The 52,200-nt window shown below is 49.1% G+C and overlaps 1 protein-coding gene across 4 annotated transcripts; it reads right to left on the bottom strand.

The window, feature by feature from the left end:
- Positions 1 to 32,118: 32,118 nt before the first annotated feature.
- Positions 32,119 to 50,038, bottom strand: LOC140420449 (uncharacterized). Of its 4 annotated transcripts, none has more exons than XM_072504458.1 (2): positions 47,525 to 50,038; positions 32,119 to 42,085 (listed from the first exon to the last, which is right to left on the bottom strand). In XM_072504458.1, the coding sequence occupies exon 2, from the start codon at positions 41,768 to 41,770 to the stop codon at positions 40,865 to 40,867; it is 906 nt and encodes a 301-aa protein (XP_072360559.1). In that variant the 5' UTR covers positions 41,771 to 42,085; positions 47,525 to 50,038; the 3' UTR covers positions 32,119 to 40,864. The 4 variants fall into 4 exon arrangements, with proteins under 4 accessions (XP_072360559.1, XP_072360556.1, XP_072360557.1 ...); XM_072504455.1 differs by lacking the exon at positions 47,525 to 50,038 and adding an exon at positions 47,092 to 47,469; XM_072504456.1 differs by lacking the exon at positions 47,525 to 50,038 and adding an exon at positions 47,299 to 47,469.
- Positions 50,039 to 52,200: the final 2,162 nt, after the last annotated feature.

Below are 52,200 nucleotides of genomic sequence, written 5' to 3'. Positions count from 1 at the left end.
ATTCTGGGGGGTGTTTTAGCGATAAAGGGGCCTGTGTTGTGGTGTGGAGAGATAATCTCACATTCATGGGGGTTTCTGGGGTACTGTAAGTTGTCGGCTAAGTAGGTGTGCGTCTTTGTCCTTTTAACTGTGATGTCCCGTCCCTGCAAGGGAAGGGTCCATCTCGCTGCTCTAATCTGGCTTACCGTGCCGTCCTTGAGTCGTCCATCCAGTAAAAGTTGGGTGGGGGTGTGTTCGGTGAGAATTGTGATGGGGTTCAGTCCGGTAATATAGGAAAAATACTGAACTGCCCAAAATACTGCGAGCAGGTGCCTCTCACAGGCTGAAAATCCCTGCTCCACAGCATCTAAAATTCTGGATGCGTCAGCTACGGGCCTTAACTGGTCGTGCCGTTCCTGGAGGAGCACGGCTGAAAGGGTGCGGTCTGTGGTCGCTAGCTCTATTGTGTAAGGGGAAAACGGGTCTGGAACTTGTAGTGCGGGGGCGGCTATGAGTGCCTGTTCTAAAGAATCCACAGCATCCGTATGCTGCGGAAGCCATTCCCAGGGGGCTCCTTTCTTTAGGAGGTCTGAGAGGGGTGCTGCCTTGCTGGCGAATCCGTCAATGTGGTTTTGGCAGTAGCCAACCAGTCCTAAAAATGACCGGAGGGCTGAAACGTTCTGGGGAAGGGGCAATTTAGCAATTGAGTCAATCCTTTTATGCTCAATCTCACGTTTACCGTGTGTGGTAATTGTTCCCAAATAATTGTTGGAAGATTTTTTCTTCCAAAATCTGGGCCTTTTTGGGGTTGACTTTACAACCGATTGAGTGTAAGAGTTCCAGGAGTTCAGACAGAAGTTCAATGTGCTCTTCCTTGGTGTCTGTCTACAATAGTAGGTCATCTACATACTGTACCAGACATTCGGGGCGAGAGAATTTGGCTAAACCATTTGCCAGCTGTCGGTGGAAAATGGAGGGGGAGTTGTGGAATACTTGTGGCAGGAATGTCCACGTGTACTGCTGTGCTTTAAAGGTGAAGATAAATTTGTACTGGCACGCCTTTGCCAATGGAATGGTCCAGAATCCATTACTGACATCCAAAACCGTAAACTATCGGGAATTGAGTCCCTGCTTGAGCATGCTCACGGAGCCAGTCATCCGTCCACAGTCGTGCTTGTGGGTCGCGAATACTGCCCTGTTCTTTTGCAGAACTGCTCTAACCTGCTTGTCCGTACTAAGCGTGGTCGGGTTGAACCAAAATTCGCCTACGGCGCTAATTTTGTTCATGTACTCTCCTATGTTGAGCATTGTGGGGGCTCTTGCGGATTTCACCATCTTCCAGACACACTGGTTGACTGGATCGAATGAAAGATTATGGGAATTCATGAAATCATTTCCCAGGATGTGTTCTGCTGTGTGGGGCAGGTCAACTAAAACCACGGGGCGCTTGGTGGTGATGTTACCGATTTGAATGGGTACAGGGGCTGTGATGTGTCCCTGCTGTGAGTGGCCTGTAAAGCCGCTGAGTGTGATAGTGACTGTAGTGGGCCACGTGTCTTTTTGGAACATGGTGGAGGAATTTATTGTGGTGCGAGACCCTCCTGTGTCCCATAGAAATTCGATGGGCTGTCCCCGAATTTTTGCTGCAACTACCGGTCATCCGGACCTATCCCAAAGGGTGTCGCAGACCCAACTGGGGGAGCCCGTACACCATCAGTCCGTTCCGGTCAAGTCCATCTGATCCGAACGGGCGCTAACGCTATGAATGGGCTCTGTCTTTTTCTTAATCAGAGTGCCTGTCTGCTGGGCTCTCTGTGGCTTTTTAGGGGCATTGCACTCTTTTGCGAAGTGTCCCAACTGTCCACAGTTGTAACACTCCTGTGACTTGGGTGGGGGGGCTGTTCTTTCTCTCATTCACCCATGCGGGGTTCTGGTGTGTTTTTACTGCCTGCATATCTGCGCCGGCCTGCTTTTCCTCGCTATTCTTAACTGCGGGTTTACTTTGAACAGATTTCTCCCAAGCACGGGACAATCTTTTCACTACCCACTTCTTGTTATGGGCCTCCTCTGAGGGATCATAACTCATACAAGCTTTCTGTCCTGTTTCTGTGGCATGAGAGATAAGGGTGCGGGTCCATTTGGCCATGTTGTCTGGGGACAAATGGGCACGGTCTAAGTCTCCAAAGACTGCTGCAAAGTGAATCCACAGGCGTCCAGCGAACGCTGTGGGGTGCTCGGATTTCTTTTGCCTACATTTGTTGAGGCCATCTACGGGGTCACCCCGGTTATACCCGATCGCATCCAGGATTGCGGTATGCATTTTTGCAAGGGTGCCTCCTCCTACATTCTGTGGGTCGGGAAAGGCTGCTGCTACTGACGGGTCTAAACTTAAAACGGTGAGCTTTACATGCTCTCGCTCATCCAGGCCGTACATGGTCGCCTGATGCTTAACTGTGGCAAAGAAATGGTGGGGGTCTGAGGTGGGGAGGAACGGTAATTGGGTCACTGTTAAGGGGGTGGAATATAGAAATCCCGCATCGTCCGATGTGGCTGTGTGGTGTGTGGTGACTGGGTTCATCGGAGCGTGAAGTATCTGCTGTGTGGGGGGTTGGGGCGCTTTTCTCTTTTGTGGCTTTCCCTGTGCACATGTTCCCTGAACATATCTCTGTGCTGTTTCATTCAACTCTTCCCAATCAGGGCCGTCTTCCTGATCTAATTTTTCCCCAAAGGTTTCCTGAACACCTTTTTGAACAGAAAGCAGCGATTGCAGCTCTGCAATCTGCTTCCGGCACTTCGCATGGTCTAATGTGCTTTGTCTTTGTTCTGTGGTGGCAGCATGGAGTGCTCTTAATGCTGCCTTGAGGTCACTACACTGTTTCTGTAATGTCTCTACCTGTTTTTTCGTTTCTTCTCGTACCAGGACTGCACGTTGCATGTCCTGATATAGGCCTTTTCGTATTGAGACTGGAAGCTGCTTAAGTGCGCCAGACAAGACTGGTGAGCCCTTTTGGCGTCATCCACCTCTACATCTTTTGCTGCCAATTTCCTTCTCAAGTCTAAATTCTCCTTTTCTACCTCGCTTACATCGACCTTACTCATTCGATGTATGCCCTCAACATCTTTCCGGAGCGTCCTAACGACCTCCTCTGTGCCTCGCAATTGTGCCTCGCAGGACACGATTGCCATTGGCTTGCGAGCTTTCCCTAAGCTCTTTTTGTGGATCTCGCTCAGGTTCTCCCACCAAGTATGTCCTATACTCCCGGGACCTGATTCCTCGTTGTCACAGAATTCATTCCAAAGGGGTCATCCTTTCCCTTTGCGATAATCCTGATCTCTTCCTCCCAAATGGGAAATTGTCCCACTCTACTGCTGCTGGTCGCTGCGACCGCAAATTCCTCGGGGTTCATTAGGCGCTGCATTGCCTGCAGTGCCATCTTTCCTATCCGAATGCTTCTTCTAAATTTGGAACAGGGGAGCTAAGGCGGTGCTGTAAATATGGGTACGGCTTTCGCTACTTTCCGATGTACAAACTTCCGACAGTTTTGACGCAACAAAAATCTATCAGTTTTACCTTATAGCCCTGTTAGTTACGCATGCAGACACACACTTCCGAATTATGAGTATTGATCAGAACTACTTGAACACTTGTGGTTTTCTGTTTCCAATTGGATCTCTAATTCAAAATCTTGGGTTCTCCCGGAGTGGTTTTCCACTTCTAGATCGGGTCCCGTCAGGATGTCGCCAAATAATGTTGCTAACTTTTGCCTTAGTTTAATTGCTCTGTTCTATCACCTTTGCTCTTGAGTCGCCAGGTATCTTTCTGACAGCGCCACGTGGTTCAAGTACGAGTAATGATCAATAATCCAATACACCGCTTAGTAAGATTTAAATCAAAGCACATTTATTATACACAGTAATCACTACTCATGCATAAATTTTATGTCTAAGCTACTTCCTACAACTAACAGGCCAATACTTAACTTGGAACTGGCCCACCAGGTCAGGGAAACGAATGGCCTTTCGTTCGGGTTCTGAGCCTGCGGGATACGAAGCTGGTACAGATTGAAAGCTAGGAGCGCCTATCTCGTTGCGAGCTTTGAAGTAAGACTTACTGGATGTATCAGCGGTGGCTGGACCGGTCACTGTCAAGGGTTGGTTCGCGTTGCTGAGTGACCCAGTCCAGAAGAAGAAGAAGAAGCAGAAGGGCCGATTTGAACTTGGGCTTGATTCTGATAGTCCCCAGGAGCTTCCCGCCTTTCGGGGCGGACCCTGTACCTGGTTCCAAGTGATTGGACTTTGTCCCAATCACTTGGTTCGATTTTCTCCAATGCTGGAGCGATTCCTTGATCGATGGGCTGTCTTGAGGTGGTCATTCACCTCCCTTTGTGTAGGCTTTTGCTGGCGCCGACGAGTCTGGGTTGGCTTTGTGTGTCTAAATGTTGCATATTGTTCCCGGGGATTGCTCATTAATATGCAGGTGGCTGGTGTTTTGTTGTGCTGATGGTTACTGGTATCGATCTTGTCTGGCCTTCCCAGAGGTGAATACACAGTTAACCTGCAGCTGCTCGTTTTTGTCCTGTTGGCTGATTTTCCCATCAGCCTTTGCCGTTCGCCATTTTAATCGGGAGTTAGCCATTCTAAATCGGGAGTTAGCCATTTTAACTGGCTGCACCTTCCCACAGGCCCCGCATTTCCTTGGTTTGGCTATGGTGTGGATGGCCTTGTGTCTCTCCAGGTTGGACGATTTCACACCTGTAGATCTCAAATTTCCCATAAAAAGAGTTTCTAAACATCATCATTGTCAATACCGAATAAAAATGAAGGACAGACAATTCTCATTTGTATGGAACAGGTTTTCTACACTCGTTTTTGCGAAACAGTAAATCCTCATCACATACATTCTCTCTCCGCCCTATGCTGGAATCCAAACCCCAGGGTGACAAACCAGCCTAAATTTTATGGGCCATATGTGAATCCACTGAGATTTGCTGCTTGGGTGTCTGACTCGTCAACTGGACCTATGTAGAACTCTGTTCCAACCGTTCTGGCAGCCAACCACCCCTTCCCTGGCCTCACATTTCTGTCAGCAGCCCACCCAACACCGCCCACCTCTTCACGCAGACCCATGCAATTACGTTTAATTTTCACCATGAGAGTTTGTCAGTCTGCCAAACCTTTCAAACCACCTTCAAAATTCCTTTCCTTACAGTTTACCCGCTCCCTCCACTCTGGCTGGGTTCAGTTCTCAAGTCCCTCTGTGTAAAGTGAGAATAAATCGGTAATTTTCTCTCCTGGTCACTGGAATCCCGATGCTCCGCCCACTCTGTTGTTTCAACAAGACGGCCTCAGCTGAAGTAAACAAGCCCCGGGAGCTGCAAAATCAGGATCTGTGGGTTCTTCTTGGTGGTTTGGGGCCTCCAGCAGGTATTTGTGAATCCTCCCCGCCCACCTCCCATGGCTTCCTTCCTTTCCAGAGATCAGAGTCCTCATTGATTTGATTGCAAAGTGTCAGCTCTTATTTATTGTCTCCCCCCTCCCCAATCCTCTGATGTGAACCATCCTCCAGTCGCTGAAGCAGGATGGTGACATTTAACCTGGGCCTGTTCCTAGGAGGGAGAAGCCCCGCAGCTGCAAACCAGGGAGCTGACAATGATTGTGAAGGGTTTGCGGATCTTCCCTCCCACCACCTGACACTAACTTTGCTTCCACGGGACAAAGGACTCTCCTCCAGACGAACAATAGCATTGCGTCTGCGCGCTACTGTCTCACCTCATCAACCGCACTGCGCATGCTCCAGATCACAATGCCTAGGGGAATGATTGAAGGCGGCTCCGGACCACTAGTAATAGGGGGCGGGACTGGAGGACTGTATGGGAGCAGCTGGTCCTCCAACCAATCGGAGCGAATGAGGGGCAGTGAATGAAGCATGCGTAATGCAGGAAATGGCGAGGGGTAGATGCTTTTTTTCTCGGATCTGTAATTTGTAAGCGGAAAATCGTAGATCGGAGCATATGATGGAGCTGGCGTGTGGACGGTACAATTTCTATACAGATTGTGTGATCTACAAACTCCCTCAAAAACTCATCAATCCCATTTGTACTGAGCGGGGCCAAAGATCCCTTAGGTCGTCCCGGTTAATGATCACCATCTTTATTGGGGGCAATGTGCAGCACTGAGCATGTGCGGCCATCATCACGTTGGGGGCAATATTTTCAGAGCTGGGTGGAGCTTGTCCCCCATTGTTTCGAATAGAGACAACCTGTCCATCAAACTGGGTCACCGTTTGAGGAAGCAGGGAAGGAAAGAAAAGGATGTAAATCCTGCTCTCTGGATCCTACTACCTCAAGGGACATCCTGCCTTATGTGTCCAAAAATCTGTGGCAAAAGTACCCTAAAACATATGGAATTATGCTCACTACTCCCAAAATGTTCCCCGACTGAAACCACAACCACCTGTCCAGGCTCATTCCCCAATACCAGCTCCAGTACTGCCCCTTCCCTCGTTGGACTATCTACATATTGCACCAAGAAGGGACTGCTGACATGACAAGGGGTAAAGTTAAGTTCAGAAGGGCACACGAGTGGTCATCCTAAGTTAGAATTATATTCACAACCAAAGATGTGCTGGTTGGGTGGATTGGCCACACTAAATTGCCCCTTAATTGGAAAAGAAATATAATTGGCTACTCTAAAATATTCTTTAAAAGTTAGAATTATAGAATCCCTGTTTCTGGAAGGGCAGTTTACGAGCTTTGAGGGGCTGACTGAGATGTTTGGGTTGGCATGGGGAGAATGTTTTAGGTATATGCGGGTGCTGGACTTTGCAAGGAAGGTCTTCCCTACCTTCCGAATAGTGCCTGTCTCCTCGCTGTTGGAGGCGGTGCTGTCAACAGACAGGGGGAGGGGAGGGGAGGGGGGGGGGGGGTCGTCTCGGTGATTTACAGGAGGGTTTTGGAGGAGGATGGGGTGTCCATGGAGGGGTTAAGGCGAAGTGGGAGGAAAAGCTGGGTGTGGCACTGGAGGAGGGTGTGTGCTGCGGAGGCTAAACGCCTCAACTTTGTGTGCGAGGCTGGGGCTGATACCGCTGAAGGTGGTGGACAAGGTGCACCTTACAAAGTCTTGTGGTCTTGGCACCTTCAGGTGATGCCACCTAAGACAGAGTAAATAAAATTAGGAATATTCAGGAAGTATCAATTCGAGGAGCATAGATCTCTCAGGGGTAACAAAGGAATAGATCAGAGTTTTAGCAACAGATGCTCTGAGCCTTGGCTGGAGTCAGGCAATGTAACCTAGGTGGAATCCAGTCTTCAAGATGATGAAAATATGTGGTTGGGAGCAAGTCACAGGGTCAAATATCACACCAACCATTTGGACAATGTCTTTCAACCTCAATCTCAAAACAATGACCAGGGTGAGGGATGGAGTCAGTGGCTAATAAATGGAGTTTGTTACAGGGGCTGAACGCAATGTCTTCCCAATGTTGAAGTGGAGAAGGTTTCTGCTCACCCATTACTTACTGTCAGAACTGTGTGTGCCTTGGAAGGGAACCTGGATGTGATGGTGTTCACAGACCCGATATCCTGGTCCTTCAAGGAGGCGAAGGTTGAGGGTTTGGGAGATTCTGTCAATGTTCTGGTTAGATTTTGGAAAGAGAAATTCCCTCTCCTTCTCCACCTCTGCTCTCAATCTTTTCTCACTCTCCTCCTCCCACAGAGGCTTCAAACTTTTCTGGCCCAGAGCTGTGGAAGATTCCCTTCCCTGAACGACATCAGTGAATCAGTTGTTCTTTTGTGAAAATCTGGCAGTTTTCAAGGTTACCTTTTCCGAGTGCCGGCCTCACAAATGACCAGATTTCAGCTCAATTTCACAATCCACCTTTGTGTTTTTCTGGATTTTCTCTCACTCCTTTTTTTCTGTCTAAACGTATTTCACAGGATATTGGAAGGGGAAGGTTTGCATTTGGGAAACATCACATCAGGATCTGACGGAGTGGCTTAAGTTATTGTTACTGAATATCAACAGGTTTTGAACATAATATAAGGATATAAGAACTGGAAGCAGGAGTCGGCCATCTGGACCTTTGAGCCTGCTCCGCCATTCAATGAGATCATGGCTGATGTATTGTCGACTCAGCTCCACTTTCCCGCCAGAACACCATAACCCTTTATCCCTTTATTCTTCCAAAAACTATCTATCTTTATCTTGAAAACATTTAATGAAGGAACCTCAACAGCTTCACTGGGCAGGGAATTCCATCGATTCACATGGAAGGAAAAAACACCGTTCACAGTGGAGAGAAACCATACATGTGTTGTGTGTGTGGACGAGGTTTCAGCCAATCTTCTGGCCTGTCAAGACACAAGCGCATTCACACTGGCGCGAAACCGTGGAAATGTGGGGATTGTGAGGCGGCATTTGGTTTCCCGTCTGAGCTGGAAACTCATCGATGCACTCACACTGGGGAGAGACCATTCATCTGCTCCGTGTGTGGGAAGGGATTTACTTGGTCATCAAATTTGCTGACACAATCGCAGGTTCACACTGGGAGAAGCTGTTCACCTGCTGTGTGTGTGGAAAAGGATTCATGATCCATCCAAACGACTGAAACAGCAGCGAGTTCACACCGGGGAGAGACCATCTGCCTGCACTGAGTGTTGGAAGGGATTCACTCATATATCCACCCTGCTGAGACACCAGCGAGTTCACACTGACAAAATATCTTTTAAATGTCTGCACTGTGGGAAGTGCTTTAAAAGCTCTGGAAAACGGATGTACCATCAACATGTTCACAATGATGGGAGACATTTTAAATGCCCAGACTATGTGAAATGTTATGAAGGCTCCTGGGAGCTGATGTCCCATCAACATATTCACACTGATGAGAGACCGTTCAGGTGCTCTCGCTGTGGTACTGGGTTCAGGCGATCATCTCAACTCACTGTCCACCAGCGAATTCACACTGGGGAGAGGACATTCATCTCATTGTGGGAAGGGATTCATGCAGGCATCCGCCTTGCTGAAATACTAGTGGGATCATATTGGGGTGGTACAGTAGCACAGTGGTTAGCACTGGGTCCCAGGTTCGATTCCCGGCTTGGGTCACTGCCTGTGCGGAGTCTGCACGTTCTCCCCGTGTCTGCGTGGGTTTCCTCCGAGTGCTCCGGTTTCCTCCCACAAGTCCCGAAAGAGGTGAACATAGAACAATATGCAAGAGCAGCACGATGGCGCAGTGGTAGCACTGCAGTCTCACGGCACGAGGTCCCAGGTTCAATCCCAGCTCTGGGTCACTGTCCGTGTGGTGTTTGAACATTCTCCCCGTGTTTGCGTGGGTGTCACCCCCACAACCCAAAAGATGTGCAGGGTAGGTGGATTGAACATGCTAAATTGCCCCTCAATTGGAAAAGATGAATTGGGTACTCTAAATTTAAAAAAACCCAGAACAATACAGCACAGGAACAGACCCTTCGGCCCTCCAAGCCTACGCCGTCCATGGTACCTGCCTAAACTAAAACCGTCTGCACTTCTGAAGTCCATATCCTTCCATTCCCACCCTATTCATATATTTATCTAGATGTCCCTTAAATGCCGCTACCGTACCTGCTCCCACCACCTCCCCAGGCAGCACGTTCCATATATTTCCCACCCTGTGTAAAAAACCTGTTTTGCACATCTGTTCTGAACTTTTCCCCGTGCACTTTAAACCTATGTCCCCTAGTACTTGACTCTCCTACCCTAGGAAAGAGCATCTGACTATCCACTCTGTCCATACCACTCATCATCTTGTAAACGTCTATCAGCTCGCCTCTCAACCTCTGTTGTTCCAGTGAGAACTGACCGAGTTTATCTAACGTGCTGTTGGGTACATTGGACATTCTGAATTCTCCCTCCATGTACCCGAACAGACGGCAGAATGTGGTGACTCGGGGCTTTTCACTTCATTGCAATGTTAATGTGAGCTTACTTATGACAATAGAGATGATTATTATTAAAGACAGACCTTTCAAATGTCTAAATTGTGGGAAATTCTATAAAACGTTTGGGGAACTGATGTCCCATCAGCTTGTTCATACTGATGAGAGACCGTTCAGGTGCTCTCACTGTGGGACTAGATTCAGCAACTCACTGTACACCAGCGAATTCACACTGGGGTGATCCAAATTTTCCTCATAGTTAAAATTCTCCATCCCTGGTAACATCATCATAAATCTTCTCTGCAACGGGCAGCATGAGGTCCCAGGTTCGATCCCGACTCTGGGTTACTGCCCGTGTGGAGTTTGTACATTCTCCCTGTGTTTGCGTGGGTTTCGCCCCCACAACACAAAAGTTGTGCTGGCTAGGTCGATTGGCCACAATAAATTGTCCCTTAATTGGAAAAAATTAATTGGGCACTCTAAATTTAAATAAATCTCCTCTGCAGTCTCTCTTGGATGATCACATCCTTCCTGTAATATGGCTGTGGTCTAACTGGTGTTTGATGCAGTTTCAGCACAATCTCTCTGTTCTCATAATCTCAGCCCTCGGCTACCAAAGGAAACTATCCCACCTACCTTCCTAAGCACTGAAGAGAGAGAGTGAGAGGCAGCTGAGAGAGACAGAGGGAGAGAGAGGAAGCAGAGGGAGTGAGAGGCACCAGATAGAGAGGAACACCAGAGACTGAGAGAGGCAGGAGAGAGAGACAGTCTAGTCAGTAACAAAAATAAGTAATGGAATTCAGTTCAGACACAGATCTGCATGAACTGACACCACTTTATTGACAGATTGACAAGGTAGTTACTGTACTTGAATCAATGTTATTCACTTTTGGAATTGAATGAATAAAGGGTCAGAGTAACTATATCACAATCACCCAGTATCAACTAGGTCTGTTTAATACAGAACAGGATTAAACCCAGTGTCCAATATTAGAGGTCTCTGTGGCTGTTGGACGCCTAGTTTTGCTGTACAGCTGACAAGTCCACAGCTTCACTGAACTCATCTACCCGAGGTCTGTTTCATAAACCCTCATCACAACATCTTACCTGGTTAGCTATTGGATATATCATCATGGTCGGACAGCAAACACAAAGTTCAACCAGAAACTATGGTTCTTCTTTCTACTGATTCCAGCTCCAAGTGGTCACAGCATCTCCAGCCCTCAGCTCTGTTACTGGGCTGTCATTGTCATGAGCAACAGAGAGATAGCAAGTTGCCTGAGGCTTAAATGGGAAGTTGAAACTTGTGACTCAAAACCAACTGTGTAAGATCTCTGAAAAGATCAGGAATTTTAAAAGATAAATTCTAAACCCAGTGAACAAATTAATGAGTCATAAGACAAAAACTTCAGGTTTTATGACTTTTACTGCAACAAACAAACGAGAAGCAACAATGCCTTAACACTATTTTTATAGGGAACGTATCCCTTAAACTATGAATAGAATGTAGCCCTTTTACTTTTCACACAATCAAACATGGTTACATTGCTGAAGTTGTCACTCAATTCCCCTGGAACCAGCCCAATGTGATTCTTTGTTCCTGTGTTTACTTCCATTCTATTCCTTTGCCTGACTGGCAAACCTTCATCCCAGAAGTGTCTTTTGCAGTGATGGTTCTCCTGATGATATTCAGGTCCTGATAAACCAAGTGACTCTTCCAAATAGGGGCTAGGAGCTGGTTTAGCACACTGGGCTAAATAGCTGGCTTTTAAAGCAGACCCAGGCTTGCCAGCAGCATGGTTCATTGCCGTACCAGCCTTCCCGAACAGGCGCCGGAATGTGGCGACTTGGGGCTTTTCACAGTAACTTCATTTGAAGCCTACTTCTGACAATAAGTGATTTTCATTTCATTTAATTTCAAATCCTGAAGTGGCGTTAGGTTCTTTTCTGCAAATCTTCGTCTAATATCCTGTAAAAGGAATTTACAAACGAAAATTGAGAACAGGCAATTCTAGTTTCCATCCAACACTCTCCCTCCATTCTCAGTCTGCTGTATGTAATATTCATCCTCCTAATTATCTAAAGGTGCTGATTCAGGCTGACTGACGGATCCCTGCTCACTGCTTCCCATCTTGGAGAGGATTGAAAATCTCCATGCAGACTGCCAGACATAAATATGTCCATATTACTGAACTCTAAATGTGTGGAACATACAGACTAGATTCACTTCCTTTCTCTTCAGTTGCTGCAAGTTACCAATGACCCCTCAGAATGAGAAAAGAAATGGAAAGATAAATTAGACTTGGAGCGGCTGCTGCCTCTTGTGGGGCATTCCAGAACGAGATAAGCGGTAGCAAATTCAAAACAGTTTTAATTTCAATTTTTTTTTAGAGTACCCAATTATTTTTTTTCCAATTAAGGGGCAATTTAGTGTGACCAATCCACCTACTCTGCACATCTTTGGGTTGTGGGGGTGAAACCTACGCAGACACGGGGAGAACTATATCACAATCCCAGGTCCTCAGCACCGTAGACAGCAGTGCTAACCACTGGGCCACAGTGCTGCCCTATTCAAAACAGAGTTGAGGAAAAACTGCTTCTCCCAAGGGCTGTGAATCTGTGGAGTTCACTACCTGTTATAACCTGCCTACCTACGATTGGCTGGGGACTAATGACTATCCCACAATCTTGTGGGAGTATGAACTTCCCCAATGAGGGGGGGCGGAGAAACTCCTAGTATAAATAAGCTGGCCAGTTCAGGAACCAGCAGGAAGGAGAAGGTAGCAAGGGAAATTACTGCTATGTATATATTGTTATAGTAAATAAATGTTATTAGTTTGTATCCTTAAAACTCGTGCTGGATTCTTCGTGGCCCTTACAAAACATTGATTTGCTCCCAGATGTTGTCCAGAGGAGGAAGTTTTAGTCTGAAACCCTTTGTTCAACCTCCACATCATGACATCCCAAAAGAGCTCATTCTCTAAATCAGCCAATAGGAATCAATCCGCTCCGCGGTGACGTCACTGCATTAGAGCGCACACGCCTGCGCTCAGACACGCGTGTCCCGCCCCCACCCTCTGTTTCCTCCCCCTCCTCCCCCTCCCTCCTACTCCCCCTCCCCCCCCACTCCCCTCCCCTCCCCCCTCCCCTCCCCCCCCTCCCCCCCCTCCCCCTCCCCCTCCCCCTTCCCCCTCCCCCTCCCCCTTCCCTCCCCCCTCCCCTCCCTCCCCCCCTCCCCCTCCCCTCCCCCTCCCCCCCTCCCTCCCCCCCTCCCTCCCCCCCCTCCCCCCTCCCCCTCCCTCCCTCCCTCCCCCTCCCTCCCCCCCCTCCCTCCCCCCCCTCCCCCCTCCCCCTCCCTCCCTCCCTCCCCCTCCCCCTCCCTCCTCCCTCCCCCCCTCCTCCTCCCTCCCTCCCCCCCCTCCTCCTCCCTCCCTCCCCCCCCTCCTCCCCTCTCCCCCCCCTCCCCCCCCTCCCCCTCCCCCCTCTCCCCCACCTCCCCCCTCCCCCTCCCTCTCCCCCCCTCCCTCTCCCCCCCCTCCCCCTCCCCCTCCCTCTCCCCCCTCCCCCCCTCCCTCCCCCCTCCTCCCCCTCCCTCCTCCTCCCTCCCCCTCCCTCCTCCTCCCTCCCCCCTCCTCCTCCCTCCACCTCCCCCCTCCTCCCTCCACCTCCCCCCCCTCCTCCCCTCCTCCCCCTCCCTCTCCCCCCCTCCCCCTCCCCCTCCCCCTCCCCCCTCCCTCTCCCCCCCCTCCCCCCCTCCCCCTCCCCCCCTCCCTCCCCCCCTCCCCCCCTCCCCCCCTCCCCCCCTCCTCCTCCCTCCACCTCCCCCCCTCCTCCCCCACCCCCCCCTCCCCCTCCCCCTCCCCTCCCCCCCCTCCCTCCCCCCCTCCCCCCTCCCCTCCCCCCCCTCCCCCCTCCCCCTCCCCCCCCTCCCCTCCCCCCTCCCCTCCCCCCTCCCCCTCCCCCTCTCCCCCTCCCCCCCTCCCCCTCTCCCCCTCCCCCTCCCCCTCTCCCCTCCCCTCCCTCTCTCCCCTCCCCCTCCCCCTCCCCCCCTCCCTCCCCCTCCCCCCCTCCCCCTCCCCCTCCCCCCCCTCCCCCTCCCTCCCCCTCCCCCCCTCTCCCCCTCCCTCTCCCCCTCCCTCTCCCCCTCCCCCCCTCCCCCTCCCCCCCCTCCCCCCTCCCCCCCCTCCCTCCCCCCCTCCCCCCCCCTCCACCCCCCTCCACCCCCCTCCCCCTCCCCCTCCCCCCCTCCCCCCCCCTCCCCCCCCCCCCTCCCCTCCCCCCTCCCCCCCTCCCTCCTCCCCCCTCCCCCCCCCTCCCCCCTCCCCCCCCCTCCCCCCCTCCCCCCTCCCCCCCCCTCCCTCCCTCCCCCCCCTCCTCCCACCTCCCCCCCTCCCCCCTCCCTCCTCCCCTCCCTCCCTCCCCCCCCTCCCTCCCTCCCCCCTCCCCCTCCCTCCCTCCCCCCTCCCCCCCTCCCTCCCTCCCCCCTCCCCCCCTCCCTCCCTCCCCCCTCCCCCCCTCCCTCCCTCCCCCCCTCCCCCTCCCTCCCCCCCTCCCTCCCCTCTCCCCTCCCCCTCCCCTCCCCCCTCTCCCCCCCTCCCCTCCCCCTCCCCCCCTCCCCCCCTCCCCTCCCCCCCTCTCCCCCCCCCTCCCCTCTCCCCTCTCCCCCTCCCCCCTCTCCCCTCCCTCTCCCCTCCTCCCCCCTCTCCCCCCTCCCCTCCCCCCCTCTCCCCTCTCCCCCTCCTCCCCCCTCCCCCCTCCTCCCCCCCTCTCCCCCTCCCCCTCCCCCTCCCCCTCCCCCTCCCCCCCTCCCCCCTCCCCCTCCCCCCTCCCTCCCCCTCCCCCCCTCCCCCCTCCCCTCCCCCCTCCCCCCTCCCCTCCCCCCCTCCCCCCTCCCCCCTCCCTCCCCCTCCCTCCCCCCTCCCCCCTCCCGTCCCCCCCTCCCCCCCCTCCCCCCCCTCCCCTCCCCTCCCCCCCTCCCCCCCTCCCCTCCCCCCCCTCCCCCCTCCCCCTCCCCCCCTGCCCTCTCCCCCCTCCCCCCTCCCCCCCTCCCCTCTCCCCCCTCCCCCTCCCCCTCCTCCCCCTCCCCCTCCCCCTCCTCCCCCTCCCCCTCCCCCCCATCCCCCTCCCCCCCCTCCCCTCCCCCCCCTTCCCCTCCCCCCTCCCCTCCCCACCCTCCCCCCCTCCCCCTCCCTCCCCTCCCCACCCTCCCCCCCCTCCCCCTCCCTCCCCTCCCCACCCTCCCCCCCTCCCCCTCCCCCTCCCTCCCCCCCTCCCCACCCTCCCCCCCTCCCCCTCCCCCTCCCTCCCCCCTCCCTCCCCCCCCCACATTGACATCCTTTGCTTCCTCAGCTTGATACATTTATTTGTCTGACTAAAAGGATGGTCTGTTCCTAATGTTCACAATTAAAGGGCTGGTTTCTCCAGGAGATGGCTGACATTTAAGGGGTCAGTAAACAGGCCAAATCCAACCCAGCCAATTACTTCCCTGTCGGAATACTCTCCATCATCAGCACAGTGATGGAAGGATTCATCAAAGATCCTATTAAGTGGCACTTATTCTGCAATAACCTGCTCCTGGACGCTCAGTTTGCGTTCCGCCAGGGCCACACAGCTCCTGACCTCATTACAGCCTTGGTTCAAACTTGGACAAAAGAGCTGAATGCCAGAAGTGAGGTGAGAGTGACTCCCCTTGACATCAAGGCAGAATTTGACTGAGTATGGCATCAAGGTGCCCCAGCTAAACTGGAGTCAGTGGGAATCAGGGGATTATTCGTCACTGGTTGGAGTCATACCTGGCACAAAGGAAGATGGTTGTGGTAATAGAGGTCAACCATCTCAGCTCCTGGACTTCACTGCAGGAGTTCCTCAGGGCAGTATCATAGGCCCAACCATCTTCAGCTGCTTCATCAATCATCTCCCTTCCATCATAAGGTGAGAAGTGGTGATGTGCAGTCATCCGCAAACAATGTTCAGCACCATTCTCAACTCCTCAGATAATGAAGCAGTCCATGTCCAAATTCAGTAAGACTTGGGACAATATCCAGACTTGGGCTGATCAGTGACAAGTTACATTCGCGCGACACAAGTGCCAGGCAATGACCATCTCTGGCAAGAGAGGATCTAACCACCACCCCTTGACATTCAGTGGCATTCGCATCACTGAAACCCGCACAACCAACATCCTGGGGGTTACCATTGATCAGAAACTGAACTGGACTAGCCATATTAATACTGTGGCTACCAGGGCAGATCAAGGACTGGGAATCTTATGGCGAGTAACACGCCTCCTGATGCCCCAAAGCCTGCCCACCAGATATCTACAAGCACAAGTCTGGAGTGTAATGGAATACACTCCACTTTGCTGGATGAGTGCAGCTCCAACAACACGCAAGAAGCTCAAATCTATCCAGGACAAAGCAGCCTGATTGATTGCACCCCCTTCCACAAACATTCAAACCTTCCACCACCGACAAACAGCAGCAGCCGTGTATACCATCTACAAGATACACTGCAGTAACTGGAAAAAAATGAAATGGGTACTTTAAGTTTATAAAAAACAAATTATAAAAAAACAAAACAACAGCACGGGATGTATCTACACCTCAAGGAAAGCAGCGGTTCAAGAAGGCAGCTCACCACTACTTCGCAAGGGCAACTGGGGATGGGCAATAAATGCTGGCCTAACCAGCATTGTCCACATCCTGTAAATTAATTTTAAAAAATTTAATATCGGACAGAGATATGTCTAGTGTTGTTATATGGTATGTATTATAGATATTGATGGTTCTGTAATAACATACATGTAATATTATTGTAGTTTTGTAATATAGTACTGTACCTACATTATATATTTCCAGTCATACAGTCATTGCAGCACTGACAGAATCCATTTGGGAACTCGAGTCAATGCTGACTTTCTGTACAGCAATCCAGTCAGTCCCATTCCCCCTCGATATCCCTGTTCCCCTGAAAGTTTATTTTCTTCAAGTGACCATCCTATTTTATTTTAAATTATTGATCATCTCAATAACTTCCACAACCCTTGTGGGCAGTGAGTTCCTTGTCATGACCACTCCATGACTAAATAAAATCCTTCATAGCTTGACAGTTTCCTTCTGAGACAGAACCATGTAACCACCATAGCCTATCTTCATCTAAACCTGCATTCTTTAGGGGTTTCAAACAGAAACAGGAACTATATGTCATCTACCTTCCAAACACCCTTTCACTCTGTGATCCTTATGAAATTTGCCACAAGGTTCAAGAGCATCAGTCATGAGAAGGCCAGTTCAGCAGAAAGAAACCCTCCGACCCTCCCCATTGACCAACTGTCAGAATGAACAAAATGCAGTCCTGGATGTAGTTGAGAGCAGAAATAATAGCAGCAGAATCTAACCCCTGTAATCAATTGTGAACTTGTTGGTGTCTCAGCAGGTACGAGGAAACACAGAATCCCTTCCCACACTGAGAGCAGGTGAACGGTCTCTCCCTCCTGTGAACTCGCTGGTGGGACGTCAGGCTGGATAATTGATTGAATCCCTTCCCACATTGAGAGCAGATGAATGGCCTCTCGCCAGTGTGATCCCACTAGTGCCTCTGCAGGCTGGATAATTGAGTGAATCCATTCCCACACTGAGAGTAGGTGAACGGCCTCTCCCCAGTGTGAACTCTCTGGTGTGTCTGCAGGGTGAATGACTGACTGAATCCTTTCCCACAAAGAGAGCAGCTGAATGGGCTCTCCGCAGTGTGAATGCGTCGATGAACTTCCAGTGCAGATGGGGCTCTGTATCTCTTCCCACAGTTCCAGCATTTCCACTGTTTCTCCATAATTTGGGTCTCCTTGTGTCTCTCCAGGTTAGACAAGTGAAGCCTTACCCATACAGAGAGCACATCAACAGTCTCTCCCTGTTGTAAGTGCTGCGATGTTTTGTCAGACTGCGTGTCTGGTTAAAGCTCTTTCCACAGTCAGTGCTCTGGAACACTCTCTCTCGGGTGTGTGTTCCCCGAGGAATCAAGTGACTCTGGCAGATCAAGACATGATGTTTGAGGTTTCTGTCTATAATTCCTCCTCTTTTAATATTCTAGAAAAACAATTTACAAAAGACATCACTGTCAGCACAGGATAGAAACTCAGAACAGACTTTCTGAACACTCATTCCCCAAAAGCTGTACATCTCCGTCCCACACACCCCCCCTCCATTCTCACTCTGCTGTATCTAATATTCACCCTCCCAATTCTCCTGAAGATGCTGATTGACAGATTCACGCTCATGGCTTCCTGTCCTTAACACAGAGAACATCACAGGGGGACATCACAATCAAATCCAGCAACGGAGCAGCACGGTAGCCTTGTGGATAGCACAATTGCTTCACAGCTCCAGGGTCCCAGGTTCGATTCTGGCTTGGGTCACTGTCTGTGCGGAGTCTGCACATCCTCCCCGTGTGTGCGTGGGTTTCCTCCGGGTGCTCCAGTTTCCTCCCACAGTCCAAAGATTAGGTGAATTGGCCATGATAAATTGCCCTTAGTGTCCAAGATTGCCCTTAGTGTTGGCTGGGATTACTGGGTTATGGGGATAGGGTGGCGGTGTTGACCTTGGGTAGGGTGCTCTTTCCAAGAGCCGGTGCAGACTCGATGGGCCGAATGGCCTCCTTCTGCACTGTAAATTCTATGAAACTACCCATGTACTTTTTGTCAGGTTGGGGTCAATATCCACCCCCTCACTTTTCATCCCAGTCCCAGGAGATTGGAGACTCAGCTCCGGACGAGTAATGCGCAGCTCCCACAATCCCCCCATGCTGGAGAAACCTCTCTATCCGCCATGTGGGTGGGTGGTCTGGAACTGCACATGTCCAAGGGAAAGGGGCCCTTAAATGAAAAAAAAAAACACTGGGCACTTAGTATTTTAAAAAAATAATTCTGTCTCGCTCATCCTTGAATATATTCAATGACCCCCAGACTGCACTGGTTCCTCTGGGAAACGAATTCCAGAGATTAACAATCCTCTTGAGGTAAGAGAGTACTGAAAATATAAAACATCGTTACAGTACAATATTACAAGACTAGAAATAATAATAAATGTACTTTACAGAACCATAAATAATATATCTAATTTTCCCCATATAACAACACTGGACATTTCTCTGGCCGATATAATTTACTGTACCCTTAAATGTTCAGCCTTCACCTGGGGAAACCAGCCCTTTAATTGTGAACTTTAGGAAAGAGACCATCCTTTTAGCCAGGCAAATAAAGGTGTCAAGCTGAGGAAGCAAAGGATGTCAATGTCTTTCATAGACAGAGAGACCTGGGCCAAGCTTTCCAGAGTCTGCACCCTCCCTGGATTCACTTCCTTTCTCTTAATTTGCTGCAATTGACCAATTGAAGATCAGAATGAGAAAATAAATGGAAAGGGGGAGAAAAGAAAGTTTTATAGGAGGAAGTTTTAGTCTGTGTGAAGTTCAAGCTCATTCAGCATTCGAGGAACAACAGCTTTGCTCGGCAGAAACCTCCATGTCCAGCTTCCTGCATTGAGACAATGGGGGAGCTCTGATTGGCGGAGGAGCAGAGTCCTTCCGATCGTTCAACTCTTCCCATTGGTTGCCAGCCGCATAAAGACACAGGGCACCATGTCACGTGGCCACGGAAGCACTTTTGACCTCAAGAGCGGACCACATGCCCAATGGAATAGCCATTTTCTGTGTGTGCAACTGACCTCTTCCTTGGACAGGCGCAGTCCCGTGCTCCCCGCCAGCGCTGCGGATAAAGCGGTTTCTCAAGCGCACGGGATTGTGGGAGCCCCGGTCGCCATTACCTATACTGAGCCCAGTCTCCAAATTACTGGGACTGGGATGAAAAGCGAGGAGGAGTGGGCGGCAGTAACCTCATCCTGGCACAAAGTACTTGTGGGTAAATGTAAAAAAAATTAAAGTACCCAATTAATTTATTTTCCAATTTTTAATATAAATTTAGAGTATCCAATTCTTTTTTTCCAACGAAGGGGCAAAATTAGCATGGCCAATTCACCCACCCTGCATATCTTTTTGAGTTGTGGGGGTGAGTCCCAGGTAGGCACAGGGAGAATGAGCAAACTCCACACGCACTGTGACCCAGGGACGGGATCGATCCTGGGTCCTCCGTGTCATGAGGCAGCAGTGCTAACCACTGCTGCCAAATTCATTTTCCAATTAAGGGGCAATTTAGCGTGGCCAATCCAGCTACTCTGCACATCTTTGAGTTGTGGGGATGAGACCCAAGCAGACACGGGAAGAATATGCAAACTTATTTTGGTGCCATGAGGTAGCAGTGCTAACTACTGCACCACCATGCCTCTCCCCTTAGCAAAACAGTTTGTTAACTTAAGGATAAGATTTAGACAATTGGGTGACACATTGGGGAGGACAATAGGTGAGAGTGAAACTCTACCAGAGTCAGCATCTTGAGGGGAGGAGAATTGGGGAAAAGCAGGAGAACAGTGGGATGAATTAGTGTTAAAATAAATAGTGAGACGGGAGTGCATGAGGGGGCAGAGATTTATAGTTTGAGAGGGAGAAGGATGTTTCATGGCAAGTCGAATTTTGTATTCTGAATTTCTGTCATCTATTTTTGCTGCAGTTGTGTTGGCATCAGAGACAAACATTTGGATTCCACCAAAATAATTTCTTTGATGATTACCAGATAAATATTGGCCAGGACACCAGGAATAACTCCCCTGCCTGATCTGAAATTCTACATTGCAGTTCTCCTTCCAGACTGCAGTAGTCATCCTTGGTTTTTATGCTCAAATCCTTGAGTAAGATATAAATATCGGGACCTGTGATTCAGAGGCGAGAGTGCTGTGCACTGAATGCAACTGACTGTAATGACCTTTTTTGTAGCATTTTAGAAGGGGAGCTTTTACAGACTGTAAACTAAATCAAATGTAGGCAGGGTCTGATTGATTCATTCAATTTCTCAGGTTGTGAATATCATCGGTCTTTTTATCTTGGAGAAGTGATTTTTTGTTCTGTCAGTTTGAAACATGTTAAATGGGAGTGTGAATGGTAAAGCAGTGAAATACACACAGGGAAGTGAGAGTGCTCCAGAGCACTGACTGTGGAAAGATCATCAACCAGTTATGCAGCCTGATATAACATCGAACCATTCAGTGTTTGGAGAGACCATAGATGCATGGAAATGTAGGAATTGTGGGAACTAATTCAGATCCTACTTGCATGGAAACTCATCAACACTGTCACACCAGTTAGAGCTGTTGACATGTATGGGAAGGGATTTACAGATTCAGCCAACCGACTGAACCACCAGTGAGTTCACAATGAGGATGGGACATTCGCCTGCTCTGTGTGAGAAGAGATTCATTCAGTTGTCCCACCTGCTGTCACAACAATCCAGTCACGCAGGGGAGAAGCCATTCACCTGCATCCAGTTTGGAAAGGGATTCCTTGGGTCATCTACCCAGCTGAGACTCCAGCGAGTTCATATGTGAGTGCAGAGATTGGATTTTGCTGTTATTGCTGCTAATTACAGTCAAGAATATTCATTCTGACATTAGCTCAGTTGGTCTACGTCAGTGTTTAGGCTCCACTTGAGCTTCCTTCAATTCTACTTCAACTCCTGTAAATCAGCAGAACCTTCTATTCCTTCTCCCGTCATGTGTTCATCTAGGTTCCCCTTATATCTGTCTCTCACCTCAACCACTTCATGTGGTAGCGTGGTCCACATTCTCACCTCCCTGAAAAAAAGAACAGTTCCTCCTGAATTTATCAGTGATCATCTTATCTTTGTTTCCACAATTTCTGGCCTCCCCCACTTTCTGGCCTCCCCCACAAGTGGAAACTCTTCATCTCAACATCAACCCTAAAAAAAACCCTTTATAATCTTAAAGTCTCTATCAGGTCAACCATCAGCTTTCTCTTTCCCAGAGAAAATACCCCCAGTCTGTTCAGTCTATCCTGTAACTTAAAACTCTCCATTCATGTACCGTCCTTGTGAATCTTTCTTGCACCTTGTCCTGTTTCTCTCTCTCATTTTTATAATTATGGAGATGCAGAACTGCTCACAGTATTCGAAGTGTAGTCAAACCAGGATCTAACAAATTGAACATGACTTCTCTGCTTTTCAATGTTCTTCCTCAGCAAATGAGGCCCAGGTATGGGCGCATTTGCGCTGGAAGCTCATCGATGCAATCACATGAGTGAGATCGGTCACCTGCTCAGAGTGTGGGAAGAGATTCACTCAGTCCTCCAGCTCACTGAAATACCATGTCAGTCACACCAATACCAGACAGTTTAAATGCTCTGAGTGTGTGAGTGCCTTTCAAAGCGCTGTGGAACTGATGGCCCATCACTCACACTGAGGATAAACCGTTCAGCTGCTGTCACTGCACAAAGAGATTTAAAACGTCATCCCACCAGCTGAGATACCAGTGGGTTCACACCGGGGAGAGACCTGCTCCAAGTGTGAGAAGGGATTCCGTAATTAATCTGATCTGCAGATACACCCGTGAGTTCACACCAGGGAGAGACCATTCACCTGCTCCATGTATGGTAAGAAATTCAATAATTCACCCAGCCGACTGAAACACAAGTGCAGTAACATCAATTAGAAAGGTTTTAGATAGGTTGTGAGGGGTGGTCAGGTGGGGGAAGGGGCGGGGGAGTGAGATGGTCAGGTAGGGGTGGTGGTGGCGGGGGGATTGTAATGTGTCAGGATTGGAGGCTAAGAGCAGTCATGAGCAGAGAGGGGGGCCATCTTGGATGGGCCCAGTTCAGGGGGAAATTAAGTGAGGCAGAACTGATAGGGGATGAGGGCGGACGGTAGAGGGGAATAGAGGTACAAGCCTCCAGTAATGATTGTGACATAAAATGTCCGGGGGCTAAATGGGCCGGTCAAGAGGGCCCGGGTTTTTGCACACCTGAGGGGTATGAAAGCGGAGGTGATTTTTCTACAGGAGACGCATCTCCAGGTGAAGGATCAGGTTAGGCTGAGGGAGGGATGGGTGGGGCAAGTGTTCCACTCGGGGTTTGATTCAGAGTCAAGGAGAGGTAGCCATCCTGCTGAACAAGAGAACAGGGTGCGTGGGGGCCAGGGAGGTGCAGGACCCAGGAGGAAGATGTGTGATAGTGAGTGGGGTGCTAGAGGGGACGCCTGTGGTGCTAGTCAATGTATATGTGCCGAATTGGGAAGTTGCTGGGTTTATAAGGGGGTCTTGGGAGCGATCCTGGAGATAGATACACAGCAACTGATTATGGGCAGAGACTTTAACTGTGAAATGAAGCTGAAGGTGGACAGGTCGAGGCACAAGTCGATGGGAAGGTCGAGGATGACAAAGGAGTTGGGAGAGTTTATGGAGAATATGGAAATGGTTGTCCCATGAAGGTTCAGGAACCCGGGATGGAGGGAGTACTCCTCCTTCTCGCATGTGTATAATGTGTATTGAAGTATTGATTTCTTTGTGGTGAGTCGGGTGGTGTTGGTGGGGGTAGTGGGAGTGGCCTATGCGTGAATCATGATCTCAGATCTTGCGCTGCACTGGCTGGATGTGAGGCTTCATTCGGGACAGGTGCAGAGGCCGGGATGGAGGCTGGACTCAGTCATATTGGCGGATAAGGGGTTTTGTTATAAGGTGGGGAGGGTGACTGGGGATTATGTGGAGCTGAATCAGAATGGGGAGGTGTCGGCACCCACGTTCTGGGAGACGTTGAAGGCGGTGGTTCAATGTGAGATTATCTTGTTTAAGGCTCACGGGTCGGAGGAGGAGGGAGGAGCACGGACGGCTGCTGGACGAGATACATAGAACATAGAAAATACAGCACAGAACAGGCCCTTCGGCCCACTATGTTGTGCCGAACCTTTGTCCTAGATTAATCATAGATTATCATTGAATTTACAGTGCAGAAGGAGGCCATTCGGCCCCCTGAGTCTGCACCGGCTCCTGGAAAGAGCACCCTACCCAAACTCAACACCTCCACCCAACACCAAGGGCAATTTGGACATTAAGGGCAATTTATCATTGGCCAATTCACCTAACCCGCACATCTTTGGACTGTGGGAGGAAACCGGAGCACCCGGAGGAAACCCACGCAGACACGGGGAGGACGTGCAGACTCCGCACAGACAATGACCCAAGCCGGAATCGAACCTGGGACCATGGAGCTGTGAAGCAATTGTGCTATCCACAATGCTACCGTGCTGCCCTTAAGAACAAATAAATCTACACTATATCATTTTACCGTAATCCATGTACCTATCCAATAGCTGCTTGAAGGTCCCTAATGTTTCCAACTCAACTACTTCCACAGGCAGTGCATTCCATGCCTCCACTACTCTCTGGGTAAAGAACCTACCTCTGATATCCCTCCTATATCTTCCACCTTTCACCTTAAATTTATGTCCCCTTGTAATGGTTTGTTCCACCCGGGGAAAAAGTCTCTGACTGTCTACTCTATCTATTCCCCTGATCATCTTATAAACCTCTATCAAGTCGCCCCTCATCCTTCTCCGCTCTAATGAGAAAAGGCCTAGCACCCTCAACCTTTCCTCGTAAGACCTACTCTCCATTCCAGGCAACATCCTGGTAAATCTTCTTTGCACCTTTTCCAGAGCTTCCACATCCTTCCTAAAATGATGCGACCAGAACTGTACACAGTACTCCAAATGTGGCCTTACCAAAGTTTTGTACAGCTGCATCATCACCTCACGGCTCTTAAATTCAATCCCTCTGTTAATGAACGCGAGCACACCATAGGCCTTCTTCACAGCTCTATCCACTTGAGTGGCAACTTTCAAAGATGTATGAACATAGACCCCAAGATCTCTCTGCTCCTCCACATTGCCAAGAACTCTACCGTTAACCCTGTATTCCGCATTCATATTTGTCCTTCCAAAATGGACAACCTCACACTTTTCAGAGTTAAACTCCATCTGCCACTTCTCAGCCCAGCTCTGCATCTTATCTATGTCTCTTTGCAGCCGACAACAGCCCTCCTCACTATCCACAACTCCACCAATCTTCGTATCGTCTGCAAATTTACTGACCCACACTTCAACTCCCTCATCCAAGTCATTAATGAAAATCACAAACAGCAGAGGACCCAGAACTGATCCCTGCGGTACGCCACTGGTAACTGGGATCCAGGCTGAATATTTGCCATCCACCACCACTCTCTGACTTCTATCGGTTTGCCAGTTCGTTATCCAACTGGCCAAATTTCCCACTATCCCATGCCTCCTTACTTTCTGCATAAGCCTACCATGGGGAACTTTATCAAATGCCTTACTAAAATCCATGTACACTACATCCACTGCTTTACCTTCATCCACATGCTTGGTCACCTCCTCAAAGAATTCAATAAGATTTGTAAGGCAAGACCTACCCCTCACAAATCCGTGCTGACTATCCCTAATCAAGCAGTGTATTTCCAGATGCTCAGAAATCCTATCCTTCAGTACCCTTTCCATTACTTTGCCTACCACCGAAGTAAGACTAACTGGTCTGTAATTCCCAGGGTTATCCCTCGTTCCTTTTTTGAACAGGGGCACGTGTTGTGGGCAGCACGGTAGCATTGTGGATAGCACAATTGCTTCACAGCTCCAGGGTCCCAGGTTCGAGTCCGGCTTGGGTCACTGTCTGTGCGGAGTCTGCACATCCTCCCCGTGTGTGTGTGGGTTTCCTCTGGGTGCTCCGGTTTCCTCCCACAGTCCAAAGATGTGCAGGTTAGGTGGATTGGCTATGCTAAATTGCCCTTAATGTCCAAAATTGCCCTTATTGGTGGGTTGGGTTGTGGGGATAGGGTGGGGGTGTTGACCTTGGGTAGGGTGCTCTTCCAAGAGCCGGTGCAGACTCGATGGGCCGAATGGCCTCCTTCTGCACTGTAAATTCTATGATATCTATGATATTCGCCACTCTCCAATCCCCTGGTACCACCCCTGTTGACAGTGAGGACGAAAAGATCATTGCCAACGGCTCTGCAATTTCATCTCTTGCTTCCCATAGAATCCTTGGATATATCCCGTCAGGCCCGGGGGACTTGTCTATCCTCAAGTTTTTCAAAATGCCCAACACATCTTCCTTCCTAACAAGTATTTCCTCGAGCTTACCAATCTGTTTCACACTGTCCTCTCCAACAATATCGCCCCTCTCATTTGTAAATACAGAAGAAAAATACTCGTTCAAGACCTCTCCTATCTCTTCAGACTCAATACATAATCTCCCGCTACTGTCCTTGATCGGACCTACCCTCGCTCTCGTCATTCTCATATTTCTCACATATGTGTAAAAGGCCTTGGGGTTTTCCTTGATCCTACCCGCCAAAGATTGTTCATGCCCTCTCTTAGCTCTCCTAATCCCTTTCTTCAGTTCCCTCCTGGCTATCTTGTATCCCTCCAATGCCCTGTCTGAACCTTGTTTCCTCAGCCTTACATAAGTCTCCTTTTTCGTCTTAACAAGAAATTCAACCTCTCTTGTCAACCATGGTTCCCTCACTCGACCATCTCTTCCCTGCCTGACAGGGACATACATATCAAGGACACGTAGCACCTGTTCCTTGAACAAGTTCCACATTTCACTTGTGTCCTTCCCTGCCAGCCTATGTTCCCAACTTATGCACTTCAATTCTTGTCTGACAACATCGTATTTACCCTTCCCCCAATTGTAAACCTTGCCCTGTTCCACGTACCTATCCCTCTCCATTACTAAAGTGAAAGTCACAGAATTGTGGTCACTATCTCCAAAATGCTCCCCCACTAACAAATCTATCACTTGCCCTGGTTCATTACCCAGTACTAAATCCAATATTGCCCCTCCTCTGGTCGGACAATCTACATACTGTGTTAGAAAAGCTTCCTGGACACACTGCACAAACACCACCCCATCCAAACTATTTGATCTAAAGAGTTTCCACTCAATATTTGGGAAGTTAAAGTTGCCCATGACTACTACCCTATGACTTCTGCACCTTTCCAAAATCTGTTTCCCAATCTGTTCCTGCACATCTCTGTTACTATTTGGGGGCCTATAGAAAACTCCTAACAAGGTGACTGCTCCTTTCCTATTTCTGACTTCAACCCATACTACCTCAATAGGGTGATACTCCTCGAACTGCCTTCCTGCAGCTGTTATACTATCTCTAATTAATAATGCCACCCCCCCCCCCCCCACCTCTTTTACCACCCTCCCTAATCTTATTGAAACATCTATCACCAGGGACCTCCAACAACCATTTCTGCCCCTCTTCTATCCAAGTTTCCGTGATGGCCACCACATCATAGTCCCAAGTACCGATCCATGCCTTAAGTTCACCCACCTTATTCCTGATGCTTCTTGCGTTGAAGTATACACACTTCAACCCATCTCCGTGCCTGCAAGTACTCTCCTTTGTCAGTATTCCCTTCCCCACTGCCTCATTACACACTTTGGCGTCCTGAATATCGGCTACCTTAGTTGCTGGACTACAAATCCGGTTCCCATTCCCCTGCCAAATTAGTTTAAACCCTCCCGAAAAGTACTAGAAAACCTCACTCCCAGGATATTGGTGCCCCTCTGGTTCAGATGCAACCCGTCCTGCTTGTACAGGTCCCACCTTCCCCAGAATGCGCTCCAATTATCCAAATACCTGAAGCCCTCCCTCCTACACCATTCCTGCAGCCACGTGTTCAACTGCACTCTCTCCCTATTCCTAGCCTCGCTATCACGTGGCACCGGCACCAAACCAGAGATGACAACTCTGTCTGTCCTGGCTTTCAACTTCCAGCCTAACTCCCTAAACTTGTTTATTACCTCCACACCCCTTTTCCTACCTATGTCGTTGGTACCAATGTGCACCACGACTTCTGGCTGCTCCCCCTCCCCCTTAAGGATCCTGAAGACACGATCCGAGACATCCCTGGCCCTGGCACCCTGGAGGCAACATACCTTCCGGGAGTCTCGCTCGCGACCACAGAATCTCCTATCTATTCCCCTAACCATTGAATCTCCTACAACTATTGCTTTTCTATTCTCCCCCCTTCCCTTCTGAGCCCCAGAGCCAGACTCAGTGCCAGAGATCTGGCCGCTAGGGCCTTCCCCCGGTAGGTCATCCCCCCCAACAGCATCCAAAACGGTATACTTGTTTTGAAGGGGAACGGCCATGAGGGATCCCTGCACTGTCTGCCTGTTTGTTTTTTTCCCCCTGACTGTAACCCAGCTATTCTTGTCCTGTACCTTGGGTGTGGTTACCTCCCTGTAACTCTTCTCTATCACCCCCTCTGCCTCCCGGATGATCCGAAGTTCATCCAGCTTCAGCTCCAGTTCCCTAACACGGTCTTTGAGGAGCTGAAGTTGGGTGCACTTCCCGCAGGTATAGTCAGTGGGGACACCGGTGGTATCCCTCACCACCCACATCCTACAGGAGGAGCATGTAACTGGCCTAGCCTCCATCCCCTCTTACCTTACAGAATATAGCTGCCATGTGGACTAACTAGATCTCCGCCCTCCGACTCTGCTCCCAGTCAGCTACACTTCCTGTAAACTCCTGGCTCTCTTCGCACTCTTTGCGGAAATGTCGGAAACAAAATGAAAGGAGCACTGTACTCCCTCCTCACCTAACTCCCTCGGTCACCAAACTCTTACTATAGCACTCAAAATGAACCAAATTCAGCACTCCCTCGGTCACCAAACTCTCACTATCGCACTCAAAAAGCACCAAATTCAGCACTCCCTCGGTCACCAAACTCTTACTATAGCACTCAAAATGCACCAAATTCAGCACTCCCTCGGTCACCAAACTCATACTATCGCACTCAAAAAGCACCAAATTCAGCACTCAGTGCAAACAAAGTCTGCACTGTAGGGGATCACTTTTATACTGTGAATCTAGCCTCTGAAAAACTGGCCTAATCCAATTAACTAATTAACAAGCTCCAGCTGCAAGTGCCTACAAGTAGAAGCCTGTTTAAAGCTGATTGAAAATTCACCTTCTTCGAAACCAAACAGCAACTTTTAAGTTAATTAACTAAATAAAAGAAAGATAAAAACTTTAGATAAAAATGAAGCCTTATACTCCCTCGGTCACCAAACTCTCACTATCGCACTCAAAAAGCACCAAATTCAGCACTCAGTGCTGGTGGGCAGGAGATACCGGGGAGGGGGGCCACTAAGGAGTTGCTGGCGGTGAGGAAGAAACTGCAGGGGCACTTTGATAGGTTGATGACGAGAAAAGCGGTGCGGCAGCTACGGAGGGCAAGTAGGGTCCAGTACGAGAACAGAGAGAAGGCGAGGGGCCTTCTGGTTTTGGGGGTTTGCTAAGAAGTCACACATCAGGTGGCTCTCCTCCCGCGAACCTGAAAAATAGACTCTTTTTCCTCGAAAAACGCCTGCAAACGATACAAATCAGCCCCACACCATTACAAAATGAAGGAAGAAGGAAAGATGCTGAACAACAGCCAGTCCAGAGGCTGAGTGGAGACCAGGAGTGGGAAAAGCCGGGACAAACAACAATCGGCTGAGCCGACCAGCGCACGAGGCGGTGAACCTCGGAACCCGCCAGAGTGAGAGGAACCGACCCACCGCACGAAAAGCCCCCTCTCACCAGGGGATGGATGGAGGATATTCCTCTCAAGTGAGTTGAGGGAATACCAAGAAGAGATGAAATCGGACATACAAACTGCGGTGAAGCTCTGGCGAACATGCAGGTGGCCCTGGACAAAGCCGAAAAGCGACTGGAGGCCCAGGAGGCAACGATTAAAGATCTGGAAAGAGCCACAACGGACCAGAGCGACCGGATCATCGCCCTGGAAAAGGAGGTAGCAAGGCTGGTCGCGATACAAGGCAACCTGAGAGGAAAGGTTGAGGATCAGGAGAACCGGTCGAGGCGGCAGAAACTACGAATCGTGAGCCTACCGGAGAGGAGCGAAGGTCAGAACCCCACAGACTATGTGGCCCAAATGCTGGGTAACCTGGTGGGAAGGGACAGCTTCCCCAACCCACCTGAAATCGACAGAGCGCACCGATCGCTCCGACCAAAGCGCAAACCTGGGAACAGCCGAGGGCGATAATCGGCAAGATGCACTGGTACCAGGACCGGGAAAGAATCCTATGCTGGGCCAGGCAGTCCACAAACTGCAGCCGGGAAGGTCACAAGATCCGGATCTACCAGGACATTGGGGCTGACCTGGCCAAGCATTGGGCCGAATTTAACACAGTGAAGGCTGCGCTGTACAGAAACGGCGTAGGATTCGGAATGCTGGACCCAGCCAAGCTCTGGGTCATGTATCAAGGCAGGGAACACTTTCTCACGGTCCCTGCAGACGCATGTTCGTCGCAGAGAATGGACTGGAGAAATGGCAGCAGGGGCAGCGTTGAAGAGCCCGCAGAATGAGACTTTGATAAAGCAATGTTTTAACAAAAAAAAGCTCTCTCCCTTTTACAGTCTGTACAGCCAACAGGAGACCATTGCCACAGAGACCCCTTCACGTGGGGGAACACTGCCCCGTTTTGGAGACGAGAGCAACAAGAGAAGGAAGGATGATCTAAGTATAGCTAAGCACAGGGAAATGGTGGACAGGAAGCCCAGAAATCGGGCAATGGGAGGAAGTGAAACAACTCCCAGGAGGGGGCACCACACTAGCAAGGTAGCTAGAACCGGGATTCATGTAGGAGAGACAGGCTGTGGTGCGCCTCCCGCAAGGGGAATGGCGCCTGGCCCCGGGATGGGGTCGGGTAGATAACTGGCATGGAGGGATAATCAGGGGAGAAAACAGCAGGGAGGGGGAAGGTTTAGCTACGGAATGGAGATGGGTGTGTGCGGGTGAGAAGATGAGAAGGTTGGGGGGGGGGGGGGTGGAGGAGAAGAAGACACCGGAAGGGAGAAATAGGTGTAGAAAGATGGAAGGCATTAGACTGGCTGCAACAGGCCACATGTGGCGACTTGGAACAAAATGACTCTGCAAGCAACCACTTTGGAGGGTCCCTGGACAAAGGGAAACCCTGGAGAGCAGGGGCTCACCCACATGGCATACACACAGTTGGCGGCCATGTTGGATGTCCGCTAGAAAAGGGAAACCCCGGAGCGCAGGGGCCCGACCACCAGGTAAGTATGTTTGATCTCACAGGAGCAGAGGGACAAAATAGTCACCTGGAATGTTGGGGGACATAACGGCCCAGTGAAAAGATCCAGAGTCTCCGTCCACCTGGAAAGCATGAAAGCCGACGTAGTCTTCCTCCGAGAGACACATCTGAGGGAGAAGGACCGGCTGCGGTTAAGGAAGGACTGGGTGGGACAGACCTACCATTCCTGCTATGGGACGAGGGCCAGGGGGGGTAGTCATTTTGCTAAATAAGAGGACAATGTTCACGGTGACAAGGACCGTTACAGACCCAGGGGGACATTACGTCCTGGTTAGCGGTGTCTTGGATGGGGCACCAGTCGTCTTCGTCAACATGTACGCTCACAACTGGGATGACACGGATTTTATAAAGAAGACCATGGCGGAAACACCCGACATAGATACGCACCGACTCATCATTGGGAGGGGGACTTTAACTGTGTACAGGACCCACGGACGGACATGTTGAACCCCATAACGGGAAAGACCTCCAAATTGGCAAAAGAAGTCGGCATAATCATGGAGCATATTGGGAAGGTGGACCCATGGCGATTCAGCCACCCAGGGGTGAAGGAGTTCTCATTCTTCTCCCAAGTACATAATGTCTATTCATGGATCGACTTCTTTGTAGTGGGAAAATTGGTGCTTCCAGGGCTAGTAAGGGCGGGATACTCCACGATCGCGATCTCCGATCATGCTCCACGTTATATGGATGTGAGGTTGGAGACAGCCGTGCCCAACGCCCCTCATGGAGGTTGGACACGGCCCTCCAGGCCGACTAGGCTTTTTGCGCAAAAACATCACAGGCCATAGACGAGTACAATACTAACAACCAGACCGGGGAGGGGGGAGAAACAGAGTACTCAGCCAAGCCCAACAAAGGAACCAAGCGGCACGGGGGGGGGGGAGGCAGGAAGGGAAAAAGGGCAAAAGGAAAATCGATGGGGAGCAAAAGGTTGGGGAACACAGTCACCATGGCAACGCTGTAAGAATAAAAGAAGGGGAAACTGTGATGTATTTGTGTAAATAGTCAAAACCGATCTTAGTGTAAATAGTACCAATTTTACTTCTTGTATATTCTCTTGTTTAACTTCCACACTTTGTTCATATTTATATCTGTTTTGTATTCCAAAAACTCAATAAAAAACATTTTCAAAAAAGGTTAATTTTAATAAATACAAAACCAAACCACAATACTTAACAGACAGTGGATCAGTCTGTTCTCTCTGGATCACCAGCTCTCCACCTCCGGGTGTGAGCGGTGCTGTCTCTTGTTCTGTTGCCTGAAGTCTATCTTGCGCACCGAGCTCCAGGGAATTGTAGCTCATTAACCCTTTCTAGCAGTTGCTTCTTTACGCATGGTCAGTTATATCCTGCAGTTCTGATTAGCTGAAGCAGCACATGATTAGTCCCTGATGAGTTAAATGGTGCACGATCAATGTCTGATTGGTCTCTGAAGGATGTTGGTCACCTTACTGATCTAACTTCCCAGTAACGCAGTCATCTGCGGCACGGTGGCACAGTGGTTAACACTGCTACCTCACAGCTCCAGGAGCCCGGGATCAATTCCGGCCTCGGATAACTGTCTGTGTGGAGTTCGCATTTTCTCCCAGAGTCTGCGTGGGTTCCCTCCAGGTACTCCAGTTTCCTGCCAAAGTCCAAAGATGTGCAGGTTAGGTGGATTGGCCATGCTAAATTACCCCTTAGTGTCCAAAAAAGTTAGGTAGGGTTATGGGGACATGGTGGAGGCATGGGCTTAAGTAGGGTGCTCTTTCCAAGGGTCGGTGCAAACTCGATGGGCCGAAAAACCTCCTTCTCCACTGTGGGCATTCTATGAATTTGCTGATGTCACTTCCCCATTAATTTGGTCACCTTGCTGATGTCACTTCCCATTCACTCAATCACCTTGCTGATGTCACTTACCATTAACTCAGTCACCTTGCTGATGTCAATTCCCTCTGATTTGGTTACCCAGGATCTTAGTCACTTGTGGTAACATCCTTTTCTTTATTGCTGTCCCCTGCTGTTTAATTAATTTTATAGCTTTACCGCTAAGATAACAAGGCACCACAAGGTACCAACATACATGTAATAAGAGGATGTGTGGTGTCACTTCCTCATGGTTGATGTTTGTCACCTCATCGTCCCAACTGATACCATCAAATTCCTACAGTGCCGGAGCCCATTCAGCCCATCAAATCTGCACTGATCCTCTGAAAGAGCACCCTACCTAGGCCCACTCCCCCGCCCCATCTCCTTAACCTCACCTAACTAACATTTCATTGGACATTAAGGTGCAATTTAGCACGGCCAATCCACCTGACCTGCACACCTTTAAACTGTGGCAGGAAACTGGAGAACCCGGAGGAAACCCACACACACCAGGGGGGGGAAAGTGCAAACTCCAAACAATCACCCAAGGCGGGAATTGAACCCGGGTCTCTGGTGCTGTGAGGTAGCAGTGCTAACCACTGTGCCAACATGCTGAGATGATACATCTCGGGTGCTGTGTAATATCTCGGTGATTGCCAATGACTGAAGCAAGTTACTTAAATACAAATAACTAAAAGTACAAGAGATTCACAAACTTAAACTAATACAGCAATTACTATAGAACGTAGAAAATAAATCCATAAAGGTGATTGGTGTGAAGTTCAAGTAGCAAGATACACATTACAAAATACCTTTTCTATTCATAAATTACACATTCATAAGAAATAAAAGTCACAGAAACTACATAACTACCACACCATTGCAGGAACTGATAATAAAACTAATGCAGAATGTCTTTGAAAGAAAGTGACTATTTTGCTTTAAGTTAAAAAGTGAATACAATTTAAGACATATAATTTCTCCAGCATTGACACAATTAAACTACAAGAAACATCACATGTATTCCCTAACAGAGAGAGACAAATGTATTTATTTTAGATCTATCTGTAGTGGGGGGGAAACACTATTTACTGTCCAGGATAAAATAAATGTCCTTCATCGGCTTTTGTGGATAATTTCAGTCAAGGAGGAGTTCACTTGAAGGCTGAGACTCACATGGAGCGGTACCATATTGAGTGAACTGATTTATACACTTTGTTTCAATGATAACTGAACATAACTAAAACAAAACTATTTTTACTAAACATGGACTTTCCTACAATATTATGATCACTGTTACCTCGATGCTCCATCACAATGTGTTTATTGATTAATCCTGTCTCACTGAACATTGAGGTCTTGGATAGACAGTTCCCTGGTTAGCTCTAGAAGGAGCTGCTCTAAGAAATTCTCCCCAAAAATCTTTACTAACCATGTTCCAGGCTGTCTTCGCCAATCTGATTCTCCCAATCTACATTTGATTAAAGTCACCCATTAATTAAAGCCTTATTTATCCTTTCCTATACACTCTACCGAGAGTGTAATTACTGTTAGGAGGGCCATTTACTACTCCCACAAGAGAATTCAAAACCATTACTATCTCTTATCTCGACACAAACCGATTTGACACAATAATACTTCAGGCGCAGGTGGTCTCTCAGTACTAAAATGCCATCCTTAATTAACAGGAGCCACTTTGAGTCACATCTTCCCAGGTTCCTACCGTTCCAATATGTCAAATACCCTTCAATATTCAGAACCCAGCCTTGGTTACCTTTCGACCAAGTCTCTCTAATGTCTATCAGGACACACACATTTATCTCTATCCACGCTGACCATTCATCCATTTTTTTTTTACAAATGCTGAGCACATTTTCAATTCATTTTCAGGGTTCAATAATCCAATAGGGATTTCACGAGAAACTCTTTACCCAGCGAGTGGTGAGAATGTGGAACCCACAGTGTGTGTTTGAGGTGAACAGCATGAATACATTGAAGGGAAAACGAGATACATACATGAGGGAGAAAGGAATAGAAGGATATGCTGATGGGGGAGATGAAGAGGGCTGGGTGGAGGCTCATGTGGAGCATAAATACTGACAGAGACCAATTGAGCCGACTGGTCTGGCCCTGTGCTGTCGACTCAATGGAACAGAAACAAACTTATTTATTTTAGATCCAACTGTAGTGGGGGGAAACACTGTTTATTATTCTTAAATGTCCTTCATCAGCTTCTGAGGATTATTTCAGTGGAAATGTGCTCCCCCAGGCTCAAGGGGCATTAGCCCACTTGAAGCACAAATCGTGAGACCGACCATAATATACCCATTGCAGGGCAGCACGGTGGCGCAGTGGTTGCACTGCTGCCTCACAACGCCGAGGACCCGGGTTTGATCCTGGCCCCGGGCCATTGTCTGTGTGGAGTTTGCACATTTTCCCCGTGTCAGCGTGGGTCTCACCCCCACAACCCAAAAAGCTGTGCAGGATGGATGAATTGGCCACACTAAATTGCCCCTTAATTGGAAAAGAATTGGGTAATCTTAAATGTTTTTCAAAGATAAATATACCCTTTGTACAGAACCTTGGTTAGGCTGCAGCTGGAGAACTGAGCACAGTTTTACTGCCCTTACCTTGGGAAAGATATTATTTCCAGAGAGGGAGTGTAATAAAGGTTCACCAGACTTGTTCTGGGTTTGGCAGGACTATCCTATGAAGAGAGATTGGGGAAACTGGGCCTCTTTTCTCTTGAGTTTCAAGGAATGAGAGGGGATTTCATTGAAACTTACAAAATCCATAAAGGAATAGACAGAGGAGATGTTTCACCTGGTTGGGGAGTCTAGACCCTGGGACATAAGTTCAAAATAAGGGAGAAGCCACTTTGGATCGGTCTCGGAGGAGACATTTCTTTACTCAGAGGGTTGTGAATCTCTGGAATTCTCTACCCCAGAGGGCTGTGGGAGCTCAGTCACTGAGTGTGTTTAAAGCAGAGACTGACAGATTTCTAAATCCCAATAACACAAAGGGACATGGGGATAGTGTGGGGGAAAAGACATTGAAGTGGATGATCAGCCATGATCGTATTGAATGGTGGAGCAGGCTCGACGGGCTGAATGGCCAAGTCCTGCTCCTATGTTCCAATGATACAAAGATAGATAGGAAAGTAAATTGTGAAGAGGACATAAGGAGGTTACAAAGAGATATAGATACGTTACGTGAGGGGGAAAAGATCTGCCATATGAGTATAATGTAGGAAAATGTGAAATTGTCCATGTTGGCCAGAAGAATAAAAAAGCTTATTATCTAAATAGTGAGAAATTGCAGAGCTCTGAGATCCAGAGGGATCTGGGTGTCCAGGAGCATGAATCACAAAAGGCGAGTATACAGGTACAGCAAATAATTAGGAAAGCTAATAGAATGTTATTATTTATTGTGAGGGGAATTTAATACAAAAGTAGGGACGTTATGCTTCAGTTATACAGGACATTGGTGAGAGCACATCTGGAGCACTGTGTACAGTATTGCTCTCATTTAAGGAGTTATGTAAATGTGTTGGAAGCAGTTCAGAGAAGGTTTACTGGACTCATTCCTGGAATTGGAGACTGGTCTTATGAGGAATGGTGGACAGGCTGGGCTTGTGTCCGATCGAGTTTAGGTGACTCGATTGAACCCTATAAAATCATGAGGGGCCTTGACAGGGAGGGAGGCAGAAGACGGGAAATTATGGGTTAGTTAGCCTGACTTCGGTCATTGGTAAGATTTTAGAATCCATTATTAAAGATGAGATCGCGAAGCACTTGGAAGTGCAAGTTAAAATAGGACTGAGTCAGCACGGCTTTGTCAAGGGGAGGTCATGTCTGACAAATCTGTTAAGAGTTCTTTGATTAGGTAACAAGGAATTTAGACAAAGTAGAACCAATGGATGTGATTTATTTAGATTTCCATAAGGTCTTCAACAAGGTGCCACAAAGGAAACTGTTAAATAAGCTAAGAGCCAATTGGGTTCAGGGTAAGATCGTGGCATGGATAGAGGATTGCCTGACTGGCAGAAGGCAGAGAGTGGGGATAAAAGGGTCTTTTTCATGATGACAGGCGGTGACTAGTGCTGTGCCTCAGGGGTCAGTTCTGGGACCTCAACTTTTCCCAAATACATTAATGATCTGGAAGAAGGAACTTAAGGCATGTTGCTAAGTTTGCAGATGATACAAAGATCAGGAGAGGGACAGGTAGTATTGAGGAAGCAGGGCGGCTGCAGAAGGACTTGGACAGGCTAGGAGAGTGGGCAAATAAGTGGCAGATGGAATGCAATGTGGAAAATTGTGAGGTGATGCACTTTGGAAGGAAAAATGGAGGCATAGACTATTTTCTAAATGGGGAAATGCTCAGGAAATCAGAAGCACAAAGGGACTTGGGAGTCCTTGCTCAAGATTCTCTTGAAGTTAACATGCAGGTTCAGTCGGCAGTTTGTGCAATGTTAGCATTTATGTCGAGAGGGCTAGAATACAAGACCAGGGATGTACTCCTAAGGCTATATAAAGCTCTGGTCAGACCCCATGTGGAGTATTGTGAGCAGTTTTGGGCCCTGTATCTAAGGAAGGATGTGCTGGCCTTGGAAAGGGTCCAGAGGAGGTTCACAAGAATGATCCCTGGAATGAAGAGCTTGTCGTATGATGAACGGTTGAGGACTCTGGGTCTGTACTCGTTGGAGTTTAGAAGGATGAGGGGAGATCTTATTGAAACTTACAGGGTACTGTGTGACCTGGATAGAGTGGACGTGGAGAGGATGTTTCCACTTGTAGGAAAAACTAGAACCAGAGGACATCATCTCAGACTAAAGGGACAATCCTTTAAAACAGAGATGAGGAGGAATTTCTTCAGCCAGAGGGTGGTGAATCTGTGGAACTCTTTGCTGCCGAAAGCTGTGGAGGCCAAATCACTGAGTATCTTTAAGACAGAGATAGATCAGTTCTTGATTAATAAGGGGATCAGGGGTTATGGGGGGAAAGCAGGAGAATGGGGATGAGAAAAGTATCAGCCATGATTGAATGGCGGAGCAGACTCGAAGGGCCGAGTGGCCTAATTCTGCTCCTATGTCTTATGGTCTTATGAATTTCCTCTTAACAAACAAACAAAGAACAAAGAAATGTACAGCACAGGAACAGGCCCTTCGGCCCTCCAAGCCCGCGCCGACCATACTGCCCGACTAAACTACAATCTTCTACACTTCCTGGGTCCGTATCCTTCTATTCCCATCCTATTCATATATTTGTCAAGATGCCCCTTAAATGTCCCTATCGTCCCTGCTTCCACTACCTCCTCCGGTAACGAGTTCCAGGCACCCACTACCCTCTGCGTAAAAAACTTGCCTCGTACATCTACTCTAAACCTTGCCCCTCTCACCTTAAACCTATGCCCCCTAGTAATTGACCCCTCTACCCTGGGGAAAAGCCTCTGACTATCCACTCTGTCTATGCCCCTCATAATTTTGTATACCTCTATCAGGTCGCCCCTCAACCTCCTTCGTTCCAGAGAGAACAAACCGAGTTTATTCAATCGCTCCTCATAGCTTATGCCCTCCATACCAGGCAACATTCTGGTAAATCTCTTCTGCACCCTCTCCAAAGCCTCCACATCCTTCTGGTAGTGTGGCGACCAGAATTGAACACTATACTCCAAGTGTGGCCTAACTAAGGTTCTATACAGCTGCAACATGACTTGCCAATTCTTATTCTCAATGCCCCGGCCAATGAAGGCAAGCATGCCGTATGCCTTCTTGACTACCTTCTCCACCTGTGTTGCCCCTTTCAATGACCTGTGGACCTGTACTCCTAGATCTCTTTGACTTTCAATACTCGAAATACTCTCTTGTGGGAGAATCTAGAAATTGGAGTCACTTTAAAAGTAATAACTTGCCCATTTCTCTCAGAGGGTCGCGAGTGTTTGCAACTCTCTTCCTCAAAGGGCAGTGGAAGCAGTCTTTAAATATTTGGAAGGCAGAGCTGGAGAGATTCTTGATAAGCAAGGGGGTGAGAGGTTATCGGAGGGTCGGCAGGAATGTGGAGTTGAAGTTACAATCAGATCAGCCATGAACCTATTGAATGGTGGAGCAGGCTCGAGGGGCCGAGTGGCCTACTCCTGCTCCTAATTCATATTCTATCACATCCTTTAATAATAATAATCTTTATTATTGTTACAAATAGGCTTACATTAACTCTGCAATGATGTTACTGTGAAAATTTCCGAGTCGCCACATTCCAGCCTGTTCGAGTACACAGAGGAAGGATTCAGAATGTCCAATTCACCTAACAACACGTCTTTCAGGACTTGTGGGAGAATCCGGAGCACCCGGAGGAAACCCACGCAGACACAGGGGAGAACGTGCAGACTCTGCACAGACAGTGACCCAAGCCCGGAATTGAACCTGGGACCCTGGTGCTGTGAAGCAACAGTGCTAATCACTGTGCCACGTTGCCGCGCCATTAATAGATTGTGGCATTTTCCCACCTTCTGATGTCAGGCTAATGGGTCTGTGGTTCCTCATTTTCTCTCTCCCTCCTTAAATAGTGGGGTTACATTTACCACCTTCCAATCTGCATTCCAGAATCTATAGAATTTTGAAAGATGATCACCAATGTATCCACCATCTCTACAGCCGCCTCTTTCAACACTCTGTGATGTAGAGCATCAGCTTTTGGGGATTTATAACTTTCAACCTCTTAATTTCTTCAGAACTACTTTTTCACAATTATTAATCTTTTTCAGTTCCTCCTGCTCACTACATCCTTGGTTCTCCAGTGTTTTGGGGACAATTTCTGTATCTGACTGTGAAGACAGACACATTGTTTAGTTTCTCTGCCATTTCCTTATTCCCCATTATAAACTCTCCTGTCTCTGTCTGGAATGGACCCACATTGGTCTTTGCGAATCATTTCCTTTTCACATTCCTATCGGAGCTTTTCCAGTCGGTTTTTATGTTTATCTTCAGTTTGCTCTCATATTCTACTTTCGCTTTATCAGTTTCTTGGTCTTCCTTTGCTGAATTCTAAACCAAGTTCCCAGTCCTCAGGCTTACTACTATTTTGGCCACTTTATGAGTCTCTTCCTTTGATCTAATGGAATCTTTAACTTTTCTTGTTAGACACGTTTGCATCACTTTTTCTGTTGGATTTTTGTTCCCTGAAGGAATCTATATTTGGTGTAGATATGTGAAATGAGAGTTGCTAAAGTCCCAGAGGACCACAGGCTGATCTCCCTTTTGAGAGAGAGTGCGAGATAACTGGTGATTTAACCTGAGGGTAACCACACCTCAGGCGAGGGGCAATGTTGCGAAGGTGGACCCTTCATGGATAACCTCAGCCAGTACGACAGCTGTACCCCTGCTATCATGAATCAATCATACAGCCAACTGAGCTAACTGACGCCCTGTAGATAAATAACAATTGCTTAAATATTAGCTATTGCCAGTCTCCAATCATACCATTTAATGTGGTTTCCCAGCCCACCTCAGACAACTTGCCCCCCCCATACCCTGATAGTTTTCTTCTGTGAGAAACACCCAGAGAAATTAAACAGAAAAAACATGTAACCACCAGGGCCCATCTTCATGGCAATGTGGCAGGACTTGGGGGGCATCCAAACAGAAATGCAAACTAAATATCTTCTAACTTCCAAACACCCCTTCACTCTGTGATCCTTGTGAAATTTAAAACAAGGTAGTCGCAACAAGGCTCGCAGAGCATCAGCCCACTGGAGACAAAGCCGTGAGACTGCCAAGTCCAACAGAAAGAAACCTGCGACCCTCCCCATTGACCAACAGTTAGAATGAACAAAATGCAGTCCTGGATGTAATTGAGAGCAGAAACATTAACAGCAGAATCCAACCCTGTAATTAACTGGGAACTTGTTGGTGTCTCAACAGGTGCAATGAATCATGTAATCCCTTCCCACACTGAGAGGTGAACGGACTCTACCCAGCATGAACTCGCCGGCGTCTCTGCAGGTGGGATGGATCACTAATTACCTTCCCCTACTCAGAACACGTGATTGCCTTCTCCCCATTGTGAACTCGCTGGTGTCCCCGCAGGTTCGATGAATCACTGAATCCCTTCCCACACTGGGAGCAGGTGAACGGCCTCTCCCCAGTGTGAATTTGCTGGTGTCTCAGCAGGCTGGATAACTGAGTGAATCCCTTCCCACACTGAGAGCAGGTGAATGGCTTGTCCCCAGTGTGAATTCGCTGGTGTTTCTTCAGGTCCGGTAACCGAGGGAATCCCTTCCCACACTGAGGGCAGGTGAACGGCCTCTCCCCAGTGTGAACTCGCTTATGTGCCCACAGGGAGGATGAATCACTGAATCCCTTCCCACACTGGGAGCAGATGAATGGCCTCTCCCCTGTGTGAACTCGCTGGTGTGTCTTCAGGCTGGATAACTGAGTGAATGCTTTCCCACATTGAGAGCATCTAAAAGGCTTCTCCCCACTGTGAACTCGCTGGTGTCTCTTCAGGGTGGATAAGCAAGGAAATTCCTTCCCACACTGAAAGCAGGTGAACGGCCTCTCCCCAGTGTGAACTCGCTGGTGTGACTTCAGGCTGGATAACTGACGGAATCCCTTCCCACACTGAGAGCAGGTGAACGGCCTCTCCCCAGTGTGAAACCGCTGGTGTGACTTCAGGCTGGATAACTGAGTGAATGCTTTCCCACATTGAGCGCAGGAGAATGGCCTCTCCCCAGTGTGAACTGGCTGGTGTTTCTTCAGGTTGGAGAACTGAGTAAATCCTTTCCCACACACAGAGCAGGTGAACGGCCTCTCCCCAGTGTGAAAGCGTCGATGACTCTCCAGCCGAGATGGGAATCCGTATTCCTTCCCACAGTCCCCACATTTCCACGGTTTCCTCATGTTTTGCATCTCCTCGTGTCTCTCCATGTTGGACATGAAGTCTCGTCCACACACAGAACACGTGTATGGTCTCTCACCGCTGTGAATGGTGTGATGTTTTTTTCAGGCTGTGTAACTGGTTAAAGCTCTTTCCACAGTCAGTGCTCTGGAACACTCTCACTCGGGTGCGTGTGTCTCGGTGCTTTTCCAGTCACACTGATGTTTAAAATGTTTTGATGCCGACAGATCGGGTAAACAATTCTCCTTCTAGATTCAAAGGCCGATGATATTCAGATCCCAAGGTATCGAGTGACTCTGTAAGACCGAGACGTGACAATTGAGATCTTTGATGAATTCCTCCTTTTGTAATATCTGTAAAAGGAGTTTACAAAAGTCAACACTCAGTCCAGGATAGAAATTCAGAACAGATAATTCTAATTTCTTTGGACCATTCTTTGTTCTCTCATTCTCCAATACCTCGGCTCCAATACCACAAGACCATAAGACATAGAAGCAGAATTAGGGCACTCGGCCAATCGACTCTGCTCCACCATTCTATCATGGCTGATACTTTTCTCATCCCCATTCTCCTGCCTTCTGCCCATAACCCTTAACCCCCTTATTAATCAAGAACCTAGCTACCTCTTTCTTAAAGACACTCAGTGATTTGGCCTCCACAGCCCTCTGCGGCAAAGAGTTCCACTGATTCACCACCCACTGGCTGAAGAAATTCCTCCTCATCTGTTTTAAAGTACAGTAAGAAGTCTTACATCACCAGGTTAAAGTCCAACAGGTTTGTTTCGATGTCACTAGCTTTCGGAGCGCTGCTCCTTCCTCAGGTGAATGAAGAGGTATGTTCCAGAAACGTACCACTGTTTTAAAGGATCGTTCCTTGAGACTGAGATTGTCTAATTTTAGAACAATCCCTTGTTCTAGTTTTTCTTACAAGTGGAAACACCCTCTCCACGTCCACTCTATCCAGGCCCCGCAGTGTCCTGTGAGTTTCAATAAGATTCCCCCTCATCCTTCTAAACTCCAATGTATACAGATCCAGAGTCCTCAACCGTTCCTCATACGACAAGCTCTTCATTCCAGGGATCCTTCTTGTGAACCTCCTCTGGACCCTTTCCAAGGTCAGCACATCCTTCCTTAGATACGGGTCCCTAAACTGCTCACAATACTTCAAATGGGGTCTGACCAGAGCCTTATACACCTATTCCCCATACCTAGTCTCCAGGGAGTGGACTCGGAGGGACGGAGTTTCGGAGCTGCGAGTACAGAAACCTTATCTCGGGGATTCACAGCCGAGTCTCCAGGGAGCGGACTCGGAGGGGCAGGGTATCGGAGCAGTGACTGTCGGAAGGATGAGCTGGCTGACCACTGCACGCTGGTATAGGAGGCCATTCAAGCAGGGGGGGGGGGGGGGGGGGGGGGGGTGGTAGTTAGTTGTCGGGGATTCTATAATTAGGGGAACTGATAACATCCTTTGGAAGCAGGACCGAGAGTCCCACTTGGTATGTTGCCTGCCCGGTGCCAGGGTGAGGGGCATCTCTAACTGGCTTGAAAGGATATTGGAGAGGGAGGGGGAGGATCCAGTTGTTGTGGTCCACATTGGGACAAACAACATTGGCAAGACTCGGAAAGAGGACCTGTTTGGGAATATCAGGAACGAGGAACAAAATTAAAGAACAGGTCCCCTGGATTATCTCTGGATTATTCCCCGAGCCACGTGCAAATTGGCATAGAGATGAGAAAATTAGGGAAGTAAACACGTGGCTAAAGGAGTGGTGTGGGAAAGAAGGGTTCCATTACAGGGGGGATCTGCACCGTTGGGACGGTCTCCACCTGAACCGATCTGGGACCAGTGTCCTCATGGAAAGGATAAATAGAGAGGTAGTCAGGAACCTAACGTCAGGAACTGCAGCTAATGACAAAACTACAAGTAGTATACTGGTTAAAACAAAAGTGAAAAGTAACAAACAAGCAAATAACAAACAAGCAAATAACAAACAAGCAAATAACAAAGAAGCAAATAACAAAGAAGCAGTGCTGAGGGAGCGGTCAGGGGGAACAGCCCGATTAAGGTTCTATAGACAAATGCACGGAGTGTAAGGAATAAACTAGACGAGCTGCAGGCGCAAATGCAAGTTGAAGATTATGATGTTGTCGCTATTACAGAGACTTGGCTGGGACAGGACTGGGAACTAAATATACCGGTTATAAAGTTTACAGAGAATATGGCAGAGGGGGTGGATCAGCCTTACTGATCAGAAATACTATCACCTCAATGGTGAGGGAGGAAACAGTGAGGGGAAAGCATCCAGTGGAGACAACAGGGGTGGAACTGAGGAAGAAAACAATCTCAAACTGTAATGGGTGTTGTGTATCGACCCCCTGGTGGCAGTTCTGAGGTGCTAGATTGTATAAAGGCAGAAATGAAGCAAGTGTGTAGCAAAGGTAGAGTAGTATTAATGGGGGATTATAACTGACACACAGATTGGGAGAGGCAGACAAGCACCTATCAGAAAGGGAGTGAATTTCTGGAATGTGTCCGGGATAGTTTCTGGGTCCTCGGTGCCGGGAGATGGCAGTGCTAACCACTGCACCACCCTGCTGCCCCCTCTTCTGCCCATCTAGCAAGCCCATCTATATTGTCCTGTAATCTAAGGCCTTGTTCCTCACCATTTACCACACCACAAATTTTTGTGTCAGCTGTGAACTTCCTAATTATATCCCCTACATTCACATCCAGATCATTAATGTGTACTACAAACAACAAGTGACCCAGCACTGATCCCTGCAGAACACCGCTGGGCACAGGCTTCCAGGCACAAAAACAACCTTCAAACATCACCCTCTGCCTCCTACGACTGAGCCAGTTTGGGATCCAATTTGCCAAATTGCCCTGAATCCCCTGGGCTCTTACCTTCTGCATCAGCCTCCCATGTCAGAGTTTGTGAAAAGCCTTACTAAACTCCATGTCGACTACATCAATGCACTATCCACATCTACAGCCTAGTCACTTCCTCAAAAAAGTCAATCAAATTTGTAAGACATGCTCTCCCTTTTTTAATCTTTGCCTCTCCAAGTGGAGATTAATTCTGTCCCTCAGAATGTTTTCCAGTAGTTTCCCTGGCAGTGAAGATACTCACTGGCTTGTAATTTCCTGGTTTGTTCCTATTTGCTTTCTTGAATAATGGCACCACATTAGCTGTCTTCCAGTCCCCCGGCCACCCCTCCTGTGGCCAGAGAAGATTTGAAAATTGTCAGAGCCTCTCCTTCCTTGCCTTCCACAGCAGCCTGGAATACATCTCACTTGGCCCTGGGGATTTATTCGCTTTCAGACCTGGTAAAACTGTTCATACCTTCTTCCTCTCAATGTTAAGTTGTTCAAGCAAATCACAATGTGCCTCTGTGATTTCTATACCTACATCATCCTTCTCTGTAGTGAACACAGATGCAAAGTGCTCATTTGAAACCTCACCTGTATCTTCCAGTTCCATGCACACATCCTATCCTGGCCAACCTCCTGCCCCAAATATAAAACATTGTTGGATTTTCCTTTATTCTACCCGTCAGTGCTTTTCCATGCTCCCTCTTTGCTCTCCTAATTCCTTTCTAAAGTAATCCTTTACACTTTCTATGTTTCTCTGAGACTTATGCTTTGAGCCCTCGGTATCTGTGATAAGACTCGTCTTTAATTCCTTATCCAACCCTGGATATCCCTTGACATCCAGGGTTCCCTGGACTTATTGCTCCCACCCTTCACTATCATGGGAACATAGAATCATAGAATTTACAGAGTAGGAGGAGGCCATTTGGCCCATCGAGTCTACACCAGCCCTTGGAAAGAGCACCCCACTGAGGCCCACACCTCAACCCTATCCCCGTAACCCCACCTAACCTATTTGGACACTAAGGGCAATTTAGCATGGCCAATCCACCTAACCTGCACATCTTTTGACTGTGGGAGGAAACCCACGCAGACACGGGGAGAACGTGCAGACTCCACACAGACAGTGACCCAAGTCGGGAATCAAACCTGGGACCCTGGAACTGTGAAGCAAAGCGCTGTGCTACTGTTCCGCCATGTGTGCTCCCTATTTCCTTTTTGAATGAATCCCACTGCTCTAATGTAGATTTTTCGACAAGTGGCTGCTCCCAGTTGATTTTGTACAGATTCTGTCTTATGTTTTAAAAATTTGCCCTCTCCATTCTGTAACGTATGAGACCCCAACCTCAAATTCAGTTGTTTCAATTTCATTGGCTTGCTCCTCCTGGGCTTTCCATGAGCGAATTAAATTTATCCATTTCAAGTTGACTATGTTGTTAGTCAGATTGCCAATATATTAACGACCTAGATGACGGGACTGGGGGCATTCTGGCTAAGTTTGCCTATGATACAAAGATATGTGGAGGAGCAGGTAGTATGGAGGAGGTGGGGAGGCTGCAGAAAGATTTAGACAGTTTAGGAGAGTGGTCCAAGAAATGGCTGATGAAATTCAACGTGGGCAAGTGCGAGGTCTTGCACTTTGGAAAAAAGAATAGAGGCATGGACTATTTTCTAAACGGTGACAAAATTCATAATGCTGAAGTGCAAAGGGACTTGGGAGTCCTAGTCCAGGATTCTCTAAAGGCAAACTTGCAGGTTGAGTCCGTAATTAAGAAAGCAAATGCAATGTTGTCATTTATCTCAAGAGGCTTGGAATATAAAAGCAGGGATGTACTTCTGAAGCTCTATAAAGCATTAGTTAGGCCCCATTTAGAATACTGTGAGCAATTTTGGGCCCCACACCTCAGGAAGGACATACTGGCACTGGAGCGGGTCCAGCGGAGATTCACACGGATGATCCCAGGAATGGTAGGCCTAACATACGATGAACGTCTGAGGATCCTGGGATTATATGCATTGGAGTTTAGGAGGTTGAGGGGAGATCTAATAGAAACTTACAAGATAATGAATGGCTTAGATAGGGTGGACATCGGGAAGTTGTTTCCATTAGCAGGGGAGACTAGGACCCGGGGGCACAGCCTTAGAATAAAAGGGAGTCACTTTAGAACAGATGAGGAGAAATTTCTTCAGCCAGAGAATGGTGGGTCTGTGGAATTCATTGCCATAGAGGGCGATGGAGGCTGGGACGTTGAGTGTCTTTAAGACAGAAGTTGTTAAATTCTTGATTTCTCGAGGAATTAAGGGCTATGGAGAGAGAGCGGGTAAATGGAGTTGAAATCAGCCATGATTGAATGGTGGAGTGGGCTCGATGGGCCGAATGGCCTTACTTCCGCTCCTATGTCTTATGGTCTTAATACTTTGGGATGTGTGAGCTGCATTGTTATCCTCCTGTTTTTATAGAATCTAACCCTCTTTCCCCACTCACTGTGTGAACATGTTGACTGGTTGTTGAATTGCTGACATTTGACCTGGAGGCTGTGCTCCCTCAGATATCCTGTTCTGAATGAATTCTCAATGTCTGGTTGTATTTCTGCGGCAATATCTCTTGTTCTCGGGGCCCATTTCCCGCCAGTTTTTCTGCTGCTTTCATTGTTTGAAAAATGATGAAAACAAAAGTAATAAAAATATTGACATTTGCGGGTGTCTGGCGGGAGGTGCGCGGCTTCCCTTCCGACAGGGAGCCGCTTCAGCTCTTTCCGTGCAGCCTGGTCAAGCTGCCGAGAGCCTCGGGACTCACTGCTCGGTGTCGCCGGTCGGTGCTGCGGGTCTGACGGGAGAACAACCCAGTCAGTGACCTTCCCCTTCCCCCCCCCCCCGGCCGGGACTGCGCATGTGCGGCGGAGAGCCCACCCCCTGACCTTCCGGCTGACGTATTGACCAATGAAAGGAATTGGAGGCCCGGAAGAACTTTGGCCCTCCAGCCAATCAGCGCGCGGGCTTTGTGTAAATGATGATTGAGCTTCACGCAATAGAAACGTCCTCCTGTCTCCAACATCTGTGAGTAAAACACTTTATTTTCTCCCCCTTTCCATTTCTTTTCTCATTCTCACCTTCATTTGGTGACTTACAGCAACTGAAGGGAAAGGAAGTGAATCCAGGGCGTTTCCAGACTCTGGAAAGGTTGGCCCAGGTCTCTCTCTCTCTCTCTCTCTGAAAGACATTGACATCCTTTGCTCCCTCAACTTGACATGGGGAGAACGTGCAGACGCCGCACAGACAGTGGGACCAGGCTTTTGGGCCGAACCTCTGGGTGGTTCCAATGTGCTTGGCCCGGCGGTCGCTTGAAAGGTCTCCTGTCCCCGACCCACACTTGGGCTGATGTGTTTATGTCACAAAGGCCCCTGGGTTATGGTTGTAGCTCTGCCTCCCTCATCCAGGTAGATTGTACTCGGGTCAGGCCTGAGGGAATGAGCTGCAGATCCATTGGCCTCCTGTAGGGTTAGAACCTGGGGAAATGATGCTGAGGTAGAGGGACCAATTATCTCATCGAATGGTTCAGCAGGCTTGATGGGCCAAATGCAGCTCCTATTTGTTCTGTCTTGAAGCGCATGATAGCATAGTAATTAGCACTGTTGCTTCACAGCTCCAGAGTCCCAGGTTTGATTCCCACTTGCGTCACTGGCTGTACAGAGTCTGCACGTTCTCCCTGTGTCTCCGTGGGGTTCCTCCAGGTGTTCCGGTTTCCTCCCACAAGTCCTGAAAGACATGCTGTTAGGTGTAATGAAAATTGCTTCTTGTCACAAGTAGACTTCAAATGAAGTTACTGTGAAAAGCCCCTAGTCGCTACGTTCCAGCACCTGTTCAGAGAGGCTGGTATGGGAATTGAACCTGCGCTGCTGGCCTTATTCTGCTTGACAAGCCAGCTCTTTAGCCCACTGTGCTAAATCAGCGTGTCAGTAATTTGGACATTCTGAATTCTCTCTCTGTCTACCCGAACAGGCGCCGGAATGTGGCTACTCAGGGATTTTCACAGTTATTTCATTGCAATGTTAATGTAAGCCTACTTGTGACAATAAAGATTATTACTATTATAAAGCAATGAGCATGGATCTGGCAAACAGCCTGAATCAGCACCTTCAGGAAAATTGGGAGGGTGAATATTAAAAATAGCAGAGTGAGAATGGAGGGAGAGTGTGTGGGATGGAGATTTACAACTTTTAGGAACATAGGAACTGGAGTAGGCCATTCAGCCCTTGGAGCCTGTCCCGTTATTCAATGTGATCATGGCTAATCTGTGACCTAACTCTATATACCTGCCTTTGGCCCATATCCGTTAATATCTTTGATTTACAAAAATTTATCTATCTCATTTAAAATTAACAACTGATCTAACTTCAAATGAAGTTTGTGGGAGAGAGTTCAAAACTTCTACAACTCTTTGAGTGAAGAAGTTCTTCCCAACATCTCTCTTGAACGGTCTCGCCCTCATTTTTAGACTATGGCCCTTAGGTTTAGAATCTCCAACCAGGGGCATCCGGTGGTGACCATGGAGTGAGTGGTCACACATTTGGTGGTTCCCACTCAAGACATTTTTTTGTGTGGTCTTTTTCTGCCAGAAGGGCTTGTTATTTGAAGGCAATAGGTACAGGAGTGCCCAGGGAAGGTAATACTCCTCTGGTGTGGTTGGTGGATGGCTCTGTGGACAAGGACTGGTGCAAAAAAGAAAGAGCAGTGGGAGCAGGAGAGTCTATGTGGTGTGCCACAGGAAAAGATGGTTGAGGACAAGGGAGGCATTTGCCTGCCCAGCGGTCGACGGAGCAGTTGGTAGAATTTCTGAACAAGTTCCTATAACAGAGGAAAGAGGCCCTGGAAGACCTGGCCAATGTGGTAGAATCGCTGAGATCTGGGATCGAGCGAGTTAAACAAAGGCTGAAGTCCCAGGGCCAGGCAATCCAGAAAGTGGAGACGGCGGTGGGGGAAGCACGAGGAGCAGTTGGCCTCGTTGATGGCAGAAGTGGGAGTGATGCTGGAGAGTTTGAAGAGGATGAGGGAGAAAGTGGAGGATCTGAAGAATCACTCCAGCCAGCAAATTTAAGGAATACCTGAAGGCATTGAAGGTGCGGAGGCCGCTTTGTGTGTGACAAGGATTCTGGAGAACATGATGGGGGATAGGGCCTTCGAATGGCCTCTGGTGGTGGACCGAGTGCACAGGCCATAAGGACGGGGCCACAGGCAGTCGTGCCACCGAGGGCAATGCTGGTACAGTTGCACCGCTTTCTGGTCAAGGAAAAGATCCTTTAATGGGTGAGGCAGACCAGAAAATGTACCTGGCAAGGGACTGAGCTGCGGGTGCACCAGGACCTGAACGCGGAGTTGGGGAAGGGGAAGGCCGGGTTTAATCGGATTAAGGCTGCCGTCTTTGAAAAGGGGGTGAAGTTTGGTGTATTATACCTGGCCCACCTGTGGGTGACTTTCCAAGAACGAGAGCTTTATTTCGACATGCCAGAGGAGGAGATAGAATTTATGAGAGGCTATGGACTGAGAGGAATGCGAGGACATTGAACTTTGGAGGAGTTGTGAGTGGTTTCTGAAGTGTCTGGGGGTGGGTATTCTGGGGCAGGTCTTGGCAGGAAGGCAGTGATTTTGTTGCTCTTTAGGGGTCGACAGGTGAGATGGTCGGGGGGGAGGGGAATTGGAGGGAGTCAGGGTGGTTGGAGGCTTTGGGCGGGGGCTGCCATGCTAGCTGGGCAGACCAGTTAATAGGAGTGAAGTAGGGGGATGGCGTGGGAAGGGGGGGACGGTGTTTTATTTTGGGGGGGGGGGGAGGGTGGAGTGTTGCTGCCATGGGTGTGGTTGGTTTGCTGCAGTTGGGAAGGAATCGATGGCGGTGACATCCGACGGCCTGGAGGGGCACGTGATATGGGCTGGGGACTGGCCCAAAAAAGGAATATGGTTGATCGGAAGGGGGCGGGGAGCCTCCCGACTTTCCTGGTCATGTGGAACGTGAGGGGGTTGAATGGGCCGGTTAAACGGTCGCGTGTGTCCATGCGTTTGAGCAGTCTGAAGGCGGACGTGGCTTTTTTTGCAGGAGACGCACCTGAAACTTTGGACCAGACAAGACTGAGGAAAGAGTGGGTGGAGCAGATGTTCCATTCGGGTCTGGATATGAAGACGAGAGGGGTGGCAGTATTGGTTAATAAGAGGTTTGTGTTCGAGGTGGGGAGTATTGTAGACAATCCGGGAGGGGGGGTGGTGGGCCGAGGGGGTTTATGGAGGGAGGGAGGGGAGGGGAGGGGGGACCTCTGGAGGTTTTGGAGGCCGAGAGCGACGGAGGTTTTATACTTCTCCCATGTGCACTGGGTATACACCGGATTGACTGGGGTGAGGGCTGCTATTTGGGGCTACGTGGAGCTGAAAGACACGGGGAAGGTCACAGCCACCATGCTGTGGGAGGCACTTAAGGCCGTAGTCAGGGGGGAGTTTGTATCAATTCAGGCGCACAGGGAGAAAATGGAGCGGGAGGAGAGGGCAAGGCTGGTGGATGAGATTTTGCGGGTGGACAGGAGATATTCGGAGGCACCGGAGGCAGGTCTGTTGAAGGAGAGGCAGAGGCTGCAGTTGGAGTTTGGGCTAGTTTCCACGGGGAAGGCAATGGGACCATTGCGGAGAGCCAGAGGGGCAGTGTATGATTACGGGGAAAAGGAGAGCAGGATGTTGGCCCATCAGCTGAGAAAGCGGTAGGCGGTGAGGGAGATTGGTAGAGTGAGGGATGATAAGGATCAGGTGGTGAATGGGGTGTTTGAGGCTTTTGAGAGGAGGCTCTATGAGTCGGAGCCCCCAACTGGAGAGGAGGGGATGCGGCGGTTCCTGGATGGTTTCGAGTTTCCCAAAGTGGAGGAGGGGCTGGTTCAGGGATGGGGGCCCCAATTGGGCTGAGGGAGGTGATGGATGGTATGGGGGCGATGCAGGCAGGGCTGAGGGAGGTGATGGATGGTGTGGGGGCGATGCAGGCAGGGCTGAGGGAGGTGATGAATGGTATGGGGGCGATGCAGGCAGGGCTGAGGGAGGTGATGTATGGTATGGGGGTGATGTAGGCAGGGCTGAGGGTGGTGATGGATGGTGTGGGGGTGATGCAGGCAGGGCTGAGGGAGGTGATGGATGGTGTGGGGGTGATGCAGGCAGGGCTGAGGGAGGTGATGGATGGTGTGGGGGTGATGCAGGCAGGGCTGGGGGAGGTGGTGGATGGTGTGGGGGTGGTGCAGGCAGGGCTGAGGGAGGTGATGGATGGTATGGGGGCGATGCAGGCAGGGCTGAGGGAGGTGATGGATGGTATGGGGGTGATGCAGGCAGGGCTGAGGGAGGTGATGGATGGTATGGGGGCGATGCAGGCAGGGCTGAGGGAGGTGATGGATGGTATGGGGGCGATGCAGGCAGGGCTGAGGGAGGTGATGGATGGTATGGGGGCGATGCAGGCAGGGCTGAGGGAGGTGATGGATGGTATGGGGGTGATGCAGGCAGGGCTGAGGGAGATATTGGATGGTATGGGGGCGATGCAGGTAGGGAAGTCCCCGGGGCTGGATGGGTTCCTGATGAT

The sequence above is a fragment of the Scyliorhinus torazame genome, chromosome 5, assembly GCF_047496885.1.
Source record: "Scyliorhinus torazame isolate Kashiwa2021f chromosome 5, sScyTor2.1, whole genome shotgun sequence".
NCBI lineage: Eukaryota > Metazoa > Chordata > Chondrichthyes > Carcharhiniformes > Scyliorhinidae > Scyliorhinus > Scyliorhinus torazame.
Note: the sequence above shows the minus strand (reverse complement) of the source record. Positions and strands in the feature narration are given on the sequence as shown.

Excerpts from the sequence above, each read along its gene's own strand:
- LOC140420449 (XM_072504458.1), bottom strand. The coding sequence starts at position 41,770 with ATGTCCAACATGGAGAGACACGAGGAGATGCAAAACATGAGGAAACCG.